At 45.2% G+C, this 72,089-nt stretch overlaps 2 protein-coding genes across 2 annotated transcripts in view; one reads left to right on the top strand and one right to left on the bottom strand.

The window, feature by feature from the left end:
• Positions 1 to 32,583, top strand: part of LOC123753965 (Inositol 1,4,5,-trisphosphate receptor) — a 402,759-nt gene extending 370,176 nt beyond the window's left edge. The window contains 6 exon segments of the mRNA XM_069331935.1: positions 2,374 to 2,514; positions 8,254 to 8,408; positions 9,564 to 9,729; positions 14,387 to 14,547; positions 22,004 to 22,165; positions 32,332 to 32,583. Of these exon segments, the coding sequence (XP_069188036.1) occupies positions 2,374 to 2,514; positions 8,254 to 8,408; positions 9,564 to 9,729; positions 14,387 to 14,547; positions 22,004 to 22,165; positions 32,332 to 32,451 (905 nt within the window). The 3' untranslated portion in view covers positions 32,452 to 32,583.
• A 7,240-nt stretch (positions 32,584 to 39,823) lies between these two features.
• LOC138362388 (prolyl endopeptidase-like) lies at positions 39,824 to 70,876 on the bottom strand. The gene is made up of 8 exons (XM_069321056.1): positions 70,859 to 70,876; positions 67,875 to 68,075; positions 61,639 to 61,824; positions 59,938 to 60,200; positions 56,006 to 56,218; positions 51,664 to 51,811; positions 46,891 to 47,070; positions 39,824 to 41,721 (listed from the first exon to the last, which is right to left on the bottom strand). Exons 1-8 carry the CDS (start codon positions 70,874 to 70,876, stop codon positions 41,659 to 41,661), a joined length of 1,272 nt encoding a protein of 423 aa, XP_069177157.1. The 3' UTR covers positions 39,824 to 41,658.
• Positions 70,877 to 72,089: the final 1,213 nt, after the last annotated feature.

The following is a 72,089-nucleotide window of genomic DNA, read 5'->3' as shown; positions in this document are numbered from 1 at the left end:
TTAATTCATGATTAATATAAGAACATAAGAACAATGGTAACTGCAGAAGGCCTATTGGCCCATACGAGGCAATTATGTGAAAAGGTGTTAAAGAACTCAGACAGAGATATTTAGGGGGTGGTTCTGGATAGTAGACTGTCAGCCGAGGACCACTTACAGAGCGTTGTGTGAAGTGCCTATGTTGTACTTTCCAACTTCACAATCACTTTTAAATGCATGGATGGTGAAATGGTAAAGAAATTGTTCACAACCTTTGTGAGACGAAAGCTGGAATATACAGCAGTTGTATGGTGCCCATATCTCAAGAATCACATCAACAAACTGGAAACGGTAGAAAGACATGCTATGAAATGGCTTCCAAAGAAACAAGGAGAGGCTAGAGGTATCAAATTTGTCAATGTTGGAAGATAGAAGAAAACGAGGAGATATGATCACTACATACAAAATAGTAACAGAAATAGATAAAATTGACAAAGAGGAATTCTTGAAACTGCAGCTTCAAGTCATAGATTCAAGCTAAAAAAAGAAAGATGCACAAAATTATTAGTTCTCCTTTGTTCTCCTTTGTTCTCCTTTGCAAACAGTGACAGATGTCTGAAACAAGTTAAGTGAGAAGGTGGTGGAGGCCAAAACTGTCGGTAGTTTCAAAGCATCATCTAATGAAGAGTACACTACTGGTAAGATGGGACAGCATGAGCATAGCTCTCATCCTGTAACTACACTTAGTAATTACCTAAATGATACCACCCTGCAAATGCTGTCTACACAAAGGCCCTCCATATACCATAAGAAAGTGGAGGGGAAAATGGAGGGAGGAAAAATGGTTCTTCCTAGGAATGGAACTAAAAAGTTACTTGAAACTTCGTGTCGAATCTCACTGCACACTTGTAGTGAGACATGGACCATGATACAGAGTAAGCGTCTTGTAGTGAAACATGGACCATGATACAGAGTAAGCGTCTTGTAGTGAAACATGGACCATGATACAGAGTAAGCATCTTGTAGTGAAACATGGACCCATGATACAGAGTAAGCATCTTGTAGTGGAACATGGACCCATGATACAGAGTAAGCGTCTTGTAGTGAAACATGGACCCAAGATACAGAGTAAGCGTCTTGTAGTGAAACATGGACCCATGATACAAAGTAAGCATCTTGTAGTGAAACATGGACCCATGATACAGAGTAAGCGTCTTGTAGTGAAACATGGACCCGTGATACAGAGTAAGCATCTTGTAGTGAAACATGGACCCGTGATACAGAGTAAGCACCAGACCCAGTGCTCAGCATGGGATGAGACACCAAGGCAAAGGGGTAAAGTTGGGCCAAGTAGCAGGACCTAAAGATGCACAAGCTGGATGTGATGGAAGAATCCAGCTTACACTGATTCCACCAGCACTAAAAGCCTTTGGACTGGGCAGAAACACATACGCAGGCCAGGCACTCGACCCACACAAAGTGGATAAATACTCATCACAGCCATCATCTCAGTGCAGAAATAGGAAACCATTAAATTCCTGTGAGTCTGCAATAAATGACACCACTTAAGTCGACAACTAGCGAGGAAGTGTCAACTGGGTAAGTCACCACATCCCATGACCCAAACATAGTGTAACATTCAGATGGGGACTTGAAGGGTACTGATAGCTTGCCTGCCTCTTTCACAGTCCCAGACTTTGCATCCCCCAAAGAGGCTCCTACAAGGCAGCAAATCCTTCACTCACCAGCTCCTGCAAACCTATAGCAAGCATCTACCGTGGTGCTCAAGTGCTCTCAAACCTGCAAGGATAGGTCTCTAAATGGCTGATGCTAAGGCACCAGAAGGAAGAGCAAACTTTGCACAAAGTTTGATTGCCAGTTGCTCAGCCTTGCTTGTATAAAACACATAAGAAGACAAAATATTCATATGTGACAAGTTGTACTGTTTCTCAGCAAATACCACTTGATTACTCCCATAGGAATTTCCTTCTCTCACAAGGACATGACCTCACAAGAGGTAAGCCAGTGTGACTATATCAATACTCTATTGTTTATACAATGCTTGTTAAGGAACTTATTCTGGCTATGCTAAGATTTCTGTTCAGCATTGTGAAGAGATGACTCAATATTCAGTGCTAAAATCAAAAGGCAAGTTTGGATTCATCTCTTACAAGGTTAGTTGTACCATGAACAAACACGAGTGCCATCTGCTAATTGATTCTGGAACCGCTGCACGCGGACACTTCTGTCCGCATTTAGATAATAGGCGTCCAAGTACTATGTTGTTTATTTTATGCATTGCATGGATCTATATCATATAATAGTTATATGTATTGTATTTATTTGTTTAGGAAGCATTGTAATTCCTAATTATTATTTGTAATTCTATTTCAGAGATCATTCAAAGTCACATTAACGAGCGAGTTGAAAATTTTGTCTCGACTGCCTTGTCTACCAGACAAAAGCAATCAGAAGTATGTGAGATTGGGGTAGACTGCACACAAGATGATCACCATTCTTTAGACCTACGAGAGCGTGAGTTTTATCATTTATAGTAACATTAACTTAAGTCTAAGTACATTGGCCTGACAATAACCCCATAAAGTGTAAATTATTTTTATACTGGTTAAATCACAAAGTTTATTCAGAGTAGGTCTATGTTAGTGAAAGAAAATTAAGAGACCTGTTGATGTGGAGTGTCACTATAGTATGGTTGTTATGCTTAGATCTGCTTCTTGTGTGTTTATGTTGCACTTGGCCCAAGGATGCAATTGGGTCTTGTGCATAATCACATACGGTTGTGCATAGTTACTTTTCTGATGTGTTCTGGATTATGCCGAGTGGTTATCCTTTGATCCTTTGGTATTTAGTTCCTGGTCCAGAGGTATCTTGCTCTGTACAGACATAATTTCATACCCCTCACCTCAGGATGAGATGTATTACTCCTCACCTCTCCTGCAGGGGTATTTCCGAGTCCTATTTGGCAGCTGGAATTTGCCCCGCTTTCCCTACCCCCCTTCCTGCTTTTGTAGGTTCCAAAAGTTTTTTTTATCTTGCCCTGTTCAGTGGTTACCTGCAGTTTCTCCATGACCCTGGCCAGGCTCTGTTGGGTTTTCCTCACTTGTGGGGTCAGATGTTTCTGTGGCTTTACTGTGGAGAGCCCCTTCGACTCCCTGGAGCTATCGGGCTAATATGCGATACATTAGACCAGGGCTTTAGTCAGTGGAGTTCAGCCTACTGTGGACCACAAGCCAGAACGTGGCTCCCTCAGAGAGGCACATAGAGCAATGGCCATGAAAAAAACCTGTGGTTCGGGGTTTTCCCTATCTGCCATTGACCGGGGTAAGGCATCCAGAAAGGTAGGCATACCAAAACAAACCCCACATGGTAAGAAACTAAAAACTAAAAACCGAACAGAGGTAGAACTCCCTCCAATTTCAAGGAAACAAGCAAATGTCACACTCCACCTCTGTGCTACCTGGTCTGCAGCCCTTCCCTCCCCGAAAGGGGAAGGGGGAAATCCGAACACCCCCCTCCCAGTGCCAGCTATTCGAACCTCCAGTTCGTAATCTAATGTGGTCCGGGGTGGACATCTTCTCTGGCCTTAGTTTCCAAGGCAGTGTTTGCCTTCGTGGCGACCTCTGCAGTGTTGTGTGGTGGCCAGGTGTTCCTGATTAGTGCCGGAGCTGCATGCGCTTAGGGGCATCCTTCCCTAGGCACCCTGTGAGTACTGCCCTTGCGTGTTGGGTTCTCCTCCCTGGTGCATTCGTGTAACCATTTCCGTAGGTGTTCTTGCTGCTCGGCATTTACATAGACATAGAATGCTCCAAATCACATGTGCATTTCTATAGGCCATTGCTCCTAGTGCCTCTCTGAGGGGGCTAGGTTCTGGCTTGTGGTCCCTGGTAGGCCTATGAACTCCATTCACACTGATGCCAAAGTCAAATAATATCCATATCAGCCTGGATAGCTCTGGGGAGGCTCCATGATTCACCCAGAAAATGGCATTTCATTACATTCAATGCTGGTTTTCTGTGGGGAGTCCCTACGGCTCCCTGGGGCTTATCGGGCTAATGTATGTTATGTTAGACCGGGACATTAGCTATGGAGTTCAGACCTACTAGGGACCAGCGCCAGAACCTGGCCCCTTCAGAGAGGTTTCAGGGAGCAATGGCCCTGGAAAACCCCATTATGGTTTGGATTTTTCCTTATTTGCCATCGACCGGAGTCAGGCACCCAGAAAGGTAGGCATAACAAAACAAACCCCACATGATAAAAAACTACAACAAAAAAACAAACAGAGAGGTAGAAATTCCCTACAATCCCAAGGAAACAATCAGTCAATCAATTTACTGCCACGCCAGTCATCCGTGTAGCCCTCCCCTCCCCGGGAGGGGGAGGGAGAGCCCTGGACCTCACGACGCCGGCTGCCTTCAGTTCGTAAGCTAGTGTCAACCGGGATAGATGCTTCTCTGGCCTCAAATTCCTGGGCGGTGTTTGCCTCATGTGGCATTCTCTGCTGTCTTTTTGTGGTGTGCGATGGCCAGGAATACCTCATCAGTGCCGGGGCTGCATGCGCTTAGGGGCTTCCTTCCCTAGGCGCCCTGTGAGTACTGCCCCTGCGTATCAGGGTTTTCTTCCATGCGGCGTTCGGGAACCGCTCCTGTAGGGGTTTCTTGCTGCTCGGCATTTGCCTTGCCCTTTGGGGCCAGTTGGGGCTTGGGGCCCTTGTTTGGCCTTGGGTAGGGAGTGGTGTTATGCTGGTTAGGGCGTCAAGGTGTTGCGTGGCCTGCCACCTAATCGGCGACCGGTTCCTGTTGCCTCTGGAGACGATGTACTTTTGCGGGGTTTTTCTTTTGTTTTGTTTGCCTGGTGGAGGTTCTGCCTCGTGGGTCTATAGTTCCCCTGATATTGTTTTGGTAGCCCTCTGCTAGGCCCCCATGCTTGTACACATCTCAGGAGATTTTCAGTTTTATCATCTAGCCTTGTTTGTTTGGGTTTCTTAACCGGTTAGCAACACCTTGCCCGGGCTTCCCGTAGTTGTTACCCTACGGGCCCTGGAAACCCCTGTTGGGGCTCGGGGACCCATGGATGCGTCTCCCGAGTTCCAGCCTGCCTTGTGCGGGTTTGAAGGTTGCAGTGTGCCCTTGTCTCAGGGTGACAGTCACCTGTTTTGCCTCCGTCATGCTGCTTGTTGGGTCAACGACACCTTTGACCCGGAGTCTTGCGAGTCATGTTCTCTGCTTGTGCTCCAGTTTTACTCTGAGGATGTTCCTGTTAGGGTACAGGCAGCATCAGTGTTGCATGTTAGGTTTAGGTTATTGCAACGTGCTAGGTTGGTTCCCACCCGGATGCCCCGAGACTGCCCCGTTTTGGTTTTAGGGACCCTGACCTGGGGGGGCGTTAGTCACTTTGGCTTTGGCTCCTGCTGCGCCCCTGGCCCTTCCCCTGTGGTTCTTCCTGCACCTTCCCCCCTGTGTCCGGCTCCAAAACGTCTGAGGTTTCGGCCTCAGCACAGGGTTTAGTTGGCAATGAGACTCGGGCTGCCTCGGGGGGCTGCCCCATCTGGGTCGGGGACGAAGGCATTTGAACCGGTTCCTCCTGCCGAGGCTTCTGGGTCCCACCAGCAGACCCCCTTCTTGTCTGCCTTTCCCTTGGACTCTGCCTTTTCTTCAGGGGTAGAGGGTTTGGAGGACCGCTTTGCCCCAGGTCCCAACGTGGGGGATCCTGGGGCTGAGGAGGAGTCAACCTGGGGGCCTTGGGCCCCCTTTGACCCCGCTTAGGTGTTTTTGCCTTCCTCGCGTGGCTTATTGTTGCAGGGGGAGGGATTTTCTTACCCCCCCTTCCTTGTATGAGTATGATTTAGGTTCGGCTCCTCCCCGGGTTCGGTTCCGGGCGCCTTTGGGTACCTCGGATCCGTCTTTCCAGAGGTTTTCTACTTCCTGTATCTCCACAAAGGTGGCTCGGGAAGCTCTTGCTGCTTACCTCTTGTGAGACCCGGGTTATGCCTCTGCAATTGATCTGTCCTCATTTGAGTTCGGTTCTTCTTCCCGTTTTTGGGTGCGATTGGAGGTTCCGGAGTCTTCCTGGCTGGCAGACTGCCCTTTCTTTTCGTTGGGGGCATGGCATGGGTTCTGTCGGACCCGCACGCTTGATTGGCGGGAAACTTCTACTTTTATGCAGGTTTACCTGGGGGCGAGTTTGAGCACCTTAATGCGTGCTTGTTCGCTCCCGTGCTTTCTCGTGATGTTGGCCTTTTCCAGCTTCACGTGAAGGTTCCTCAGCTTTCGACTTCGTTTGTTGCGGAGGAGTTGCGCGTCCGTGGGCATTTGGCTTCGGTCTTGCGTTTCTTTTCCCTTCTCGAGCTGTCTTCAGCTTGGCTTGAGGAGGATGTGGGAGCATTGAGTGAAGGGCCTTCGTCTGGGGGGCTAACTTCGGCAGCTAGGGTGTCGGCTGCAATGTTGAAGCTCTTTGCGCTCATCCTGAGGGAAGCGGGTTGTCTGTTTATTGCTTCTCACCTCACGTGCCATCAGGCTGTGCTCGCCCTCTCTTTGGAATCCGCTTGGGCCTTGGCTCTTAGGTTTTTGTCTCCGTTTTGTCCATTGCTGTTTGCAGAGACTGCGGTGTCTCAGTTTCTGTAAAACTTCGGCTTCGTCCAGTTGTCGTCCTATGGCGGACTTGTTGATTCTCCGAAGCGGTCATTCTCGGCAGTTTCGGAGGGGTCGTGCCAGGGTTCCGGGTTCCGCTGGTCGAGGTAGGCCATTGGTGCCAGATTCTGAGCAGTTGTTCCCTTTCGGACCAGCGTCATCTGGTGGGTGTGGTGATCGCCCTGTTCGACGTTTGGGTTCTCGTAATGGGCGTCGGCCTTTTCGTGGTTTGCCCAGTTGACGGGGCGATGGGGGGGAGGCTCGCTCTGTTTGCCCACGCTTGGTCCCACGATTTGTAGGCCTTTTCGGTCGTGTCATCCGGCCTGCGGTGGCGTTGGGTGACTTGTCCTCCTTTGGGGGGTTCGGGGCTAACAGGGCAGGTTTCTTCTCCTGCGCTTCGTCAAGTCATCTTGGAGTGGGTGCGCTTGGGCGTAGTCGAAACGACTACGTCCCTCAGGTGGGTTACCCGTCTGTTTCCAGTGCTGAAACGGAACTGTGGGGATCTGAAGTTCATTCTGGACTTGTCCCGTCTGAACCCCTGGATTCCTTGCCCCTCCTTTCGGATGACTACTCTGTCTCAGGTCCGGCTTCTGTTGGAGCCGGGTGCCTGGATGGTGTCCCTGGACCTCAAGGACGCCTATTGGCACGTTCCTATTCATCCGGGTTTCAGGGACTGGTTAGGTTTCGTGGTGGGGCATCACGCTTACCGTTTTCGATAACTACCTTTTGCTTTGAATCTGGCACCTTGCGTTTTCACGCGGCTGACCCGGGTTGTGGTGACCCGTCTGTGTCTTCTAGGGATTCGGGTTTTGGTCTACCTCGACGACTGGCTGGTGTGGGCTCCCAGTCGGTCAGCTTGTCTGCTCCACAGGGATATGGTTCTTTCCCAGCTCGCCAGGTTCGGGTTCCTGGTGAACTGGAGGAAGTCCCATCTGGTTCCGTCCCAGGTTCGGACTTGGCTGGGTCTTGTTTTGGATTCTCGGACCGCTTCCTTCTCTCTCCCTCCAGAGGCGTTGTTGCGGTTGCGGGACTGCCGTCGGCTGTTTCTGAGGGGGTCCCAGGTCACTCGGCGGTTGCTCGAGCGGTTGTGCGGGAGTCTGAACTTCGCCGTGCTACTCTACCCGCCTGGTCAGGTTTGGCTTCGGCGTCTGTTTTGGTTCCTTCGGGGACGTCCCTTCCGCCTCTCTTGCGATCGTTGGGTTCGTCCTCCGGGGGTCTTGTGTTGGTTGCTGCGTCACTGGCTTCCTCTTCGGGGTTTTTGGGGTTCGGTGCCTTGGCGTCTTCCCGAGCGACAGGGGCATCTGCAGGCCATATTTTGTAGGTGCTTCCCATCATGCATTGCCTGGCTCTTCTGTGGACCTGTCATTCATTTGATTTTCAGACAGTGTCACTAAGTTCTGTATTCAGTACAGTTGTCTGGTTATGGCCCATATAACTTGAAAAATATCAGTTGAACCATGATATAAAACAGAAGCAATTCCATCAAGTTCATGTGAATTTTGACAGCATTATGTTCCATTCAAGCATAGCATTACTGTGTAATTCTACACTCTTGAGAATATCAATTTATACTTAATTTTGATTTATCTTATTTATTAAATTAAAGCTTAGTAATTTTTGGTTGCAGTTGTTGATGGGATTACACACGAGATGATGGCTGAAGTGGAGGATAGTAAAGAAGAAGCCTGCTCAACTCTTCTCATGTGTATAGTAACCACCCTCAACCATGGACTCCGGAGTGGCGGCGGCATTGGAGACATTCTCAGGGCTCCATCAAATAAAGTAAGCTTAATTTTCAATATATGTCGCTTTTGTTTCTCTGTTTTCTTTGGTTGTTGATGCTTGGTTGGTTTGGGTGGGAGTGCATCATGTGCTTCGCCCACTAGCAGCTCGCTTCTACTACCTTTGTGCCGCAAATTCTGCATCTTGGATGCTTTATGTCTTGATCCTATTTTGTTGGTTCCCTATTCCAAGGCTCATGTTTCTAGGCTCGTGTTTCTCAGCTTGTCCATCGAGTCATCGTATCCAATTAGCCTGAACTCTACCCTGCACTGCACTCATGTTTAGAGGTATGGTACTCTTGTAATGATTTTGCTAACATGTCCAGTGCTGAGATTTGAGCGTGGGGGTTTTGGCTGTCTAAGAGGGTTCTGGTACCCTGGTATTTAGTTAATGTTCCCGGGCCTCGTTATGCTTGTGTTGCCTTGGGCCATATCTCTTGGCCTGTTGTTTCATATTTGTCTCGACTGCCTGTGGTTTCTTTTTGTCCTTGGTGAGTAAGAAAGTTTGCCTCTTTCTTCTCTGTGGGTAGTTAGCTTCAGGGTGCAACAAAGGACTCGACCCCTTGAAAGCCAGCGTTGAATGTAATAAAATGCCTCTTGCTAGGTGAGCCTTGGTGGTTCCTCGATTGTCAACCTCCCTTCCAGGTCCTCGGTTGGTGGGTATTGTTTGCACATCTGTTCCAGAACTGGTGTGACATGCTGGAGGAGACCAGGAACTCTGCAACCCTGCAACTGTTGGGGGTTTACGTTGTTGGAGAGAGATCATTTAATGGTTTTGAGGCTTCGGTTTCTTTGATTCCACCAGTGGTCTGTATTGGTTTGCTGACTTTCTGGATGCTTTCTCGGTGAGATGGCAGAGTGTAACCTGCCCTCTGTGCCTCAGTGAGTCGGAGCTTGGTTCAGCCTCTGGTTCCCAGTAGGCCAAACAGAACTCCATGGAACTCCACAGAACTGCAAGTAGTTGGGAGCCATCTCAGCGACATAACTTGAGGAAGCCACCGGGGCTCACCCAGAAAGAGGTGTTTTATTACACTCAATGTTGGTTTTAAGGTATGCCAGTTGTTAACTGTTTAGTACTTATTACACTATTTACTTTTAATAATTCATAAGTCATGTGTACCAAAATTACTTAAGCATCATCCTATTTTTCTTTTAGGAAAACTTGTTTGCTCCTCGTGTTATCTACGATCTCCTCTTCTTCTTCGTCATCATCATCATTGTGTTGAACCTCATCTTTGGTGTCATTATTGACACCTTTGCTGATCTCAGAAGTGAAAAACAAAACTCTGAAGAAATACTGAAAAACTCTTGCTTTATATGTGGTAAGTAGGTTTCTTTACACATGTTATAATAAACTTTAAGATTTTTAAGTTTGCATTTCTTATGTATTTTCCCCTTTGTTCCCTCTATGGCTAGTTAAAATCAAATTTCTAAACCCAAAGTATTTTAAAATAACTGATTAAACCTGAATTTAGATTAGGACATACTGAATTAATTTTGAATTTAGGACATGCTGTACTATTTATGTCTATCAAAATGTTAGAATTAATGTAATTTTTCAATTATTATGAAATTGTTTTGCTAACTTGCAACACTGAAACACTGTTTATGAATATTCTGATAATATTCTCTCTAGAATATTACGATACAATAAGCCCTCCAAAATACAGTATAACATTCTTGCTCTGATCTGTTTGCATGAAATTTGTTTTCTGGAAGGACTGAACGGTGATTTCCTGTACCTATTCATACCGAGATAGCTCCACACTTGAGTCATGTCAGCTCTAGGAGTCCATAATAGTATACCAAACATGACAGCAAGAACCTGGCCTCCTCACAGAGGTTCAGGGAGTAGGGGACATCTGAAAAGGAAACGAAGCAAAACCGACAGCTGTAAGATTCACGGTGAAAACAAAAACAAAGTAGCAAATGACCCCACAAATGATCTACTCAGTAGTCGGTTCATATCTGTTGAGCCCGCTCTTGTTGGATTCAAGTTTGAAGGGTGTTCTTAGGCTGTGCTTCTTGCCAATGGTCGTTCTGTCTTTGACCCCAGAGGCCTGCAACGTTGTGCTCACTGTATGTCTATCTTATCAGAGCCTCAGGACAGGAGGCTTTTCAGGCAGCTGCAGCTTTGTGAACTTGTTTTTCCTGCTTCCATGGTTTGCAGCACAGTACTCATTTAGATGCCCAAAAGTTGGCCCTACAGTGTTTAGGGATCTGGTTTTGGAGTAAAAGGTGAATTCCACCTGGTAAGTTTTCTCTCCTTTTCAATTGACTGCTGGTGTGGTTTACCCAATATCTGATCTTTCCCTCCTGGCTCATGCTGCAAACCATCTGAGGGTTTCAGAATTAGGTGAGAGTTTAACTGTGAATATAGCTGGGCTGACACCAGGGGTTGCCTCATCCAGTTCATCGGCAGAAACAATTGAGCCGTCCCTTCCCATTGGTGATGTGGAGCCTTTGCTTTCACAACAGTTACCTCGCTCCAATCCTGCTTTGTTGGACAATGCCTATCTGTACCAGGTTTCAGGCTCGAGATATAGTTCTGCTGCGGGGGCATTATGGTTGGTCCCCATGGCACAGAGAGAGCTTGAGAGCGGTGTCTGGGGCGGGGGGAGGTATCTTGAGAGGGTGTCTGGGGGGTATCTTGAGAAGATGTCTGTGGGGGGGGGATCTTGAGAGGGTGTCTGTGGGGGTATCTTGAGAGAGTGTCTGGAGGGGGGAGGGATCTTGAGAGGGTGTCTGTGGGGGAATCTTTAGAGGGTGTCTGAGAGGGTGTCTGTGGGGGTATCTTGAGAGGGTGTCTGTGGGGGGTATCTTGAGAGGGTTGTCTGTGGGGGGATCTTGAGAGGGTGTCTGTGGGGGTATCTTGAGAGGGTGTCTGGGGGTGTATCTTGAAAGGGTGTCTGTGGGGGGATCTTGAGAGGGTGTCTGTGGGGGGGTATCTTGAGAGGGTGTCTGTGGGGGGATCTTTAGAGGGTGTCTGTGGGTCTGTGGGGGTATCTTGAGAGGGTGTCTGTGGGGGGATCTTTAGAGGGTGTCTGTGGGTCTGTGGGGGTATCTTGAGAGGGTGTCTGTGGGGGGATCTTGAGAGGGTGTCTGTGGGGGGTATCTTGAGAGGGTGTCTGTGGGGGTGATCTTGAGATCACCCCCACAGGGTCTGTGGGGGTGATCTCACCACCCCCCTGTGGGGGTGATCACCCCCACAGGGTCTGTGGACAGGTTCCCTAGGGTCTGTGGGGGGGGGGATCTTGAGAGGGTGTCTGTGGGGGATCTTGAGAGGGTGTCTGTGGGGGGATCTTGAGAGGGTGTCTGTGGGGGGGATCTTGAGAGGGTGTCTGTGGGGGTATCTTGAGAGGGTGTCTGTGGGGGGATCTTGAGAGGGTGTCTGTGGGGGGGCGGGATCTTGAGAGGGTGTCTGTGGGGGATCTTGAGAGGGTGTCTGTGGGGGGGATCTTGAGAGGGTGTCTGTGGAGGATCTTGAGAGGGTGTCTGTGGGGGATCTTGAGAGGGTGTCTGTGGGGGGGGGGATCTTGAGAGGGTGTCTGTGGGGGGATCTTGAGAGGGTGTCTGTGGGGGGGATCTTGAGAGGGTGTCTGTGGGGGATCTTGAGAGGGTGTCTGGGGGGGTATCTTGAGAGGGTGTCTGTGGGGGGATCTTGAGAGGGTGTCTGTGGGGGGGATCTTGAGAGGGTGTCTGTGGGGGATCTTGGGAGGATGTCTGTGGGGGGGATCTTGAGAGGGTGTCTGTGAGGGATCTTGAGAGGGTGTCTGTGGGGGGGGATCTTGAGAGGGTGTCTGTGGGGGGATCTTGAGAGGGTGTCTGTGGGGGGATCTTGAGAGGGTGTCTGTGGGGGGATCTTGAGAGGGTGTCTGTGGGGGGATCTTGAGAGGGTGTCTGTGGGGGGATCTTGAGAGGGTGTCTGTGGGGGGATCTTGAGAGGGTGTCTGTGGGGGGATCTTGAGAGGGTGTCTGTGGGGGGATCTTGAGAGGGTGTCTGTGGGGGGGATCTTGAGAGGGTGTCTGTGGGGGATCTTGAGAGGATGTCTGTGGGGGGGATCTTGAGAGGGTGTCTGTGGGGGATCTTGAGAGGGTGTCTGTGGGGGGGGGGATCTTGAGAGGGTGTCTGTGGGGGGATCTTGAGAGGGTGTCTGTGGGGGGATCTTGAGAGGGTGTCTGTGGGGGGATCTTGAGAGGGTGTCTGTGGGGGGATCTTGAGAGGGTGTCTGTGAGGGGATCTTGAGAGGGTGTCTGTGGGGGGATCTTGAGAGGGTGTCTGTGGGGGGATCTTGAGAGGGTGTCTGTGGGGGGATCTTGAGAGGGTGTCTGTGGGGGGGATCTTGAGAGGGTGTCTGTGGGGGATCTTGAGAGGATGTCTGTGGGGGGGATCTTGAGAGGGTGTCTGTGGGGGATCTTGAGAGGGTGTCTGTGGGGGGGGGGATCTTGAGAGGGTGTCTGTGGGGGGATCTTGAGAGGGTGTCTGTGGGGGGATCTTGAGAGGGTGTCTGTGGGGGGATCTTGAGAGGGTGTCTGTGGGGGGATCTTGAGAGGGTGTCTGTGGGGGGATCTTGAGAGGGTGTCTGTGGGGGGATCTTGAGAGGGTGTCTGTGGGGGGATCTTGAGAGGGTGTCTGTGGGGGGATCTTGAGAGGGTGTCTGTGGGGGGATCTTGAGAGGGTGTCTGTGGGGGGATCTTGAGAGGGTGTCTGTGGGGGATCTTGAGAGGGTGTCTGTCCATTGCGTCTGCATTTTGGTTCTATTTAAGGAAAGTCTTTTGATCCAAGGAGAGGATTTCTCCTATACCACTTTCTTGTTATGAAGTTGATTACTTGATTGCTTCCCCTCCCCCATGGGTGTTCTTCCACATGATGTTTGGTTTAGCTCCTGCACAGGGTTAGGTGCAGTGCCGTGTGTTCTGCCATGGCAGCTTCAGTGACTTTACTTGAGCTATATGCACCTATGCTCAAGGAAGCAGCTGCAGCGTTCTACTCTGCCCATCTCACATGTGTTCCACCGCAATGCAATACATGGACAAAAGAGGAGCTGGATAATAAACGAGAGGGTCGTATAACAATAATGAGAAAGATTATAGTGGTAGCAGATAATGATAGATCCCGACTGTTGGTAGTTGGAGACTTCAACTTCAAATCCATAGACTGGGAGGCATATGAAGCTAGAGAACTTTTGGACATGTAAATTTGTAAACTTCATCCTAGAAACATTCGTTTCAACATGTTAAACAAGCTACGAGGATGAGGGAAGGGGATGTTCCCTCCATGCTGGATTTGATATTTACTAGAAAAGAGGAAGAGATATTTGACATTCAGTACCTTCCTTAGGTAAAAGTTACTATTTTTTGGGGGGGGGAATAAAGTATGCAATGCATTATAATTTGGAAGAAAATGAGGAAGTTGAAGCATATTTCAGGAGAGGACATTATGGGGAACTCAGACATTTCTTTAAGGAATTTGACAGGAAAGACTTGCTGTTAGGCAAGGAAGTAAATGAGGTGTATGTCAAGTTTTGTAAAATAAATAAATAAATAAATTTTTATTCAGGTAAGGTACATTCAGTTGGCCATTAAGGACTCCTAAGGCTGGTGTTACTGATACGTGTAGTTATCTGAGCCAGATAGCTACAGGAAGCCACTGAGGCCCAACCAGAAAAAGGAATTTCATTATATTTAGTGCTAGTTTTATAATGGTTATTCTTTCCATTTTTTTAATTATATCGTTTAAGCCATTCATTCAATTGCTGGTTAATTTTTTGTAATTTTTCATTTGTATAAACATGTTGAAGTAATTATCCCATACACTATTTAAACATAATATTTGGTTCTTGGGACCTTAAATATTTGGCACTTGAATTGTGCCAGTGGAAGAACACTTAGATGTGTTTGCCATTTAATTGTAATAGTATATTTGTAAGCAAGAGCTAGAGAACATGTAACCCCACAATATTTCCATTTCTTTCTTAGGATTAACACGTTCCAGCTTTGACAACAAGGCTGTCAACTTTGAAGATCACATTAAGCACGAGCACAACATGTGGCACTATCTTTACTTCTATGTTCAAGTCAACGTCAAGGATCCTACAGAATTCACGGGACCTGAGAGTTATGTCTACACCTTGGTAAAGGTAAATGAGAATCATTGATATTTTCCTCGGGGAAGCCCCTTCTGCTCCCCGGAGCTTTCTGGGCTGATATGAATGTATTAGACCCTGGCATCAGTCAAAGCAAATGGAGTTCTTAAGCCTACTAGGGACCATGAGCCAGAACCTGGCCCCCTCAGAGAGGCACGAGGAGCAATGACCTATAGAAGCCCCCGTGTGGTTGGAAGCATTCTATGTCTGCCATCGACCAGGTCAGGCATCCAGTAAGGTAGGCGCCCCAAAACAAACCCTATCTGGTTTGTTATATTATAAACCCAATATTGCTGTTGAAAGCCGAACTGTTGGACAAAACTCCTCTAAACGAAAAACGAGGAAACGAGCATGACGTAACCACAATCACCGCGCCACTGTCTGTGCAACTTTTCCCCTTTCCGGGAGGGGGAAGGGGGAGCCCCAGACCCCCGTGCCGGCTATCCACACACCAGTTCTGTGGCTGATGTGAGACGTGGTGTTACCGTGCGACTCTAGCTCCGAATCTTTTCCAATGCTGTGCCTTGTGGTGTGTTCTTGTTCTGTGGTGTTGTGCGAGTCAAGAGTAATTTCACAATACTTGGGCTGCATGCACCTAGGGTTACCTTCCCTAGGTGTCTTGTAAGTACTGCCCTTGTGGCTTGGGGTTATCTTCCACTAGTCTCTTGGGGTCTACCTCTGGGGAGCCGGTAGGCCGAGCGGACAGCATACTGGACTTGTGATCCTGTGGTCCCTGGTTCGATCCCGGGCGCCGGCGAGAAACAATGGGCAGAGTTTCTTTCACCCTATGCCCCTGTTACCTAGCAGTAAAATAGGTACCTGAGTGTTAGTCAGCTGTCATGGGCTGCTTCCTGGGGGTGGAGTCCTGGTCGAGGACCGGGCCGCGGGGACACTAAAAGCTCCAAAATCATCTGAAGATAACCTCCGTGGGGTCTTTGCTGCTCGGTGATTGCCCGCCCATAGGGAAAGCTGGGGTGTTTCATGCACCACTGTTTGTCTCTTGGTAGGAGGCAGTTTTCATCACTGGCAGGAGTGCAAGGTACTGTGCAGCTTGTTGTCACCATAATACAGCGGCCGGCTCTCTTCCGCCTCCAGTTGTGCTCTTGCAAGGTTTTTCTTTTGTTTTTGTTTTTCCTGCCTGGTGGGGGGATTTGCCCTCTGTGTTGTTAACCCTTGTTTGTATGTATGTATGTATGTATGTATGTATGTATGTATGTATGTATGTATGTATGTATGTATGTATGTATGTATGTATGTATGTATGTATGTATTATGTATGTATGTATGTATGTAAGGTTGTACTATACAAATCACTTGTGTTGTCCCGTCTTGAGTACTGCTCAGTACTCACTTCCCCCTTCAAAGCAGGAGAGATTGCTGAAATAGAGGGAATACAGAGAACATATACGGCACGCATAGACGCAATAAAGCACCTAAAATATTGGAATCGTCTCAAAGCTCTCCAAATGTACTCACTAGAAAGAAGACGAGAGAGATACCAAATAATATACACATGGAAAATACTGGAGGGCCAGGTACCAAATCTACACAGTAAAATAACAACATACTGGAGTGAACGATATGGAAGTAAATACAGAATAGAAACAGTGAAGAGCAGAGGTGCCATAGGCACAATCAAAGAAAACTGTTGTTCAACATCCTCCCAGCGAACATAAGAAATATTGCCGGAACAACTGTGGACATCTTCATGAGAAAACTAGATAATTTTCTCCAAGGAGTGCCGGACCAACCAAGTTGTGGTGGGTATGTGGGCCTGCGGGCCGCTCCAAGCAACAGCCTGGTGGACCAAACTCTCACAAGTTAAGCTTGGCCTTGGGCCGTGCTTGGGGAGTAGAAGTACTCCCAGAACCCCATCAACCAGGTATGTATGTATGTATGTATGTATGTATGTATGTATGTATGTATGTATGTTCGTTCGTTCGTTCTTGGTGGTCCTCCACTAGGACCCTGTGAATGTACACATCCAATTGGTTCAGCATTTAGTAGTTTGTTTGGTAGTTTGGGGTGCCAGATAGCCATACCTTGCCTGGGCTTCTCTTACCAGAGTGTCTAAGGGCCCTGGAAACCCCCACTGGGGCTCAGTGGTCCTTTGGATGCGTCCCCTGTGTCCCATCACGTTTTGTGCGAGTTTGAGGGTCCCCTTGTCTCAGGTCCCCTTGTCTCAGGTCCCCTTGTCTCGGAGTGACAATTACCTATTGTGCCTCCATCATGCTGCTTGTTGGGTTGGTGACACCTTGGACCCAGAGTCCTGGGAGTGGTTTTCCTTGCTTGTACTCAAGGTACCTCAAGGTACCTCAAGGTAACCTCAAGGTACATGTAAAACCCAGACAATAATTATTCAAATCTTCATATGATGACAGCATTCCCCCAGTAATTTTCATGACAATAACAGCATTTGTATCATGAAATGGTAGCAGGATTTTTGTCATGGGTCAAGGTAAACTCCATTACATCCACATACACTAGACCTATTATATCCATAATTGTATCATACATGTAAAACCCAGACAATAATTGTTTAGATCTTCATGTGATGATAACTGCATTACTCTGTGATTCAACAATTGATGATAACCACTGTCTAAGGATTAATCAATTATGTCTTCTAGAAATATGTTTAATTTACACTATAATATAATAAAATATAGAAGTCAATGGGGAAGAATGACTTGTAAAAATATTTTTTCTAATAGAATACAGGTTTATAATGTTAATAAATGTGAATGTGCCTAGCTGACTTCTGACTACAGCAGAACCAGGATGGACTGGGCAGGACACACCATGGTGCCCAATTTCCGTGGTGAATGACCTGTATGACAGAAGGGTAGACATAGCCTTAGCCACTCTATCCTTTTGAGATGTATCTTATTGTCTCAATAAATGTACTTGAACTTGACCTGTATGTGTAAATATCTGGTCTGTGAATACCATGTCAACCACTATAGAGGATTAAACCTAATAATATCTGAATATTTTGTCAGCACTTATTGCTGAGAATAGGGAATGATATATATATTATTAGTGGTATTCAATACTGTATATACATATGTTGTAACACGAAACGAAGACATTTTCATAGACAGCCCTTATTCTGATGAGAGCTCCTTGTGGTATAAGATACAATATCCTACAACACAACCTGAATGTTTTGCTTGTGTTTCATCTTTTGTTTTTCTGAAGGGAGTCCCCTTAATGACTTCCTGAAGCTATCTTGCCAAGATTACTTCATGCAAATGGTTCATATCAGTCACAAAAGTTGTGTTTGACGTACCGGGGACCAGAGCCAGACCCTGGCCCTCCTCACAGAGGTGGAGGGAACAAGTGACAAGCCAACAGAAAAAGCCTCTTAGAAAGTGAGCACAGCTTTACAGACAACTGGAGCTTCACAGACAATGAGGCATCATAACCACCAGACAACTGCAAATGATTCACACAGAACAAGAGATTCACATAAACTATAGTAGCTCGAAACTCGTTATTACCGATTACAACCCGGCCCTCGGCCAGCTTCCCAAGTCAGTTGTTATTGCTGATGGCACACAGTGTGGTGCTGCTTATAGTGCTTCTGGTCCGTCAGATTACTGACAGATTACTTCAAGCTAAATTTCAGCCATTGTTGAACTGTTGTGCTGCCTAGGTCATTTACTTTGTGTATTGTTTCTTCTGGTAGTATAAGCTTCACATGTGTGTTTTGGTTCTGGCTTGTTATGGGTCTAACTCTTGTGTTTCAGGCTGCATGCACTGAGGGCTTTCTTCCTGTGTGCCTGCTGACACTGCCCTTGCTCGGGAGTTTGCCCCTGAGAGGCCTGGCCACCAAAGCAGAGAGCCTCAACTTGAGCCATAGAAGGATCCATCATTCCTCGGTTTCAACCCTTGGCTGGGGGAGGGGGGGGGAGCATACTTTGGTTGTTGTAGAGTGCACTGAGGTTATGTTCTTGTTGATATGGCATGCCATGGTTGTTGTAGAGTGCACTGAGGTTATGTTCTTGTTGATATGGCATGCCATGGTTGTTGTAGAGTGCACTGAGGTTATGTTCTTGTTGATATGGCATGCCATGGTTGTTGTAGAGTGCACTGAGGTTATGTTCTTGTTGATATGGCATGCCATGGTTGCCACTCATAGTTTGGTAGTTTTGGCTGCAGTTGGTATCTGTTGTTCCAGTGAGGAGCCCCCAGGCACCCCAAGTGCCTGGGGGTGACTGCTTGGTTAAGGTCCTTGAGACCCCTGGGAATTCCCTGTGAGTTTCTTATGTGATCCGTATTGATCGGCTCATTGAGCCCTCCCACACTGAGTGTCAGTTTGAGGAGTGTGTGTGTATTCTACACCCCCCATCCCCTTTCCATGCTACCTGTTGGGTCGGTGTCACCTACGATCCTGAATCTTGTGTGGTGTGTTCTCACTGGGTCTCTACGTTGACAGATTCTGCCTCCCAGTTCAAGACGTTTTAGGCAGCTGCAACTTTTCGAGCTATGTTTGCTTGTGTTAGGCACTTGTGGCATATTGATTCGCTGGATGCTCAAAAGTTGACTGCTGTGGTGTTTAGGGACCCAGAATTGAAAATATTGTTGACCTCCACATAGACTAAAGTCTGAACCTCCTCTTCCTGTCATTGCAACCACCCTTGTTACACCCTGCTTCCGGTCCCCCCCACTTCTTTTCCCTCTAGTTTTGGTTCCAAAGCAACTGAGGGTTTCAGAGTTGGGCCAGGGTTTAGCCCAGGGTGTAACAACCTTTTCTCTGGGTAGTACCATCTACATCTATGGCAAGAGCAGTTGAGCCTTCCAGTCCTATTGAGGGTTTAGGGTATTCATTTTTACAACCACACCTCTGCCCCTCCCCCCTCTCCCTGCCCCAAGCCGCCTCCTTGGGAGGACAACATCTTGTCTCAGGTGTTGGGTGAGGAGTTTGGTTCTGTCTCAAAGCCATCATGGTAGGCTTCCAGGATTGATGGGGAAAGCCCGAGCAATGCCTTTGGGTGCCTTTCAGCACTTCATGGATCTTAGTCTTCTTTATGGAGGGTCTTTTGTTGCAGGGGGAACATTTTATATTTCTTGTATGTATGAGTTGGATCAATCAGTTGCTTCCCCCTTGAGTTCAGTTCTGAGTCCCGTATGATGCCTTGGATTTACCCAGAGGATCCATCCTCCTGCGCTGCACCTTTTGTAGTACGTGCAGATTTCCTTTGGTACCTCCTATAGAGCATGGACATTTTTTGCTATGATGGACCTGGCCTCTTTTGAGTACAGGTCTCTGTCTGCTTATTGGTTGCAGCATGAGGTTCAAGTTCTTACCGGCTAGCTAACAACCATCTCTCTTCCTTGAGGGCTTGGCAGGGATTCCGTCGGACCTGCACGCTTGATTGATGGGAGGTGAACTCCATCTTTCAGGTGTTCCTGAGCATGGCTTCTGTTACTCTGCTCCTGAGTTGTCTGTTTTCTCTGGCACCTTCCAAGGATGTGGGCAAGTAGCAGCTCTATTTGCAGCTATCTAGAGTCCTTATTGCAGAGGACCATGTTGGCCCATTCTTTAGATTCCACTTGGTCTCTTGCCCTTTAGACCGCTCCAGCTTTTTATCCCCCTCTTATTGGAAGAGATCGTCTCTCGGGTTGTTTCCATGGTGGCTTTTTTCTTCCAAACTATTGATCAGCTGTTTTTCACTCAAGGTTCTGTCTCCTATCGGAGGTAATCTATTCGAGTTGAGTTCTCACTTGTTGATATTTGTGTTATGTCCTTTCTGTGGATCAGATTCCCAGGCCATTGAACTTTCTGAGAAGGGTTCCTCCTTTTCTCAAAATCACAATCATATGTTGTGGAAGGCTAGCTCCTTGTGCCACTGTTTGTGGGCGTGTGAACTGGAGGAAGTCCCAGTTGATTCTGTCCCAGGTTCGGACCTGGCTGGGTCTTGTTTAAGACTTGGTTGGTGTGTCTTTCCCTTCCTCCAGCAGCTTTGCTCCTGTAGTTTCATCGCCATCTGGCGTTGGATTGGCCTCAGGTCACTTGGCAGTTGGTCAAAAGGTTGTGCAGGAGCCAGAACTTTACTTGCATTGTCGTTTCCCTGGGGTAAGATTTGTCTCAGAGCATTGTAACAGTTTCTCTAGTTCTGTCCATTCTGCCACCTCCAGGTTTGGACCCCTCCCACTCTTCTTTGGCTTTTGCTTTGCCAGTTTTCCCTTCGGCTTTTTCTGGGTTCAGTTCCATGGCAACATCCATCCCTGTCGCTGGATGTGTTCACACACACGCCTTACCTCTGGGTTAAGGCTTCGTGACCAGCGTTCACTAGGCCACCTGGTCGAGTCTGTTCCTGCGGGCACACAGTATGGTGCATGAGTGTGCAACTGTGTGGTATGCCCTAAAGAGGAATTGGCTTTTTCTTATCTTAGTGCTCCAGCTTCACTCAACTGCTCCCAGTGGTTCATTGCTTGAACTGAGGTGTGTGTGTGTGTGTGTGTGTGGGGGGGGGGGGCGGCGGATTGCTTCAATCATGTGGAGTTGGGGTTGTTCATCAGCCATGGAACTGACCTGGAAAGCCAGCTGAGGGCTGGGGCTGGGCCACCTGGTGATAGTAATGACCTGGAAAGCCAGCTGAGGGCTGGGGCTGGGCCACCTGGTGATAGTAATGACCTGGAAAGCCAGCTGAGGGCTGGGGCTGGGCCACCTGGTGATAGTAATCACTACTAATGAGTTTTGAGCTAGTTTGAGTGAACTGCTTGCTATGTAATTACCTAAGTGTAGTTACAGGATGAGAGCTACGATTGTGGTGTCCCGTCTTCCCAGCACTGTTGTATAACGCTTTGAAACTACAGACAGCTTTGGCCCCCACCACCTTCTTACTTAGCTTGTCCCGTCCACCACTCTGTTTGCAAAAGAAAACTTTATAATAGTTTTTTGGCATCTTTGTTTCCTAAGCTTGAATCTGTGTGTGCTTGTTCATGAAGTTGCCGTTTCAGGAATTCCTCTTTGTTAATTTGGTCGATTCCTGTTAGTATTTTGAAAGTGGTGATCATATCTCCCTCTTTTTCTTTTATCTTCTAGTGAACCATTTCAAGATTGTTTAGAAGTTTTGGAGGTTTGTTTTCTGTGAAGCCTCCAGCTGACTGTAAAGCCTCTCTGGCTTTGTGAAGGCTTTTTCCGGTGGGGTGACGGATTGTCACCCACTCCCTGGACCTCTTGTGAGGGGGCCAGGTTCTGGCTCTGGTCCACAGTAGGCCAAACACAACTCCCACCGCTAATGTGACCTTCTAGTACGGAGCAATCTCAGCAAGATAGCGTGAGGTAACCACCAACGATCCAACCACCACAAAGCCCTCATGTGGGCTTGGCATTTTAGCTCGACATTATCACCACCACTTGGTATTCCTCCATACTATTTAAACAGTGTTCATTTAATAAAAATGGCTCCATAAGCCAAATTTATATTTTATTTTTCAGGAGAAAGACTTAAATTGGTTCCCACGGATGAGAGCAATGTCACTGAGCATTGGGGAAACAGAAGGTGAATTGAATGAAGTACGGTGCCTTAATGCCAAACTGGATCGCACCCAAGCTTTAGTTGACAGCCTTGTTTATCAATTAACAGAGCTTAAGGATGAGGTTAGTTAATGATATGATTACAATGGTAATTTCTTTTTAAATAGTATAATTCTTGATGCCTTCTCTAGACTTAGAATAGTAATCCCAGTGCAAGTTATTTTGTTTCTAAATCTCACCTACATGTACAGTACAGTATTGAAATAATTTCCTTTGTACTTTAAATGCCCCACCATTTTCATAGATTGGCATACAGTGGTACCAATGTCCACCTGCTGTCCATTCATACATTATTACGTATATGAACAAATTAGCATATATTTTCTGGGGGGAGCCCGTCGGCTCCCTGGAGCTATCCAGGCTGAATGGATATGTTTAACTTTCTGGCATCAGTCAAAGTGCATGGAGTTCTTGCATACCGGAGACCACGAGCCAGAATCTGGCCCCCAGCGAGGCGTGAGGAGCAATGGCATATAGAAACCCCCATGTGGTTGGGAACGTTCTATGCCTGCCATCGACCGGGTCTGGCACTCAGAAAGGTAGGCGCCCCCCCAAAAAAAAAACCTATTCCGGTGAAAATATTACTACTGAACGCCGAATGAGTGGCCAAAACTCCCCAAATGAAAATTAGCAAACTAGCATGACATTATCACGTTGCCTTGCCGCTGTCTGCGCAATCCCTCCCCCGGGAGGGGAAAGGGGGAGCTCCAGACCCTCATGCCAGTGATCCACTCTTCAGTTCTTGGTTGATGTGTTGCTGGCTAGGTCGTGTGCCTCTGGTTCCAGATTTTGTCTCAGTTTTTGTGCCTTGTTGCGTTGTCCTGTCTCTACGGTCAGTGTGCGAGCAAGGAGTATTATTTTTCAAGTACTCGGGCTGCATGTGCCCAGGGATTCCTTGCTTATATGCCCTGTAAATACTGCCCTTGGGGCTTGGGGGCCACCTTGGGCTCCTTGGGGGGGCTCCTTGGGCTCCTTGTTCCAGTGGATGCGACCATAGTCCCTTCTCTCTTCGGGCGAGGTTGACAGTTGCTCTGTCCCCTTGTCTCAGGGTGACAATCCACCAGTTGTGCCTCCGCCATGCTGCCTGTAGGGTCGGTGGTTCTTTTGACCCGGAGGCATGCAAAGTTTGTTGTTTGTATGTACTCCAATTTACCCAAGCTACTGATCATGATATCCAGATGCAGGAAGCTGAGGCATTGCTTGTTCAGTTTAGCTTGCTGCAACGCAATAGGTTGGTTGCTTCCCTGGATGCCCCGAGACTGTCCCATTTTGTTTATAGGGACCTGGACTTGGGGGGTGGGAGTCGCTTCGACTTTGATTCCGTCCACCCCTCCTTGTCCTTCCCCTTAGGTTGTTCATCTGGTTCCTTCCCCCTTGCTGCTGGCTCCAAAATGCCTGAGGGTTTTGGAGTCGGGGCAGGGTTTAGTTGGTGTTGAGACACGGGCAGTCCTGTGAAAGTTCTCTTCCGGGGTGGCGGTGGAGGCAATCGAGCCTAGTCGTCCTGCTGAAGCTTCTGGGTCTGACCAGTGGGGCCCCCTTCGTTCCTGCTTTTTCGGCTGCTCTTGCCTTTTCTTCAGAGGTGGGGGGGTTTGGAGGACGGCTCGGCCCTGGGTCCTCGGGGTTAGGTTCCCAAGGCGGGGGATGGGTTGACTTGGGGGTCTTGGGCCCTGTTGGACCCCGCCTGGGTTTTTATACCCTCGGAGTGGGGCTTGGTGTTACAAGGAGAGGGGTTCTCTTTTGCTCCCTCATACGAATTGTATTTGGAGTTTGCCCCGCCCTGGGTTCAGTTCCGTGATCTCGTCGGTTCTATGATTCCGTTCTTTCGGAGGTTTTCGGCTTCTCGCATCCCATCCCATGTGGTGTGGGAAGCCCTTGCGGCTTACCTCCTGTGCAACCCGGATTATGCTTTCATAATGGATCCGAGTTCCTCTGTGTATGGATCTTCGTGTCCTTACTGAGTTCGTTACAAAGTTCCAGAGGTGTCCTGGTTAGCAGACTGCCCTTTCTTCTTTTTGGAGGCTTAGCATATATTCTGTCGATCTCACACGCTAGTGGCGGGAGGCTCAGACAGCATTGCAAAGGTGGGGGAGGGGGCGAATTTGAGCAATCTCAATGCGTGCTTGGTCGCCCCTTCCCTTCTGTGAGATGTTGGTGTGATGCAGCTTCATGTGCAAGTTCCTTCCCTTTTGGCTGCACTGGTCGCAGAGGATTTGCGCACGTGTGGTCTGCTGGCTTTCGCCCTGGGTTTCTTCTCCCTCCTTGCGGTTCGTCCCATTGACAAGGCAGTGCGGGGGAGGCTTGCTCTGTTTGCCCATGCCTGGTCTCACGATTTGTGGGCTTTCGGGTCATTTTGTGCAGCCTGTGGTGGCGTTGGGTGGCCCCTCCTTCCGGGGGTTTGGGGATGGTGGGGCATGCCTCTTCTCCTGCACTCTGTCAGGTCATCTCGGAGTGGGGTCACTTGGGTGTGGTCGAAACGTCCTTGTCCCTCAGGTGGGTTTCCTGCCTGTTTCCAGTCACAAAACGGAACTGAACGGACCTCAGGTTCATTCTGGACTTGTTCTGTCTGAATCCGTGGGTTTATTGTCCGTCCCTTCGGATGACTACTCTATCCCAGGTCCGTCTTCTGTTGGAGCCAGACACTTGGATGGTGTCCCTGGACCTCAAGGACGAACATTGGCACGTCCCGATTCATCCGAGGTTCAGGGACTGGCTCGGTTTTGTTGTGGGGCATCAGAGTTACTGCTTTTGTTGCTTTCCATTCGGTTTGAATCTGGCTCCTAGTGTTTTCACACACCTTGCCCAGGTTGTGGTGGCTTGCTTGCGTGTGTTAGGTGTTCATGTTCTGACCTACCTCGACGACTGGCTGTTGTGGGCTCCCAGCTAGTCCACGTGTCTGCTCGCCAGGGATTTGGTTCTTTCCCAGCTCGCAGAGTTCGATTTCCTGGTGAACTGGCAGAAGTCCCATCTGGTTCCTTCTCAGGTTCGGTCTTGGCTGTGTCGTGTGTGGGACACTCGGACCGCTTCCTTGTCTCTCCCTCTGGTGGCTCGTAGGCTCGAGGGTCTGGGGCTCCCTCTTTCCCCTCCGGGGGGTGGAGTGCACAGACAGCAACGCGGCAACGTGATAACGTCATGCTAGTTTGTTAATTTTCATTTGGGAAGTTCTGTCTATTCGTTCGGCTTTCGATAGCAATATTTTCACCAGAATATTGGTTTGTTTTGAGGCGCCTACCTTTCTGGGTGCCTGTCCCGGTCGATGGCAGACATAGAATGCTCCCAACAACACAGGGGTTTCTATAGGCCATTACTCCCCATGCCTCTCTGAGGGGGGCCAGGTTCTGGCTCGTGGTCCCCAGTAGGCAAGAACTCCATGCACATTGACTGATGCCAGAAAGCTAATATATCCATTTCAGCCTGGATAGCTTCGGGGAGTCTCCAAGTCTCATCCAGAAAATGGTGTTTCATTACATTCAACGCTGGTGTTTTGTGTGTATGTGTTATAATCCCCCAAAACCAGACTGAATGTAATAAAATACCAATTTTTAGATGAGGCCCGGTGGCTCCTTGGCTCCTTGAAGCTATACACTGAGATAGTTCCCATCTACTACGCTGCATCAGGTGTGGAGTTTTTAAGCCTACAAGGGATCAGAGCCGGAACCTGCCCCACCCCCATTTCTCACAGAGGTGCAAGAAGAGGTGACATTTTGCCACCTTACCAGGGAAGGCAACCAGAAAGTCAGCGAGTCAAAGCAAATCACTGCTGGGTTTAAAAAAGACCTAAGCCTCATAACCTTCCCAATGAACTCCCCCAACTATGTAAACAAATGATTCAATGTCTTGAAACTAGTGTGAGCTCATTCACCCCTCCTCCCCCACTTATTTGTAGGGAGGGAGGGGGGCACATGCACAAAGAAGACCAACCCAATAACCTGGAAGAATGGGGAGGGATAGGGAACCACTGGGGCTAATCTCAAAATTGACATTACATTCAATGTTGGTTTTCTGGGGAAAGTCCCTTGTGGCTCCCTATAGTTAAATACTGACAGAGAAGAAAGAACACAAAGGAACTTATGAGGGAGGAGGGAGAAGTGCACAGGTCAGGATGAAGGAGAGACCCCAGGATGAGAGACATGATCTAAGGCCACACAAGGATGTCGAGGCTTGGCTCCATTCACCAAATACTCAATTCCAGAACCCTGTTAAGCCTCCAAAACTCCTGTGCCCAAATATCAACCGAGGACATACAGTACGCTGTATTAGCAAACGGTTGAGAGAGCGGCATACTTCCGAACATCATGGCCACGAGAGTAGACCGCAGGCTGGCTTGACTTAGTAACACTGGATGATCTGAGGAATATGAGCCTTAGAACAGGGAACCAAGAAAACAAGATCAACCTACAAAGTGTCCACAGAAACAGAATTGGTGCAATGAAGGTAGTGGTAGAACGCCGCCACCAGACACACCACATGATGCACCTCCAGCCAAAGAGCTCAGTCGGAAGTCCTTTGGTCTTTCTATGGGCTACACAAAATAATATGGTGTTTAATGAAGATTTTTTTTTTCCCCTACCACAGACGTGGCCACACATTTACAATGCTAACAAGCATATATACATTTTCTTCTGTCCTCCATGGACAGGGTTAGAGATGTGTTAAATATATAGTTCAGGGATTTATTGAACAATCAACCACAGAAGGTGATTCTGTGCTTTTAAAATGCTAAGCTAACCTAGATACATAGATACACAGATTTATGTATGCCCTACATAAAGTGTTCAATGTGTCTTTTACATAGTGTCATTAATGTGCATTTTAATGAAGATAAGGTCCAGCTCTTGCACTACGGAAAAAATTAAATTACAGTATAAAAACGGAAACCACGTACAAAACGCAGTCAAATCATAACATAGAACGAAAAGGCAGTGTTAAGGATTTGGGTGCCGGAAGACCTTACCTTTAAAGAACACAATAAAGTAGACATTACAACTGTAAGAAAAATGACAGGTTGGATAACAAGAACCTTTCACACTAGAGATGCTATACCGATGATGACACTTTTCAAGACTCTAGTGCTCTCTATAGTGGAGTACTGTTGCACAATGACAGCCCCTTTCAAAGCTGGAGAAATTGTTAACCTGGAGAGCGTGCAGAGATCCTTTACTGTTAGAATGCACTCAGTAAAACATCTAAACTAATGGGACTGACTAAAGAGCCTAAATCTGTATTCTCTTAAGCGCAGGTGGGAGAGATACATAATAATTTACACAAGTGGAAAATAGTAGAGGGGCTGGTCCCAAACCTGCACACAGAAATAACATCACATGAGACCAGAAGACATGGCAGGATATGCAGAATACCCCTTGTTGAAAAGCAGAGGTGCAATAGGTACTCTGAGGGAGAACTCAACATCAGAGGCCCGAGACGGTTCAACACGCTTCCACTGCACATAAGGGGCATAACAGGCCGACCCCTCTCAGTTTTCAAGAGAGAACTTGACAAACACCTCCAAAAGATACCTGATCAACCAGGCTGTGATTCATACGTCAGGCTGTGAGCAGTCGTGTCCGACAGCCTGGTTGACCAGTCCAGCAGCGAGGAGGCCTGGTCGACGACCGGGCCACAGGGTTGCTAAGCCCCGAAATCATCTCAAGGTAACTTCAAGATTAGTTATTGATGCAAAGACTTGTCCTTCGCCAGAAAAGGAGCTAACTGCAATCAAACAAAATGCCAACCAATGCCAAAGAAACAGAGACCTTGCCACCTGAGTAGGGCATGAATCTCCCTGACCCTGGAACCAGAAGCAAGAGACACCAAAATCAAGACCTAGGAAAAAGAATCACAAACTGAAGGGGACACAGTGAAGCGAGAAGAAAGAAAGAAAAGAAAGAGTACAGTTACAGTCCAGAGACCAAGCAGGGCAGGCAGCACATGAGCAGGCCAGAGGTGAAACACAGCACGAGGCAGCCTGTGAAATGGAGCTGAGATAGTATTCACACTGAACACAAGCTGCAGTGGTTCTACCAGCTCCGCACTGCACGAGGCAACAGTGTGAGATGCCATTCAAGAAAGGAGAGCACCACACACTCGGAAACCTAAGAACAACAAAAAAGGGGAAAGGATGTGGTGAAAGGGGCATCACAAAAGCCTCTTATTGCCACTAGATGAGAAATGTAGGTGAGACACTACGAAAGAGGCTACCTGATTGGCATAAGGATGGAGATAAAAATGCTTCAAATTCTCCAGACGTGAAGAGCTAAGAAGTGTGAACCAGCGAATTAAGTCACTGTGCTGATCCTCTGATAGCACTGAACAAGCGGTGCCTGAAACCAAGGCTGGTGTAGCCACCAAGGAGCCAGAAGGACTACTCTTCCCTTGTAGGACTCCAACTTGGCCAGGACAACTGGACTGGGAAAAAAGAGTTCCCTCACAATCAGGGAATGGAGCCGCTTACAGAGGAAGGCACCAATTCCACACCAATGCAAAAAGAGCCATATCTTGCAAAGCCAAAAGAAGGAGAAGGCATCAACAGACTACTCCATGGAGATGAGATGTGAAGGATCCAATACAGACCATATATGAGTACATTGTACACTCCCTGAACATGAAGAGCACAGAGTGCCAAACCCCAAGAACCTCATAGAAGAGCTACTCGAAGCTTCCAGCTCTAAAGTGCAAGGGATTAAGTGAACCCCTGCCATTTGAGGCAATGAATCATGGGGGAACAGTCCGAAGGGAGACAGAGCATGGAGCCCATGCTCTTAGGTTTTGAGCAGAGGACCTAACCAATATCCCTGGGCCGGGGCTTTGTGACCAGCACTGCCCAGGACCATTGGTCAGGTCTGTTATGTTGGGCACACAGTATGGTGTATTCAAGTTTGCAGCCATGCGGTATGCTCAGAGGAGAATTCAGATTCTGCCTGGCTTCATGCCCCAGTTCCATTCAGACTGTTCCCTTGTGGTTCAGTGTCTGAACCAGGGAGGTTCCCCTCAGTCCATTTCTCTTTTGGAGCTGGATGCTTCATTTAGCTTGTCTGCTGGCTTCTCAGGGTTTGGTTTTCCACACTGTTCATGTTCAAGAAGTGTCCATTATTTTCACAGATGGTCTCTCACTTCTCATCTCATAGGAGTGAACTGTCAACACTGCCTCCTTGCAGTGGCTTTGCAACATAATCATATGAAAATATTCGAGTGCCCCTTACCTTGCGGTTATCTTGCGATTACCTTGCGTTGATTTCGGGGATCAATGTCCCCACGGGCCTGTTTCTGACAAGGCCCTGATGTTCATCTCTGTGTCGGCTAGGAATTGGCACATTCCTTTCTACATGGCTCTGTTCCCTAATTGCAAGACCCTCACAGTGGAAACCTTTCAGTTTGATTAGTTGCAGTGGGGGTTCCTTTACCTCTTGTCCCCTATCCAGCAGTTTCTCCAGGTTTCTTCCTGGTGGCCAGCTTAGCCTTACTTTATGTTGCTGCTTGCACAAAATCCGAACCCAGTAATGTTTCCATGGCTCTGCTTCTTTCAGAAAGGTAGAGCCATGGAGCACAATGACACACCTTGCTGGTTCAAACTTCTCGACTCTTCACATCTGGTCTTTCTGACGTGTTTTATTGTCATCTATATGGTGAGCAAGTGGCCGAATTGAAGATATCCCACCAGCATTCGTTTTCCTGGCAGCAGTATGAAGCCGCTTGGTATCGTCATTCTTCCGATTCTGTTCTGGTGGTTCTTTCTTTCCTTTGTTACTTGTTTCTCGACCGACATCTCTTGCTCCTTATCATAGGGCACTGATGGAGCCACTGCTGCTTTCATTTGGCATCAGTCCTGCCTCGGCTTGATTCACGAATCTATCTCATGCATTGTTTTGCCTTCAACTTGGTCATTTGCTGCCTGAGCCCTCCTGGTCTCTTAACCATGTTCTCCCCTTTCTTTCTTCTCAGTTTATGGTTCCTCTTCAGTCCGTGATCTGTATTATAACGCGGTTTTTCTGTTAGTACTCGCATCTGGTTATAGTGTTGGGGAGCTTTATACTCCTCTCTAAATGTATAAACTCTCTCAATACTCCTCCCCACTTTTCCATAAATACTCAAAGCCTAATTTTATCAAGATCAGCCAATATTTTACTCATGTCCAGTTAACTATGAAATTTATATGTATTTTCAGATACATCAAATCAGTGAGACAAAACTTTAAGAAATAATTTTCATTGATTATAGGATTATAGTTAATTTCCTTTACCTTCACCTGTATTGAGCTCTCTCTTTACTACATGTAGTTAAATGGCTTCAATGTCTTACTGCTAAATATCTTGAAATCCTAAACAAAATGATTTTAGGCACATTAACCATTTTAATTATATCTTTGCTTTCTGTTTTGTTATTTGTGTAGACAGATAAATTGATATTTAATTAAGCCTGTCTCCTGTATAAAAAGCACAAAACCAGCGTTGAATGTAATGAAACACCATTTTCTGGGTGAGTCCCGGAAGTTCCCGGGAGTTTACTGGGCTGATATATATGTATTAGACTGTGGCATCAGTCAATTCAATTGGAGTTCTTACCTACCAGGGACCACGAGCCAGAACCTGTCCCCCTCAGAGAGGCATGAGGAGCAATGTCCTATAGAAATCTCCATATGGTTGGAAGCATTCCATGTCTGCCATCAATCGGGTTAGGCACCCAGAAAGGTAGTCGTCCCAAAACAAACTCCACTTGGTTCAAAATTGCTACCGAAAGCCTAACTATTAAGCAGAACTCTCTAAGCCAAAAACAAGCAAACAAGTATGACGTCACAACTGCCACTGCGCCGCTGTCTGCGCTGCTCCCCCCTCCTCAGGAGGGCGAAGGGGGGGACAGCTTACGAAACGGAGCGGAAGTAACATCCTCCCCGAATGCAAGCTGGAGCGGCTCCGCCAGTGCCGCACAATACGAGGCGACAGTATTCGGCATAAGATGTCGATCCTGAAACAGCCAAGAGAGAAAGTACAAAATAGTTCTATCCGAAATCAAAGACAACCTACGAAGAGACAAAAAATGACGAAAGGACCACCAAGAAACAACATGCCGCTGCCGAGACGAAACACGCAGGTGGAACATTATCAATGAAGCTACCTGATCACTGTACAAGTGGTGATAGACCCACATCAGAAAGACCAGACAAAGAGGTGATAGACCCACATCAGAAAGACCAGACAAAGAGATCGGAGGAGAAGATCAAACCAGCCACATACCGGACTGGACCAATCTGCTGGAAGAAGCAGAGCCATGGAAAAGTCTCTGGGTTTGGACACGGAGCAAGCAGCGCCAGAAACCAAGGCTGGGCCAACCACCAAGGGGCCAGCAGGACAACTCTCTCCCTGGTAAGTCTCCAACCGAGCCAGAACCAGAAACAACAGCGGAACTGGGGAAAGAGTTAAAAGGTAACCCCATCTCGACCAGTCCTGCCGAAAGGCATCGACTGTGAATTACTCCTAGGTCACACACCACCACAAAGGCACAGCACTGCACAGAGACAGAAGCCAAAGTTGAACGACCGCCACTCGACACATCAGCCTCAGAACTGGGGGTTGGATAGCCAGCGCAGGGGTCTGGGGCTCCCCCCTTCCCCATCCCGGGAAGAGGGGAGATGCGCAGACAGCAGCAAAACGGCAGTTATGACGTCATGCTTGTTTGCGGATTGGGGAGTTCTGCTTGATGGTTCGACTTTTGGTAGCAATTTTGACCCAAATGGAATTTTGGCTGATGCCAAAATTCTGGTGGAATTTTATTTGACCCAGGTTTTTTGGGGGGAATGTCTACCTTTCTGGGTGACTAACCCAGTCGATGGCAGACACGGAATGCTTCCAACCACATGGAGATTTCTATAGGCCATTGCTCCTCGTGCCTCTCTGAAGGGGGCCAAGTTCTGGCTCGTGGTCCCCGGTGGACTAGAATTCCAATCGAATTGACTGATGCCACGGTCTAATACATACATATCAGCCCAGAAAGCTCCCAGGAGCTGGAGGGGGGCTCCACAGAAAGTAATTGTTGTGTGTAAGACGTAAGCAATGTAGTGTATATCTGCAGGTGAAATAGTTTGAGGAAGGATCTCCTAACTGAATGCATATGTACTGTAAATTAAGATAAAATTAAGAGAAAGTTAATCTATGTACTGTAGGTTAAAAAAAAATTATCTTTAACAAACATCTTCCTAAATCACCCTGTTAATGTTTATCCATGTTGTCTTACTACTTCAGATGACAAAGCAACAAAAATACCGTAATCGGCGCGGGATCCTCAGTACGACCAGTAACTACAACAGTCATCAGTATGGTCAATCTGGCATGGGTATGGATACCATGCACCAGTACCAGTAACTACAACAGTCATCAGTATGGTCCATCTGGCATGGGTATGGATACCATGCACTAGTACCAGTAACTACAACAGTCATCAGTATGGTCCATCTGGCATGGGTATGGATACCATGCACCAGTACCAGTAACTACAACAGTCATCAGTATGGTCCATCTGGCATGGGTATGGATACCATGCACCAGTACCAGTAACTACAACAGTCATCAGTATGGTCCATCTGGCATGGGTATGGATACCATGCACCAGTACTGTACCAGTAACTATAACAGTCATCAGTAACTATACCCATCTAGTGTGGGGTATGAATGTCATGTACCAGTAATATTTAACAAGTCTGTCCTTAGATGAAATTTATATATTACATTGAGTATATTTTTTACGTTAAATTAGGAAAAATTGTTATCCTGTTAAATGTCTTCCAGAAATCTTTCAAGAGTAATTTATTTTCAAAATTATATTACTCTAGATCTGTGAGCTCAAGTTATGAAATTTTAGGATCCTTCATATCACCTATAATGTCATGTTTCTCCCAGGATGCTACAGTATTATGCATTTTTTGTGTAATTCTTGTGGAGAAAATTAAAAGTATATTTCCAAACAGACATGTACAAAATAATTAAGTAATTGGAAATAATTTCAAAGGTAATAATTATAAAAAATCAAGCCTTGCCAAATGCTAAATCCTTGCACTGCTAAATATAATTTGACTATGAGGTCCTGAGGGAAATACCAGAGTGTAAAGTGTGTCACACAATTTATTGTTTAATGCTAATAAATACACAAATTTACTGTTGGCATTTGGTTATAGTATAAATGATTGATTTTCCTATTCACTTCATTTATCATTTATGTTCATAGCTCTGTTGCGAGGTACATACAGTACTGTACTCTACGTTTGTCTTCACACACTCGTTTATATAATGTTTTATGTGCTTGATGAAAAAAATAGGGAGAGAATTATTAGATAAAATATACACAGTAAAATTTCTAGTCCTTTTTCATTACATGGAACTTTAGAAAAATGTTGTTTGATTACTTGTAGTTCTGTATTTATATGTAATATCCAGTGGCATCTGATAGTTGTTAAAAGCAAGTGCAATGGTAACACCAGATGTATGTCTTGGGTCTGCTGTTTACTTTTTTGTTATAAATATGAAGCTGCCACATATGTACTGTTATATTGTTAATTTACAATCATATTCTGTACCAGTAAAGCTCACTTGGATATCTATTAGCTTTGGTCAAATTTTAATTCTTTTAATGAGTGTTATTTATAGAATTTCATAAAGTAGTTCCTCCAAATATAGCTATTAATTTGGTTGTGTGTGTCTTTGAATACACTTAAACCTTTATGTTGGTGAGAGAGAGAGAGAGGCACATGGGCCGCGTGTGTGTGTGGTAAACACTCGCCACATTATGTATATCATCGCTGTGGGTGCTTCTCTACCATCAGGCTACTGCAGTAATGTTCTATCATTAAATCTTACATTCCACATTTGGATTTTATCATAGTTTTTATTTAAAAGATATAACAACTGTTGCATTCTTTACTTTTGTCTTAAACATTACTATACATTATGTAATGTTTTGCTACAAGTACTTTGAAGCTTACACTACATAAACATTCCTGGAAGTAAATTTAATCAGCATTCATATGCTTATTTGTGCATTCCAAGTTTGTTTTTCACAACTTATTATAAAGCTTTCTCATGTGTTTTGAAATAACTGTTCAATTAAATTAATAATATTTAAAAATTCATATAAAATGGCTTCAAAAGGTTCACGTATTTTATTATGTGTAATAATATTATTAAAATTGTGAAGGCGTAAATGGGTATTTTAGCTTGTGTTTGATGTGAGTGGTCACTTGGAGTGTGTGCAGCCTCTAGCACCTTTATTCTTCAATTGCTGTTAATCTGGATTTAATGTGTTATTTACATATTATAAATCTCTTGACACCTGTATGATGCTACTCACTTATTTTTGAATATATTTGTAAAATTTTGCATTAAGATGTTTTTTAAAATAAATTTGTACTGCATTTACTATACAGTATATATACATACAGTATATGTATGTTTTATTTATAATTAAAATTTGCCATACAATAATTTATGCATAATATGTGAAGAATGTGATTTGCCAGAACTGTACGTATAGATATCATTATAGGAGACTGTGTATATAGTATTTATCTATCAGTAAAGTGTCAACATTTAATAGTGGGATGTCACCTAACTTTGAGGACATCAGGATTATTATTTTTAATAATTTCAATGAATTTGGAAAGGCAATTATTATATTTGAGTGTGATGAGTAAGATGTATTTTCAGCTTTGCCGTGTCTGTGGCAACGAAACCAAAACATGAATACTTTCCTTTGAAGATATATATACTTTAGACTAAACATTACAAACATTACAAAATAGTTTGCTTAGTATTGAAATTAAAGGAAATTTGATAAATATCTCATAAAAAAATTATAAAATATTTTACTAATTTATATTTTGCAAAATGTAAATCGCTGTTAAATGACTATTAATAAGGATCAATAAAAAAAGTTTATAAACCATGTAAAAGTAATTATCAATAGAAGGCACCAAGCCGGGAAGGCTGTGTAGCAAAACCATGTAAAAGATTTAAATTAAAAAGTGCAAATATTTATGGTAGAAATGTTAAATACTCTTTGTATGCTTGGGTTATAGGTCAAGGCAACAAATATTTTACTGTTCCAACCACTTCATTATTTGTCAATGTTTTTTTTTAATATAGTTCGTTTACAAAAAATGAAAGACTTGTCATGCTTCTTACCAAACAGAAAGTGTCAAACTTTATTCCTTCAATGCTAAACAATTATCTTTATGACATAACTGCATGGTATTTAATCTCATAGCATGTAGGTTCAATGTATTTAACATGTATATAGTACTATGACATTTTGACATAACATTTGCATAAATAATGAAGCATACATGGAAGTAAATATCAAAGCTATATACATTTTGCAATTTATATATTCCTTCAGATATTTGACTTGTGTATCAACATTCTGAATTTTATATTTATAAATTGTTAAAATCAAATTATAGTACTGTAGGCCTATTTAGATTTATGTATATGAACTCTGAAGCAAATAGGACTGGATTGCTTAGTTACAGCGAAGGTTTCTGTGAACGTTGTGTGTGTTCTAAGAAACTTGAGGCAAACACTACAGTCTGTTATTGTTATTCTTAAAACATTATCTGAAAGTTGAATTTATGTCAGTGTTGTGCTACATGTGTTCTTTGACCAATGTTAGTTTTACTGAGTTTCCTGTTAATTTATCCTTAAACAATATGTGTTCTAGAACCATAATTGCATATTGCAGATAAGTAGAAATAACACCAGTAATTGTTAGGGTATTTGTTTTGACAAATGTTTACGTTCTCAGTCCTATGCCACTACTTTGTGTATATCCTAACAATGAAGTTATGAAAATAAAATCTCACAGCAGCCTGTTTTATTATCATGTTTATTATTTTCCAATACAATTCTTAAGTCTCTGGGTAAATTAATTATACACGGCTATATACCAGAGGTCTCAAACTTGTGGGAAATAAATTCCTTATTAAGGAAAGAAAGTCTTTTAACTAAATCATTGGTAACAAAGTGTGTTATAAGCAAGTGTCACTTTTTATCAGAACAGTGGCGTAATAATAGCAGTAGCATCATAATATGCCACCTTGTCCAAGGTGGCATATTACTCACAAATGTTCCCATTTGGTGGAAAGTGCCTTGACACAGTGAACAGGCACTTGTGCATCACTCATGGATAGGGAGGGCTAATTATTGCTCCCCTATCCTGCCTGCTGTGGTGGTGTACAAGCAAAATACGTCCCCCCAACACTTTGGTCGTGTATGGAGACCCGTGCACTCCCTTCTGTTCCTTCATCTGTGAGTTGAGCCTACCCACTGGTTGTGGCCCATGGGATGGGGTGGGCAACTCACTTCTTTGGCGAGGGGATGGGTAAAATTGGAGGTTCACTACGGCCCACCTGAACCAAGCTGCTTGCCTGATTAGCTACACCTTGGTAAGACATCGGGTCAAATGGGCATTGTAGGGTTGGTACACCTATTGCTCCCTGGGATACCATTCAGCCCTCAATGGTAACCTACACATACTGTTCTCATTATCCATGAGGTTGCTTACCCTTGTGGACTAGTGGCTGGGGGTGTGCTGGACAGTGAAGCCGTTTACTTTAATAAAAAAAATTTTGTCAGGCCTTATTTCTCCTCGGACTTGTGGGGAGGGTGACCAATCCTGCAAGTTGAACTGTGATGGAAGGATGGGCTCCATAGCCCAGCTACATTGGACCCAGACCAGGCTTCACTTCTGACTACCCCTGCTAACCAGTCCACTCCCACTTCCATGGCTGTGTTGAACCCCGAGCCCCCGGTGGTGACTACCTCGTCCTCCATTATGGAGGATGTGTTGTGTGGCTCCATCTTCCATTGTGACAACTGTGCCATTTATCCCCCTCCTTTATGAGGGTTCCTGGCACTGCCACTGCGTTTGCTTTCTCCTGCCACTGCTACATTCCATGATTTGTTTGGCCCTGCTACATGACTAAAGTACTGTATTTTGATCTTTTGTCACAATGAACATGCCTGCCCTGATGTACACATCCAGAAGCACTGTGGATTCCCAAGTTACTTTTAACCTCCATCCCCACTGGCACACTTGTGGTTACAGCCTCTTCTCGGGAGGCAGCTGCGTGCCTAAGTATTTTGTCCTGCATTGGCGAGACCCCGGGTCGGGTATAAAAAATCCAGCAGTGCATGTAATGAAACGCATCTTTCTGGTAGAGCCCTGGTGGCTCCCTGTAGCTATCTCACTGAGATTGCTCCAATCAACCAGTCACATTAGTTGCAAGAGTTCATTGAGCCTACCAGAGACCAGAGCCAAAACCTGACCCCACTTCATATGTGGTGCAGAGAGCAAATGACAATCTGCTATATTACCGGGAAATCATTCAGAAAGTCAGCAAAGTTTTACAAACAACTGCTGGGTTTGCAAGCTTCAAAAATGACTAAAATGCAAAATAACCCCTAAAAATATACAATATCCAAAGAAAAACCAAACTAGCTAGAACCTGCTAGTACCGAATGCTGCCACTGGGCGGCCCGGTCCAGCTTCAGCAATCAGAGCAGTTCAGGAATAAATAACATCACAATGAACACAGAAGGGGAGGGAGACAAGGATCCAAAGGAGCTCTACCAGAACGATATGTTTCATTATGGTCAAAGCTGGGTTTCTGAGGGCAACACCTAGGTGGCTTCCTGTAGCTAAGTAACCACAGTGAATGTTAGAGGGACTTACCAGAGTAGGAGAGGCAGAAAGCACCAAGTCAAAGAAGAGACCAATGTCTGTGAAACACGATCAAAGGACCGAAGACAACCAGGGACATTGACTAAGTACCCAGCCGCCATGACCCTATTAATCTGCAAACCTCCCCCCCCCCCAAGCCTGAATATCGGTTTAAGACATAAATTAGAGAAGACCACCATGAGTGCAGCATATTTGCAAATATCATGTGCCCAGGATAGACCAGAGGTGTTGACTAGCCTTGATGACACTGCTGACAATCTGAAAAACACGAGTCTTGGGACACAGGACCACGGTCACTGGATCAACCGAAAGTGTCCACTGAAGCAAGACGTTGGCACGCAGGTAACAACAAATCGCCACCACCGGACACAACAAATGATACACCCCCTGGCCAAATCAACCAAAGGAACCCCTCTGGAAACACCCTCACTTGTTCTTTGTTAGAAAAAGAAGAAACGTTGCAAATGAAGAAAGCGCCCATCAAGGCCCTTGAACAGAAACCTTGCCTCCGGAAAGGACCAGGAAGCTCACCAATCCCAAAATCGGTGGCAAGCGCCAGCAAAAACTCCGCCTTAAAAAGGGAATCACAGAGCGAAGGGGCCGACATAAACCAAGGAGTGAAAATCTAGGACCCTGTCAGCTCGGGAGAAGCATAAGTAGGCCAGGGAAGAAAACGAGACAACTTACTGAATGGAGCTGCAGAAGAAACGATGCGACTCCTATCTCCTTAAGGCGCATGACGCCATATGGAGATTTTAGGTACTGTACTGTATTAGGAATGATTCAAAACTCCTATGGATACACGACGCTCATATCCTGTTCCTTAAAACTCCAGTAAACAGACGGAAACTTGAATAAAAATCGCCTGCATCCCTCCTGGCTGTGAGTGCCATAGCACTGCCAGGATTAGGCAGGACTAGACCATCTGCTGGCACATGGGGCAGGATGGGCAGGTCGGGGCTGCACAAGGATGGGCAGGTCGGGGCTGCAGCAGGATGGGCAGGTCGGGGCTGCAGCAGGATGTGCAGGTCGGGGCTGCAGCAGGATGTACAGGTCGGAGCTGCAGCAGGATGTACAGGTCGGGGCTGCAGCAGGATGTACAGGTCGGGGCTGCACAAGGATGGGCAGGTCGGGGCTGCAGCAGGATGGGCAGGTCGGGGCTGCAGCAGGATGTGCAGGTCGGGGCTGCACAAGGATGGGCAGGTCGGGGCTGCAGCAGGATGGGCAGGTCGGGGCTGCAGCAGGATGTGCAGGTCGGGGCTGCAGCAGGATGTGCAGGTCGAGGCTCCAGCAGGATGTGCAGGTCGGGGCTGCAGCAGGATGTACCAGTCAGGGATGTAGCAGGATGTCCAGGCTGCACTTCAGTCCTGCCTCTCAACTGGTGAACAGGTTCCTGAGCTGACTGGGCTCCATCATATCTACTTATGAAACTGTGTATGGGGTCTGCATCCACCACGTCACTGCCTAGTGTATTCCACTGTCTTTGTGGCTCATTCGAGTACAAAACTTCCACCTGTGTCCCCTGTTCTTGTTCCACCCGTGCTAAAAAGTTTATCTTTGTCCGCCCTGGATATCTGTGCTGGAGCGTGCTAGCAGAGCGCTTCAAGACCTCACTGTAGGAGTGTGTTAGCAAGAGGGCTGGTGGAGAAGACCTCACCAGAGGTGTTCTCTCCAGAAGTGTGGGGGTTTTATCCCCACATTTGATGCAAACATTGTCAGTATTCAGTGTCCATGTGTCAATGTAATGTATATAGTTTTAATTGTGCTTAATTTATTATAAGTAGAAGTTTGAATTCTATAACTTTAGACAAGTCATTGCATCTCCACCAGGGTTAAGGATTTCTAGACTTGAGATGGATCAGCGAGTAACAAAAAAAAGAATCAGGTTATGGAAAAGATGGTATCAAATAGCCTCGAGTTGAGGGTTAAGAAACCAAAATGCATTCATGCTCAAAATGTTAATTGTTCATGTTTGCTTGAGGGTGTAAGTCAAGGCCAAAAGTATTTACCGTTCCAACCACTTTATTATTTGTCAATGAGGTAACATTAGGGTTTCTTAAATGAAGTAATGTATATAAAAGGCCTGCCATAGTTCTTACCAAACTCAAAATGTCAAACATCAAAAAGTTACTCTTCTTTTAAGAGTAAAATTATCTTTATGGCATAATTTCATGCCTTTTAATCTCAGTGTGTAAGTTAAACTTATTTAGAATAACTGTATTATATGAAATCTTAACATATTTGTCAAAATAATGAAGGTTATCACCATGCAAGTAAATATCAAGGCTATAATACTGTGAAGTTGAAATTTTCTTCACTATGTTTGATGGTGTTAAGTGGTTTAACAGCTGTATATGCCAAACAATGTCACCCCAGTTGTGTTTTCTTTGACGGTGAGTTGACTCTTCCTCAAGGTAATGTGGTGGTGGTCCTGATGTGTGACAAACACACGTTGTTGGCGTTACTGACATGGATTATTTATCTTTGTAAATCATCGCAGCAAGTTTGTGCATGTTATACCTATGTATAATGTGTCACAATTATAACAGAGTATAGTGTATCCCCCATGCCATGGTGACATTATTCTTTCTACTTCTAATACGGGTATTGAGAGTAGTGGGGTTGAGTTACATTATTTGCACTCTCGGAAGAGTGAGCCAGTGATTTAATATGGCTTTGTTAGTGATATTCTTAATTTTCTTATTGCTTGGGTTCTGCATTCAATAATGAAACATAGAGGATATTTAAGATCTAGCATGTTGTAATGGCAACACATTACTAATTCCGTCTTAAATCTTCAGCCATTTATAGTTTATTAGGAAATACAGAAAACCAGCAAAGACAAACAACCAACACAACAAAGCAGAACCAGAACAATGGCTTAGTCTTGAGACAGGATCGGTAGTAAACAACAAACAGTGACTAATAGAATCAGTACTATACAGGATTTTGTGCATAAAACTTTAATTATCATCAATACCCACACAGAGAAATTAACAAATAATCATGGTCACTATGGCAGGATTGTACACAATAGTACACCCAAAAATAATTGTGACATTATTTATAGGTTAACCATACTTAAATTTAGATCAAACAAAATTACAAACATAAGAATCCTTTTTATGTCAAAAACTGTAATAACTCTTATCTGGCAAACAGGAACCAAGGGCAACACTTCATCAATTTAAGGATGCTAACTGCATCACCAAAATAGAAGACAACACTAGGAGAAAATGTGCAGAATCTACAGCTACCAACACACCACTGAACAGGTCAAAGTTATGTTCAACACTATCACCCCTTCTTGCTTTACTTAATACTTATAACACACACTACGGTGGTGCGGTGTTGCCTTCACTGCACTCTCCTTACCCCCTCAACTTTTCACATTTATATGCACAAGTTTGGTGTATTTGATTTAATAAAATAAAGCCCTTGCAGACAAAATATCTACCAATAAAGTCTACTCTCAAATTTAGTATTTCTTAGCACTGTGAGCACCCTGTGCTCTAAGTATACATGCTATTTCTAAAAATATACATTTTAGGACAGTGTTGTGGCATACTTTTTCTTTACCCGTGTTAATTTTACAATTTCGTGTTAATAATATATAAATGATAATACAGTACATTAGGTGTTTCAAAAAACTTTTGGTAAATATAATTCTTACAATGGAAGGAAACAGGCTTTATCCTCAATCTTTGGCATCAAAAGTATGATATTGGCAAATTCACTTGTATCAAAGAAAAGTCAAAGTTACAGATGTTGGAATTAAGAGTATATCTTGTACAATAAGAAGTTACAAAGATGCAACTGGGAGAGCTCCTCGAGGCAAGTCACGACTCTTCCAAGCCCAGAGCCTGCATGATGAAGCAATAGATGTCAGTGTGCTCTTCAATCTGCAAAAGAAATGCAAGGATAATTAGCTCCATTTTCTAGAGTATTTAATGCGCAAGGTTCCAGAACATACTGTAATGTACTGTTTGCATTCCAAGAGTAGATTCTTCCAGAAGCTGCTCTCATTTGTTCCTAGGCTCCCAATTAAGATACAGCGGTACCTTCTTTTACGAATTTTATCCGTTACCGGAGACGTCTCGTAAACCAAAAATTCACAACTCGGAATGATTTTTCTCATCAGACCTAGATAAAACAAGTGTATGCAGCACCACTTGGTAAATAAAATTTAATGAATAAATGCTATGTTATGGAAAGTGTTATGGGGAAAAATAGACCACATACAACCTACAAATTATGTGAAAAAGCTTTAAAAAATTCAGATAAAGAAAGAGATCTGAGGGTGGTTCTAAATAGAAAGCTATTACCCGAGAATGACATAAAGGACACTGTGCGAGGAGCCGACCTCATCGAGATTCCAAGGATCAAGCCTAAGCTACACTTTCCTATTTCACAATTGCTTTTAAATGCATGGATGGTGAGATACTTAAGAAATTGTTCACGACCTTTCTTGAGACCAAAACTGGAAATGTGCAGTGGCTGTGTCGTGCCCATACCTTAAGAAGCACACCAACAAACTGAAAAAGGTGCAATGACATGCAACTAAATGGCTTCTGAAGTTGTAAGATAAATAGCTACGAGTAGAGTTTAGAGGCATTAAATATGTAAAGACTAGAAAACGAAAGAAAAAGAGGCGATGTGATCACTGCAAACAAAATAGTAACAGGAATCAACAAAATGAATAAAGAAGAATTCCTGAGACTTGAAACTTCAAAAACAAAGATTTAAGCCAACTAAACAAAGCTGCCAAAGAAATATATAAGACAATTTACTTTCGCAAACAGAATGGTAGACGGTTGGAACAAGATAGGTGAGAAGGTGGTGGAGGCCAAGACCGTCAGTAGTTTCAGGGCATTATATGATAAAGAGTGTTGGGAAGATGGGACACTACAAGCACCGTTCAAATCCTGTAACTACACTTAGGTAATTATAGAAAAAAACAGCGTTGAATGAAATGAAATGCCATTTTCTGGGTTGAGCCCCGAAAGCTCCCCGAAGTTAATGGACTGATATCCGCTTTATTAGTCTAGAGCATCAGTTACTGTAGTCCCTGTGCCTACCGGGACCCACGAGTCAGAACCTGGTTCCCTCAGAGAGGCGCAGGGAGCAATAGCTTATGAATACTCCACTGTTTGAGAGCATAGCCATGTCTGCCATCGACCAGGAGTATCACCCAGAAAGGTCGGTGAACCATTACAAGCCCCAACTGGTAAAACACTGCATCAAGGCCAAACATAGGCTAAGAACTTCCTCCAAGAGAAAACAACAAACAATCAAATGTTCACTCAACCAGCACGCCTACTCATTTGAGAACCCACCACCCCTGGCGAGGGAGCTCCGCTAGGCGGCCCAAGCACTCACACTGGCAATTCGTAGAGTGATAACAAACCACCAACCAGAGGGAGGGAGGGTGCCAGGGCAACCCGTCCTCTTAAAAATAACGTCACTTTTCGCTGGTATGCGCACTATGGGCAAATTTGGACGTAATTTGAAATGAAATAGACTCACAAAAGTGACGTTCTGTTCCGTTTTCTATTTGAGTCGTCCGGCTTACGCTCAGAGGTTATAAGAGGACACTTTAAATTAAAGTTTTTCATACCGTTTTGAAACTTTATGAGAATTTCCTGCCCACCTAACCTATCAGAGGACCCTTAACTTACTGTTGTTGAAAAAAAAAATCCCAAATTTATTTTCATTTTTTTTTTCATTTTCAAATTACGTCCAAATTCGGCCATACGGGCAAACGGCCAAAAGCGACGTTCTTTTAAAGAGGACAGTTTGGCCAGGGAGTCTCCAGAGCTCATCCCAGAAAATGGCGTTTCATTATATTCAGCGCTGGTTTTCTGAGGCGAGCCCCGTCGGCTCCCTGAAGCTATATACCCGCAGATAAGTAAAACGGGACTTACCCAGGAGGCAGCAGCATCGCATGCCTCATCCATGCCCACCGCCCCTAATGAAAAGGCGGAGTCCAAGGAAAAAGCCTCAAAGAAGGGGGTCTACTGGGAGGATCCACAAGACTTGGCAGGACGATTGGGCTCAACCACCTCTCTATCTGCATTGGATGGGGCAGCCTCCGAAGCCGCCCAAGTCTCTTCCCGAGCTAAACAACGTCCCGACTCCAAAACCCTCAGGTATTTGGGGGCCGGGAACCGAGGGGAGGGGGGAGGGGGGAAACGGGTAAGTTGGAGGGCGACCGGGGAACAAGTCCCATACGACTCTGGGTCATAGGTGTCACCGACCCAACAAGCAGCATGATGGAGGCTGAACCCAGAGACAAGGGCAACGAACAACAATCAAACTCGCAAAAAGCGAGTGGAGACACGGAAGTACTGTACTGAGCCCCTAGGGGTTTACAGGTCCAGCAGGAGGAGGAATCTCAACGGGGAGCCCAGGCACTGGCGTAGCTAAAGCTGGTTAAAGCTGGTAAACTCCATCTAATATCGGGCAAACTGACCCCAGGAAGCCGTGCATGCTACCTTGAGAACCAGAGGAGGCCCACCAAACACAACCTAGGCAAACCTAATCACAAGCTAGGCAGACCTCCAGGAAAAGAAAAAGAAAAATTTGAAACCCTCGAATAACCAGAGGCCAGAGAGAGATATACGGCCGCCACGATTATGCACGCATCACAAAAGAACGTGCACCCCAACCAACAACACCACCACTTCCTTCCCAGGGCCAGACGGAAAGCCCCACGACTCCCACTGAACCCCAAGGGCGAGGTCAATGAGAAGCGACACCAACCTCAACGGGAGTGCAATTCCGAACGTCCCAGGGAAGAAAACCCTGAATACGTAAGGGCAGTACTTACCAGGCGCTTAGGGAAGGTAACCCTAGACGCATGCAGCCCGAGTACTTCTCAGAACACCTGGCCACTGCACAATAATCACACAGCCGGCACAACCACATAGTGGGAAAATCCAGTAGAAGAATGAGGCCAGAGGTTATGTCAGCTCTATACAGCCCCAGTCAACGAACTGTTGGTGTGAGCACTTGAGCCGCCTGGGCGGGGTCCCCTCCCCCCTCCTGGGAAGGGGGGGGAGGTCGCCAATGAGCGTGCACCCTGGTTGAGTGAACATTTACTTATTTGTCATTTTCTCTGGGGAGAAGTTCTTAGATTATGTTTGGTCTTGGGTTGCAGTGTTTTACCAGTTTGGGCTTGTAATGGTTCACCGACCTTTCTGGGTGATACCCCTGGTCGATGGCAGACACGGCTATGCTCTCAAACAGTGGAGTATTCACAAGCTATTGCTCCCTGCGCCTCTCTGGGGGAACCAGGTTCTGACTCGTGGGTCCCAGTAGGCACAGGGACTACAGTAACTGATGCTCTAGACTAATACAGCGGATATCAGTCCATAAGTTTCAGGGAGCCAACGGGGCTAATCTCAGGGAAATCCTCGTGAACAACAGGTTATAGAGTCAAGCTCACGAAACAAAGGTGCCAAAAAAAAAAGTTAGAAAGTTCACTTTTGCAGAGCAGTAGACAGTTGTATAAAAATATGAGAGGGGGTAGATGTCAGTAGTTTAAAAAGTGTCATATACAAAGTGTTCCAGGAATATGGGACATAACAAGGGTAGCTCTCATCCTATAACTACATATGCGCATGCAGAAAACTAACAGTTAGAAAGGTGGGGTCCAAAGGCTAACAGCTCAATCCCGCAGGCAAAAATAGTAAATACACTCACACAACCACATTAGTTTTTTTAATATAGACAAGGTCCATTGTTATTTATTGGCCCATTCAATGTGACAGTATGTTTGTTTAATTTGCAACATATTTGCACTTTAACACAACACTTAACACCAAAATCTTTAGGTCACAACTAATATTACATTACTTCATAATTAATTTTGGTAAATCAAATCTATTCATTTCTTTCTTACAGATTCCGCAAACAAAAGTTGTGGTAAGTAATGGGTGTTATCTCAGACCTTGGGCGTCGGATACAAGGTCATCAACTGGTAAGTAATAGGTGTTATCTCAGACCTTGGGCGTCAGCTACAAGGTCGTCAACTGGTAAGTAATAGGTGTTATCTCAGACCTTGGGCGTCAGCTACAAGGTCGTCAACTGGTAAGTAATAGGTGTTATCTCAGACCTTGGGCGTCAGCTACAAGGTCGTCAACTGGTAAGTAATAGGTGTTATCTCAGACCTTGGGCGTCAGCTACAAGGTCGTCAACTGGTAAGTAATAGGTGTTATTTCAGACCTTGGGCGTCAGCTACAAGGTCGTCAACTGGTAAGTAATAGGTGTTATCTCAGACCTTGGGTGTCAGCTACAAGGTCGTCAACTGGTAAGTAATAGGTGTTATCTCAGACCTTGGGCGTCAGCTACAAGGTCGTCAACTGGTAAGTAATAGGTGTTATCTCAGACCTTGGGCGTCAGCTACAAGGTCGTCAACTGGTAAGTAATAGGTGTTATCTCAGACCTTGGGCGTCAGCTACAAGGTCGTCAACTGGTAAGTAATAGGTGTTATTTCAGACCTTGGGCGTCAGCTACAAGGTCGTCAACTGGTAAGTAATAGGTGTTATCTCAGACCTTGGGTGTCAGCTACAAGGTCGTCAACTGGTAAGTAATAGGTGTTATCTCAGACCTTGGGCGTCAGCTACAAGGTCGTCAACTGGTAAGTAATAGGTGTTATCTCAGACCTTGGGCGTCGGATACAAGGTCGTCAACTGGTAAGTAATGGGTGTTATCTCAGACCTTGGGCGTCAGCTACAAGGTCGTCAACTGGTAAGTAATAGGTGTTATCTCAGACCTTGGGCGTCAGCTACATGGTCGTCAACTGGTAAGTAATGGGTGTTATCTCAGACCTTGGGCGTCAGATACAAGGTCGTCAACTAAGTATTTTCAGTATACAAAAAGATAATCAGTAAGTGCTGCTCTAAATTTCAGAAGATTTAAGGAACTACACATAAGAATTAATGAGAACTCTTTTTAACAACAAAATTTTCCTTGTGATATCTGATATTATATAGAGTACTAGTTTGTTCCAAAGTAATGTACAGGGTATATGTACATATAAACTAATTTACTGCAACAATATTACTTACAATCTTTGCTGTAGGTTTCCCTCCACCATGCCCTGCTTTTGTCTCAATGCGAATAAGGAGTGGATTGGTCTGAGTGGAGTTGTTGCCGAGCTTGAACTGTAACTCCGATATAAACTTGAAGGAATGCAGAGGTACCACTCTATCGTCGTGATCTGCTGTTAACAGTAACGTCGCAGGATACTGCAAATACAAAATAAAGGCACAGTTAACTCCACTGTATTGTATTGTACTATGTCAATAACACTTATCTACCTTAGCTGCAGACCACATTATGAGTTTTGTTCACAGCTGCACAAACAATTCAATACAAATACAGTGACACCTCGGAATACAAATGCTCCTCTTTACGAACTTTTCGGGTTACGAGCCCAATTTTTTCGTAAAATCAAAATCGGGTTAAAAACTTTGCCTCGGGAAACAAAGTTTGTTGATATATGTATGGCCAACCTAGCACGTGGTGGCACGGCGATCGTGCGTCAGTTTACCAGTGCCTTCCGCCTAGTGACAATCACGTCTGAATTCTTTGTAAAGAATTTCAGTGTTTTTTTTATTTTTGGGTATTTGAACATAAAAGTAATTATTATATATCTCACCATGAGTCCCAAGAAAGCCAGTGGTAAGGTTCAAGCCAAGAAAACACATGTGAGAATGACCATAGAGGAAAAACAAAAGATCATTCGTAAACATGAAAATGGTACAGGAGTTGTTGAACCAGCAACGCAGTACAACAAATCTATGTCACTGATATGCACTGTAATTGCTAAGAAAAAGGACATTATGAGTGCTAAAGTGACAAAAGGCATATCAACAATCATGAAACAAAGAACACAAACACTTGAGGATGTTGAAAAGTTGTTATTAATTCACCCAGAGCAAGCTGTAGTAGGCCGTTGTGTTAACCTTTTTAATGACAATGTGATGTCTCACTTCAGACAAGTGTTATACCACAGGGAAAAACAAGTGTCACTAGACAGGTTTTTAGTGAGGAAAAACAAGCAGTGAGCCACAAGCAGGTCCTAGTGGTATGCAGGCAAAACATGCCATAGTGTGTACCCCCAGAGAAGTCATCATTGCCTGATGTTATAATGGAATAATTATATAGTTATAATGGCTGCAACCGCCGACCAAAAGCGGCACAAGACCGAAGAGGCCCAGATACTACTTACAAGGTAGTAAGCAGCCAAAAAGCGCTTGACCTCCAAGAGCCCCGTGCCCGAATGTCAGCCCAAGACAATCTTTCTGGCTACCGAATACTAAGAAGCACAGCAAACTTACGAACGTCGTGGCCACAAGGATAGACCGCAGGCTGACTGGACCGAATAACCCTGTGGACAACCTGGGAGACCCGAATCCTGGAACAGCGAAGGACAGAAACCAGGTCAACCCAAAGCGCGTACCTGGCCACCGAGGCCGTGGCGGGCACGTAATGGCAGAGAGCTGCGACTGGACACAACACATGATGCACCCCTGGCCTAGCCAACCAAGCATCAACAACCCAAGGGGGCCCCTCCGGAAAGCAGAAGTCTCATTCTTTGCCAGAAAAGAAGAAGGATGCAAATCAACAAACCCACCCCCAGGACCAAAAGAGCAGAAACCCCTGTACCGGAGGAGAGGATGAAGCACCCTGACTCGACCCCCAGAGGCCAATGCCAACAGGAAAAACCAACGGATTTTTCGCCTTGGAAAAACAATCCTGAACCGAAGGGGCCACCACAAACCGAGGCGAAGAGTGAAGAGAGAGCACGGAAGCACCAGAGATAACGAGGAGATAACGGAAGCACCTGCTCCAATGACCAGAACAGCTCAGGCAGCACATGAGCAGGCTGGAAGTGAAACAACGTACGAGACAGCTTGTGGAATGATGCGGAAGTAACATCAATGCCGAATGCAAGCTGCAGCGGCTCTGCCAGCGGCACATGACGACGGTCCTGGAACAACCAAAATAGGAAGGACAAAACAACCTGGACAGAGACAAAAGTAAATCTACAAAGGGACAAAAAATAATGGAAGGACCGCCAGGAAATGTCATACTGCCGCAGAGACGAAACACACAGGTGGGACACCATCAATGAAGCCACCTGCTCACCACACAAGTGGGCAGGTGTGGACAAGACTAGAGTCAGAAAGATCAAACGTGAAGACTCGAGAAGAGCGAATCAGCCACGTAACGGACCGGATTGATCTGCTGAAAGAGGCGAGGCCGCAGAAGGACCCTAGGGTTCGGACAACGAGCAAACAGCGCCTGAAACCAAGGCTGGGCCAGCCACCAAGGAGCCAAGAGGACTACTCTTCCTTGGTAAGTTTCCAAGCAAGCTAGGTCCTGGAGCAACAACGGAACTGGGGGGAAGAGGTACAGGTAACCCCACTCGACCTGTCCTGCCACAAGGCATCGACCCTGACGGCCTCGCAGTTGGGAAAGGGTGCCATGTATAACTGGAGATGCCTCGACCACGCCGATAAGAAGAGGTCCACCTCCGTGAGACCGAAAATCTGGCAGACCCAACTGAATGAGTCAGCTTTGACTGTCCATTCCTTGGACAGGGGAATGAACCGCAACAGGCCGTCTGCCAGGACATTGGACACCCCCCAAACATGAACGGCCAGGACAGCCAAACCCTGAGAACTCAGCAGACGAGTCACCAAAGCAACTAACCCCCCAAACCAGACCGCATCAAACCCCCTTGGTTCAGGTAATGAACCACTGAGGAAGCAGTCTGAAAGGAACCAAATCGTCGATCCTCAAGTGACACTGGGCTCTTGATCTGGGGTTCCTCCTTCCCCCTCCCAGGAAGGGGGTGAGTTGCGCAGACATGCGACGTGGCTCGTGTGACGTCATGCTCATTTGTACGTTTCCATTTGGGGAGTTCTGTCCATTCGTTTGTCTTTTTTAGTATTTTTTAACCAGAATAGGGATTTGTTTTGAGACGCTTACCTTTCTGGGTGCCTGGCCTGGTCGATGGCAGACAGAATGCTCCAAATCCCATGTGCATTTCTATAGGGCATTGATCCTCGTGCCTCTCTGAGGGGGTCAGGTTCTGGCTCGTAGTCCCAGGTAGGCCTAGAACTCCATACACAGTGATTGATGCCAAATTGTAATGGTATACATATCAGCCTGGATAGCTCCGGGGAGCCGAAGGGTGTTCCCCCCCAGAAAAATCCAGTTTCTGACCGATTCTCTTTTTTTTTTTTAATATAGTGTGCACAGCTGTCTGTTCTACAATCCCTATAGAATGGATTTATCATAAAATCTAAATGTTTAGTTATCAATATTTTTGTCTAAATTTGGCATGCATAATATATCAAATGCTATATTGACTATTTTTTTTACAGTAAACTATACTGAAAACCTATATTCTAAATCTATGAAAATGAAGATCCTATGCTATTCTGAGAGCATAACAACACTAAATGAACTATTGGTGATATTTTATATTTTTGCAGCCAATTTCAAAATCTGATGTTTTCAATATTCAATTTCATAATTATTTCTTATTTTCTTGTTTTTCAAGTTACGTTGGTATCATTTAGACAAAGCTGGAGCATTTGCTAGTAGATTATGCACACAAAAATTTGAAAACATTTAAGTAAGTTTGAGAAAGCAAGTTCCATGTCCATACATACATGTGTGTATTGTGCCCTTTAAGGGTTAATCTCATTCATTACCAACTTTAGTTTAAAACTACTGTTCACACAAACCACCAGTGGCAGCTACAATTATTTCTGTACTTTTAGCAGAGTTAAACTATTTTATCTTTTCTTTTTTACCTTTATTAAACACATTTCTGTGGATGTTTGTGTATCTTGGGACACCATTTACGATGCCCTCAACTCTCCCTTAAACACCTGGGACGTATCCTAATTGGGGTAACAAAAGGTCTATTCTCTGTGGTGGAGTTCCCACCAGCTAAATTGTAAACATTGCATGTACTGTTGAGGCTAAAAGTCCCTCCAAGCCCGGTAAACTTGGCATGTTCAGTGGAGAACAAGCACCAAAGAATAGGGACGCTGGGGGAAAGGCCTCACTCATTAACCCCTGTACCGCACGCACTGGCATATCTCGTTAGACAGGTGGTGCGCTGACAGAGAAAACTAATTTGTTGGAAAAGCAAATGATTCAAAAGATGCACAGGGCTTACATTTGCCTCCTCAGGCATCCAGTAAATATACGCCGACTTGGAAAAAATGTCGTGGGTATGTAGTAGCCACTGGTAGTACACGCTGCAGCAACTCTCAGCACTGCTGTGCAACTTGTACCCACAGCATCACTTAATATGAGCAACTTAAATAAGTGCAATTATTTTGCAGTGACAGTGTCAAAGAAGATGTGTGTGTGACTGTGATTAAAGACTATGTACAAAATTTAGATATCAGTGAACACAATGCTGGTTATGATGTTCACAGCAGAAGGCAGATATTCACACCACACAGCTACAGTTTCATGCATCTACACATCATGCCCTCATATTCCTTTACAAAATGAACTTGTGGAAAATGATTCACATTCATGAACATTAATCCTCTTCAATTTAATATCCTGAATTCCTTAGCCAAATCTGCCATAGTATTTAAAATATTCTCTCCATCTCTTATATGAATTAAATTTATAAAACTTTTTTGCATTACCGATTAAAAACATTGAATCTCCAATGAATTTCACCAACTTAATGAACTAACATTCTATCCATCTTATGTAAAAGACTTCTGTTTGCCGATGTTTCAGTTTAAGCATGACCGACGAGGCAAAAATGAACAAATTACACTATTTAAACATACCTGAATACCTTCAGCTGGGACCTTGACATTATGCAGAGGTGAGTACTTCAAAACATTATCAAAGTGCTCCTTTTCATCTGGGTTGCCGTAATCTGAGCACCAAGCATAACCAATTGTAAACTTGTGGAACCTCAGCATATCCATTACCCTGAAGATAATCAATTGATATGTACATAAATATATGATGGTACTGGACTACAGTATCTATATAGACTCAAAAATCAGTGTTTTTATGACATACATAATATCTGTGATAGTATTGTTTAAGCTTTGTCACGGCTTAATTAAGAGGAAGCACACTTTAGCACCATTACAAACAAGAGACAGTATTAATAGCTAAACTCATACCAACATTTAGGCCAACAACTACATTGACTAATTATCTAATATTAATGATCAGATAATAACTTGTAAATTCTAAAAACAATGTTAAAACAAAAATGCTTCATGTGAACTCAGGGGTTGTAAAAGATGGCGTAGTAAATTGATAACATTTATAATATTCCTGCAGTAGAAAACCCAGCATTGAATGTAATGAAACGCCATTTTCTGGGTGAGTTCCCGAGGCTTGCCAAAGCTATCCAGGCTGATACGGATATGTTTAACTTTCTGGCATCAGTCAATGTGCACGGAGTTCTTGCCTATCGGGGACCACGAGCCAGAACCTGGCCTCCTCAGAGAGGCACGAAGAACAATGGCCTATAGAAACCCCCGTGTGGTTGGAAGCATTCTAAATCTGCCATCGACTGGGTCTGGCACACAGTATAGTAGTAGGTGCCCCAAAACAAACCCCTATCCTGGTGAAATTTTTTTTACCGAAAGCTGAACAAGTGAACAGAACTCTCCAAATGAAAATTGTCAAACGAGCATGACGTCATTAGGTTACTGCGCTGCTGTCTGCGCAAGCCCCCCCCTTCCCTCCCCAGGAGAGGGAAGGGGGAGCCCCAGACCCTCGTGCCGGTGATCCACCCTTCAGTTCTTGGCTGAATTGCTACTGGCATGGTCTTGTGCCTCTGGCTTCTGCAATTGTCTCGGTTTCTGTGCCTTGTGGTGTGGGCTGTCTCTACGGGTAGTGTGCGAGCCAAGAGTAATATTGTTCGGTACTTGGGCTGCATGTGCCTAGGGTCATCTTCCCTAGGTGCCCCTATAAGTACTGCCCTTGGGGGGCCACCTTCCACAAGTCACCTTGGTATCTACCTCCGCTGTGTCTTTTACTGCTCGGTACTATTTGCTTGCTCTTGGAGTCAGCTGGGGTTTTTGTTGCCCTTGTTTGCCTCTGGGTAGGAGGTAGTTTTCATCACTAGTAGGGGTGCGGGGTACTGCACAGCTAGTTATCACCTGTTATAGCGGCCAGCTCTGTTCCGCCTGCGTGCGTTGTCCTCTTGCGGGGGTTTTCTTTTGTTTATGTTTTCCTGCCTGGTGGGAAGGGGGGTCTGCATTTGGTAGGTTGGCCCTATTTAAGATTAGGATAATTATATACATTCCATGTTCTTGGTGCTACCCCCTGCTTGGCCCCCACGAGTGGACACGTCCCGGGGATTCAGATTTAAAAGTTTTGCTTGGTAGTTTGGGCCCCAGTTCGCAGTACACTGGCTGGACTTTCCGTAGTGTGTTACCAAGGCTAAGGACCTTGGGAAACCCTATGGAAGCTCCGAGGTCCGCTGGATACGACCCTTGAGTTCCCTCTCACTTCGTGCGAGATTGATGGTTGCTCTGTCCCCTTGTCTCAGGGGAACAACCACCGGTTGTGCCTCCGTCATGCTGCCTGTAGGGTCGGTGATTCTTTTGACCCGGAGGTGTGTGATGTTTGTTGTTTGTACGTGCTCCAGTTCACCCAAGCTACTGATCATGATATGAGGGTGCAGGCAGCGGTAGCGTTGCATGCTAGGTTTAGGTTTCTGCAACGTGATAGGTTGGTTGCTTTCCCGGATGCCCCGAGACTGCCCCATTTTAGTTTTAGGGACCCGGACTTGGGGGGATAAGAGTCGGGGGTAGTGTGTCCTGCGGCCACATGGGATTCACATCAGCTTAATCAGAGCTCTTGTAAACAGACGCCATTATTAAAAAAATTCGTGGGTAACATCTTCGGGTGTGAGAGCCTCAGTACTGAGTGGACAACTAAGGCTGGCGCACACAGCATGAGCTAACAGCATCGCCTAAAAATGTCAAAATACCTATGTAAATACATTCCATGACAGTCAAATATATTCCGTGTATGTTCTTTTATGTCTCGTTCCAGGAAAAAACCAGCCTATAAAGTAAATGGGTGATTATCCTAGTTATTTACCTGTGATTACAGGTCTCTGTGTAAGATTTGTCATTCATTAAGGTGACAGTGTTGTGTTGTGTCATTTAAGCGCTGAAGTTTAGTGCTGTATTGCTACTGTGTTTTGTTGGTCTGTGTGACCCAGTTTTGTATCAATTTGTGACTTAATAATTAATGTCAGTGAACGCAATTTGTCACTAATTACCATCATTAGTGAAGTGTAAGGTAATTAACAATGTGTTGGCTAATTCTTGCTTGTTAGCTTGTTTATGTGAACAAATCCACAAGGGCCGTGACGAGAATTCGAACCTGCGTCCGAGAGCATCCCAGACGCTGCCTTAATAGACTGAGCTACGACATGGTCAAAAGGAGTTGAAACCGAAGTTCTACTGAACTTACTGGATCCTGCAGCCTCTCCGAGGCACAAACCCGGTTTTACACAACTCCCCCCATGCACTCGAGCTATGTCAATAGGCCGTTCTCCCTCTTCACCCTTACTTCATTACACACAGAAATCACAACTGCGTGATGCATCAAATGAACAATGAACAAATGTTCATTTGATGTATCACGCAATTGTGATTTCTGTGTGTATTGTTTATGTGATAACCAGTGTTAACGTAAATCACTGTGAGTTTAATTAGCTGTCACTGTAAATTACCGTGAGTTTAGTTAAATTATCAATTGTCAGCGTGACAGTAATTTAGGTGTTTACTCACTGATTGTTTAATTACCCTGTCATCATAATACTATAGAAAAGTCTTGTTTGATTGCTTGACTGTCTGTGTTGGCAGATTGTATTAATTATCATGAATTAATGTAAATCATTAAATTGTATGTTTTGATTGAATTTGATTTAATCAATTGTTTTCATTCAATAGACATTCAGGCCATTAAAGTAGCCTGCTCTGAGCACTCTAATTTTTTCAAAGTAAACGTGATAGGTCTGGCTGTTGTGTCTTGTGTTAAATTATCAATTGTTTTGCCGAAGTTGGTGAACTGCTAACTTGTGTCCGAGTGAGCACCTGCTGTTCAGATTAGTTCAACTTGATTCAGCCGCGAACCGGAAGTTCGACTATACTGGATGAGTGATTAGTTTTGCATAGTGTCCCGTTGGACTTAACGTAACGTTAAAACTATTGAGCCTTGTATTGTTATTATTAAGTTTTGTGAATAAATATTAACTGTTACCAAACGACAAGTGTCTTTCCATCAATACCTTCCAATAACCTTGTCTCTGGTATTGGACTCTGGCACATACTTGAATCTGTTTATATGCTGTTCTAGATACTTCTGGACTCGAACCAATTTCATGGCCAAACACACCAAGATAAATTTTGGTGTGAGATCCCATTGAGCAACCCTTATATTGCCATTAGCGGTTCTGAGGAGCTCCACGACCCAGTGATAAAGAGTCCCAAGGATTTGGACTCTGGCGGCAGCTCTTTGCCATCTATTGCAACCTTAAATAATAATCTGCACACATAGCATTTAATGTACTCTTAGTACAGTCCTTTCTGACTGAGGTCACTTATATTAGTGTCATTCCCCCAATAGATATAATCTCACACCATGCGAGGACACGCCAAGGCCAAAACAAACCTAATACTGGCCTATGATTTTATCGACCACCAGACCCAGTATGTGAGGCTTCAGATACCGGTCTCCAAACCAGTCTTTAGAACCAGTGGAACGGTAAATAAGAGGTCCTTAAATAGAGTGGACACTGCTTTGAATATCTTCAAGTAGAACACACTTAAAATACATAGAAGACTTCCTAGATAAGACCAAAGAGCAAGCACAATGAGTCGAGAAACTTGACAACCCTCCCTCCAGACCCATACCTCGCTCTTAGGCACACTCCTAACATGCACGAGCACACAGTTCAAGTTTAAAACATATCCTAATTTCAGTAAATTTAAGAAATCAGTATATATTGGAAAAATAACATTTATACTACAGTAATACATACTTGAGCATTAGAGTTATAGAAATGTTATTTAACACAAACCACACAAGAAATCTTTGTGCACAATAATATGAAAGGTACAAATAAAAAACCATGGCAATACTAACCCAACCTGAGCAATGATCGCCCCAAACAAGTCGGGCCTCTGATTCATACACGCACCAACCAGTAGGCCGCCATTTGACCCACCCTGAATGATGAGTAACCTACTAGATGTGTACCTCTCATTAATCAGGTACTCAGCTGCTGCTTGGAAATCATCAAACACATTTTGCTTATTAAGCAAGCGGCCAGTGTTGTGCCACGCTTCACCATACTCGCTGCAAAGGAACAATACACATGTAACAAACTACGCCATCAGTGTCGGCCAGTGCTCGGCCCCAAGCCATGCGTTTGTATTAAAGGAAAACACCACTTTATAGAGTAAACAAAGAATGAAGTCCTACAGTAATCTTCAAGAGACTTGTGGGATTAGTTGCAACCTTTAAATGAGTGCGCTGATAACTGGACTGTACAAATATTCACTGTCCACATTATTTCAACCACTGGAATTACCATAGTCATAAAACATTAAAGTTTATTCAAAGTGTGTGCTGGGAAGATATATATATATCACAATACCTGTAAGCTACTGGATGAATACTGTAAGCTACTGGATGATTACTGTAAGCTACTGGATGAATACATGTAAGCTACTGGATGAATACATGTAAGCTACTGGATGATTACTGTAAGCTACTGGATGATTACTGTAAGCTACTGGATGATTACTGTAAGCTACTGGATGAATACTGTAAGATACTGGATGATTACTGTAAGATACTGGATGAATACTGTAAGCTACTGGATGATTACTGTAAGCTACTGGATGATTACTGTAAGCTACTGGATGAATACATGTAAGCTACTGGATGATTACTGTAAGCTACTGGATGATTACTGTTAGCTACTGGATGATTACTGTAAACTACTGGATGATTACTGTAAGCTACTGGATGAATACTGTAAGATACTAGATGATTACTGTAAGCTACTGGATGATTACTGTAAGATACTGGATGATTACTGTAAGCTACTGGATGATTACTGTAAGATACTGGATGATTACTGTAAGATACTGGATGATTACTGTAAGATACTGGATGATTACTGTAAGATACTGGATGATTACTGTAAGATACTGGATGATTACTGTAAAATACTGGATGATTACAGTAAGATACTGGATGATTACTGTAAGATACTGGATGATTACTGTAAAATACTGGATGATTACAGTAAGATACTGGATGATTACTGTAAGCTACTGGATGATTACTGTAAAATACTGGATGATTACAGTAAGATACTGGATGATTACAGTAAGATACTGGATGATTACTGTAAGATACTGGATGATTACTGTAAGATACTGGATGATTATTGTAAGATACTGGATGATTACTGTAAGATACTGGATGATTACTGTAAGATACTGGATGATTACTGTAAGATACTGGATGATTACTGTAAGATACTGGATGATTATTGTAAGATACTGAATGATTACTGTAAGCTACTGGATGATTACTGTAAGATACTGGATGATTACTGTAAGCTACTGGATGATTACTGTAAGATACTGGATGATTACAGTAAGATACTGGATGATTACTGTAAGATACTGGATGATTACTGTAAGATACTGGATGATTACAGTAAGATACTGGATGATTACTGTAAGATACTGGATGATTACTGTAAGATACTGGATGATTACTGTAAGATACTGGATGATTACTGTAAGATACTGGATGATTACTGTAAGATACTGGATGATTACTGTAAGATACTGGATGATTACTGTAAGATACTGGATGATTATTGTAAGATACTGAATGATTACTGTAAGCTACTGGATGATTACTGTAAGATACTGGATGAATACTGTAAACTACTGGATGAATACTGTAAGATACTGGATGAATACTGTAAGATACTGGATGAATACTGTAAGATACTACATGAATACTGTAAGATACTGCATGAATACTGTAAGATACTGGATGAATACTGTAAGATACTGGATGAATACTGTAAGATACTGCATGAATACTGTAAGATACTACATGAATACTGTAAGATACTGCATGAATACTGTAAGATACTACATGAATACTGTAAGATACTGCATGAATACTGTAAGATACTGCATGAATACTGTAAGATACTGCATGAATACTGTAAGATACTGCATGAATACTGTAAGATACTACATGAATACTGTAAGATACTGCATGAATACTGTAAGATACTACATGAATACTGTAAGATACTGCATGAATACTGTAAGATACTGCATGAATACTGTAAGATACTGCATGAATACTGTAAGATACTGCATGAATACTGTAAGATACTGCATGAATACTGTAAGATACTGCATGAATACTGTAAGATACTACATGAATACTGTAAGATACTGCATGACTACTGTAAGATACTGCATGAATACTGTAAGATACTGCATGAATACTGTAAGATACTGCATGAATACTGTAAGATACTGCATGAATACTGTAAGATACTACATGAATACTGTAAGATACTGCATGAATACTGTAAGATACTGCATGAATACTGTAAGATACTACATGAATACTGTAAGATACTGCATGAATACTGTAAGATACTGCATGAATACTGTAAGATACTGCATGAATACTGTAAGATACTGCATGAATACTGTAAGATACTGCATGAATACTGTAAGATACTGTGCAGCATCAGATTCTCAGAATTTGCACAGTGATTACATTTCTTAGGGCAAAAGGTGCAAAAAATGTAAAATGGTTGAAACAATAACCGAGTGTTTTAAGTTAAATAAAAGATTACCATACAAAACTGTGGCCGTAAAACCTGACTAAAGCACTATAAAGCATGATACCTTATCATAATGCTTGGCCACACATTTACACTACACTATAAAGCATGATACCTTATCATAATGCTTGGCCACACATTTACACTACACTATAAAGCATGATACCTTATCATAATGCTTGCCCACACATTTACACTACACTATAAAGCATGATACCTTATCATAATGCTTGGCCACACATTTACACTACACTATAAAGCATGATACCTTATCATAATGCTTGGCCACACATTTACACTACACTATAAAGCATGATACCTTATCATAATGCTTGCCCACACATTTACACTACACTATAAAGCATGATACCTTATCATAATGCTTGGCCACACATTTACACTACACTATAAAGCATCATACCTTATCATAATGCTTGCCCACACATTTACACTACACTATAAAGCATGATACCTTATCATAATGCTTGCCCACACATTTACACTACACTATAAAGCATGATACCTTATCATAATGCTTGGCCACACATTTACACTACACTATAAAGCATGATACCTTATCATAATGCTTGCCCACACATTTACACTACACTATAAAGCATGATACCTTATCATAATGCTTGCCCACACATTTACACTACACTATAAAGCATGATACCTTATCATAATGCTTGCCCACACATTTACACTACACTATAAAGCATGATACCTTATCATAATGCTTGCCCACACATTTACACTACACTATGGCTTTCCTCCATTTACAAAACTATTTTTCCTCAACTTTTTCATTCATTACATAATTTGTTTTCTGGAATTGACTCATTAAATAGATGCATGATGTCAGAGGTTATCTAAAGTGAGAGTGGCAACATATAGAGGGTCTGTCTGGGATACCTTGAATCTTGAGAATCTTTTGGAGCAATGTGATGGAACCGAGATGGAATCCCAGATAACCCACCAAATGCAAGTTCAATCCCATTGTATTGCTCCAAAACATTTCCTCACAATATATTATACTACTGATGCTTCATCCTGCACCTATTTTGTCCCAGGCTGATACCTCATCCCAAGGAAGTGAGAAATAAGGTGATAAAAATAGTGAGGATAAAATGCAGTCATAAGGACAGAACATGACAGAAGTCACAAGTCTACTCACCCTCCCCCTCTTATGTTAGGAACTGCAATGACACCTTTGAACATTTGTAAAAATATGACCCTGGAGATGCTAAAATATGGCTGAATGCTAATATTGAAGCCACCATAGCCATACAGCAAGGTAGGGGCCTTCCCGTCAAGCTTCAACCCCTCGGAGTGCACTATGAACATGGGGATCTTTGTCCCATCTTTGCTGCTGTAAAACACTTGCTTCATCTCAAACTCTTTGGGGTCAAATCCCTCAATTTTGATTTCACGAAAAATCTGAAAAGAAATAAAGTGTGCGTCAGGAAAAGCTAGTTTTATATATATATATATATGGTAGTGTTTAAAGGGTTACATGTTGTTTAACTAGATCTTTATATATTGATAGTAATGATCTGGTTAAATTAAACATCCTACCCGTTGAAGATTTTGAGAATCAACATCCCTGTGGCCTGGTCTCTGACCAGGCCTCCTGGTTAATCAGACCAGCAACCAGGCCGCCTCAACAGAGACCGGGCCACGGGGATGTTCATCCTCAAACTCTTCAACAGGAAGGACATTTAATTGAACTAGATCTTTACAATCAATATCTAAAAGTACTGAAGTATACTCTAATATATTGGAGTTTATCATATATTGCCTCATGAATATTCATGTTATCCAAAGTTACAAAAAGTAATTTATATTGGTGTATACTGGCAGCAGGTTTTCTTTTAAACATGTCTCATTGAATATGACCGCATATTCTGTATTTACTATCTTCTGATTTAGGGCTTCTATCCCTCTAACTATTTTCCTAGCATCAGGGGCTTAGACGAAAGTTAGCTTAGCTTTCAGCTAAGCTTTCAGCTAAGCCCTGATGCTAGGAAAATAGTTTTCTATTTTCTATTATAAAAATAGAAAATAGAAATAAGGCACAACTCGCTGCAGTTTTGCTTTTTCCGACTGCAGCGAGTTGAGTCGTGTGTTTTTCATTACCCCAGTGAGATTGAACTGCAGCGATTTGAGTTGTGTGTTTTTCGATACCCCAGTGAGATTGAACTGCAGCGATTTGAGTCGTGTGTTTTTTCGTTACCCCGCTGACCCATGCACAGGCATCGCTAATGGTCAAAGACGTCACCAGGTAGTCGCTCAGCGTTCCTGCACAGGTACGATCAAGGGGATTAAAAAGCCGGTCCCTGGCGTAGCCAAATTTCGTTACCCCAGTGGCCCATGCACAGGCATAGCCAATGGGCAATGACGTCATCTGCCAGCCAGACTTCAATTTGCCTGGGGGTAGGATTAAAAGGCTGGCTCCTGGCGTACCCAAATTCTGTTACCCCCGGTGACCCTGCACAGCCATCGCTAATGGTCAATGACGTCACCAGCTAGCCGCTCAGCGTTCCTGTACAGGCACGTTCAAGGGGATTAAAAAGCCTGTCTATGAGTCGTGTGTTTTGCGTTACAACAGTGACCCTGAAACTTAATGTATAATACAATCAACCATAGTCTATTTTACTTCCAACTATCATCCATTGCAAAAGGGGAAGCAACACAGAGCATGAACTACTATGTATCTCAGCGTTCATCCCTGTAACCGAACCAGTATTTACCCAGGTCTCTTTTCCTAAATGTAAAACGCTAGAGGGATAGAAGCCCTAAATCAGAAGATAGTAAATACAGAATATGCGGTCATATTCAATGAGACATGTTTAAAAAGTAATTTCTGGATGTTTACCTTGGGCTGAAGGGGTTCTTGTGTAAGATCAAGGTGATAAATTACTCCAGGGGAAAGGAAAGATGTAAACTGATAAAATATTTCAGAGTGAGTGCGTTTTCCAGAGTAGCCGCTCACTGTGCCAATGTCCAGGGGAAGAGTGGTAAGGAGTTCCCCACTTTCTAGACTATGCAGTTCCAACACACTCTATAAAGATAAGTCATTTATTATACAACATTGGGAGATAATGTGTCAAACACAGACAATTAAAAGTGAAACAGACAGGAGAAATACATAAAATAATAAACATTTTACAAGGTCATCAACTATTTGGGTATTTTATACCAATTTTCAATGATAAACCAATTAAAATTAATTTAAATGTAAACAAAAGTTGGAGTGTTTTGCATTTCATATTCCTAAGGCAACTCATGATAAATAATTTATGTGGCATTACAACGTCACTGACACAACACATATACAACATCCATCTAATCAGAGCCATAAATGATGGTTCAACTGCCAATTAAAGCAAACCCAGGAGGAAGAGGAGTGTTGCTTGGGAGGACCACAAGGTATATAACTACTGTAGATGCATGAGCACACTGTCTCCTATCCTTGGGTCAGAAGAGGACCTTCACAACACACATCAAACATCCCCAAGGTTGTCACCACAACCCCCCCCCCCCTCCTCTGTCAACAGGCAGTGTTCCAAAGCAGAGGGCAAGGGGGGGGGGGGGGGAGGGCGGGGAGGAAGGTGTTACTCAATGTTCAAGATATATGAAGTTCAATAACAAATGCCTGAACAGTAGTATGTAATAAGTTTAGATTCACATGATCAAGATGGCATCAACTGTATACTGAATATTGATTATGAACAATTTATGTTTATTGGTATAGTGCTCATTACAAACAAAACCAAATTATTATATACAACTGAGCATGTTGTCATCACAGCCAATACCCCAAGCTGGGCTCTGGGAGTAGAACAACTCTCGGAATACTCTCCAGGTATGCTACTATATACTGTACCTTATACAGTATTGTACTTTATACAGTATTTAAAAATATGCAATGTGTGAGGGGGTGGAAATGTCACCAAGCCCACTACTTGGCCAGCTCTTAACTGGTGGAACACTTGGGAGTGAAGTTGTGCCAACCAGAGGAAAAATGACCTGCTAGGGGTAGCGCTTGTGATCCGGACTCTGGCTCCACTGAATGCCTACCCTGATCCACAGCGGGCAACACCCCAGCTCTACCTGACCACCTCCAATGATGAACATGAAACCCCCAAGAACAAAGGAGGTCTGAAATAGGCCTACAAGCAGTATCCGCTGAGAAAGGAAATTTAGAAATAACCTCCTCAGTAAAGAGAGGAGAGAAGAGAAGAGGGAGGTGGACAAGAGAGCCAGGGCCAACACATGAGTTGAGTAACAAAGAACTTGGCCACCTCCTGGAACACAGGAGCATACAGCCTGGAAAGAACAGCTGGTGCAGCTACAACTGAGACCAAAACCCCCCTCAGTGCCAAGCACCTCAGTGACCTCCCACAGCCAATCAGTATTGAGCTTAAGGAGGCCCAGAAACCCCCATGAAGGAACCCAAATGCGAACAGGCGCAGAGGTCGTCAGCCACAAGTGCCGCCAATAACATAATCACCTGGGCATGGAGCTGCATAAGACCTACAAGAGACAAGAGCAAACAGGCAGTCATTGAGGGGCTCAAAATAAAAGCCCCAAAGAACACATGCAACATGGTCGACACTTCACACCACTCAAGTGTACGGGTACGATAAAAGCTCCACCAAGCCCCAAGCAACAACAAAAGATTGTCTGCTAGCCAGGAAGATTCCAGAACCTTATAACACATCCAAAAAGAAAAGTATATGAGAGAAGACTCAAACTCAAAAGAGAAAGGGTTCCTCAAAAGGAAAGGGTTGAATGTAATGAAACGCCATTTTCTGGGCGAGTCCCACGGCTCCCCGGAGTGATCCAGGCTGAATGGATATGTATAACTTTCTGACATCAGTCAATGTGCACAGATAGGGGCCTCATAGGCAATGGGGCCTAGGGCAATGTAGGGGCCTCGTAGCCTGGTGGATAGCGCGCAGGACTTGTAATTCTGTGGCGTGGGTTCGATTCCCACACGAGGCAGAAACAAATGGGCAAAGTTTCTTTCACCCTGAATGCCCCTGTTACCTAGCAGTAAATAGGTACCTGGGAATTAGTCAGCTGTTATGGGCTGCTTCCTGGGTGTGTGTGTGTGTGGTGTGGAAAAAAAAAGTAGTTAGTAAACAGTTGATTTGACAGTTGAGAGGCGGGCCGAAAGAGCAAAGCTCAACCCCCGCAAACACAACTAGGTGAATGCAGAGTTCTTGCCTACCGAGGACCATGAGCCAGAACCTGGCCCCCCTCAAGAGAGGCATGAGGAGCAATGGCCTATAGAAACCCCCATGTGGTTGGAGCATTTAGGTCTGCCATCAACCAGGACAGGCACCCAGAAAGGTAGGCGCCCCAAACCCCTATTCTGGTGAAACTATTGCTACCGAAAGCTGAACGAGTGGACAGAACTCCCCTAACAAAAATTAGCAAACGAACATGATGTCATCATGTCACCGCGCCGCTGTCTGCGCCACCCCCCCCTCCCCGGGAGGAGGAAGGGGACGCTTCAGACCCGCCTGCCGTCGATCCACCCTTCAGTTCTTAGGCTGGATGTCAAAATACGCAAAAACACCGGTTTTGCCAGGGAACCTCCGAGACTCGCCAAGGAAATAGCGTTTCTTTACATTCAACCCTGGTTTTCTGCGGGAAGCCCTGTCGGCTCCCCGAAACTAAGACAAAGACAATGAAAAACAGGGACTTACCCAGCCGTGGTCAGTCCTCACTCCTCAAAGCGAAGTCGAGACAACTGACTGCAACTGCCGACCCAATGCAACGCAGGCCCTACGAAGACCAGGGACACTGACAAGGGAGCTAGCGGCCAGGACCTTGTTCGACCTCCAAAAACCCCATGCCCGAATGTCAACCCAAGACATGCTGCCAAAGATGGCAGCCAAGGCAGCAAAACTTACGCACGTCATGGGCATGAGGATAGATCGCAGGCTGGCTAGCCTTAACACTTTCGCCCGGGCATGACACAGCATTGCGTCATCCGTTTACTGGCGGTAATACCGGGGATGACGCAGCATTGCGTCATCCACTTTAAATAATCGCCAAAAATCAGGTTTTTATCCGATTTTTTGGGACTGGTTTTAAAATGCACGCCGATGTCTTCCCATTTTCTTTGTTGAGCCTCGTGGCCCTCAGGCGGCTTGGCACACGCCGTGGGCCCATTGTTTTCGCTCCACTGTTGTAACCAATGTTGCCTCCCCTCGCATCTCAAACGTGTGTACATTTCAGCTATTTTCCGTGGCTATATTTCTTACTGCGGCTTTAGAAACTATCTACGCTTACTCCACGATGGATAGTGATCATGAACAAGGCCCTTCCAGGAAGAAAATTGCGAAAGAAAGGCTTGAAAAGGGCGGGAATTGGCAGTGTAGCTGGAAGGCGTCTGAGCGCTCACTTGCGGCTAACGCTTGGCCCGTCTTCAACTCGTCGGCGGTTGGAGCGTGACCAGGTTTTTTATTTTATATGCTAATGTTCCTCTAGAGAATTCTATTGCGAACCCATTGAATCCAAAATGAAAGACCTAGGACGAAAATTGAGGTGACCAGAGTGAAAAAAATGAAAACATTTTATAGCGTTTGCGCGCTCCTGGGTAACTCGTTCGCACTTTCTCTGTTTGCTGCGGGTAATTAGCCGGGCTTTTGGAGTTTATATGCATTTAGTGCTGTAGAGAATTCTATTGCGAACATAATGATACAAAATTTAATCTCGTAGGACGAGAATTAAGGTGACAAAGTTGAAAAGAGTATACACTTTTCAAAATTTACGCGCGCTCCCGTGACACCTTGGGTCCCATATCGCACAGTTGAGGGGTGGCGCGCGGGGTACGCCAAAGTGTTAATAATCCTGTGGAAGACGTGGGAGTCCCGAACACGGGAACAGGGAAGAAGGGAAACCGGATCAACCCAAAGCGCATCCCCGGCCACCGAAGCCAAGGCGCACAAACAATGGCAATGGAACGGAGCAGACGCAACATCAATACCAAACGCAAGCTGGAGAGGCTTTGCCAGCGCCGCACAATAGGAGGAGACATTATTCGGCACGAGATGATGATCCTGAAACATCCACGACAGGAAGGACAAAACAACCCTATGGCTCTCCTGGCGAAGATCAGGCCCACTGGTCAGACTCAGAAGCTCTGGCAGGAAGACCAGGCTCGAATGCCTCCGTCACCCCAGATGAAGCCCCCTCCACCCAAGACTGCCCGAGTCTCACCACCAAGAAATCCCTGCTTCGGCTCCAAAACCCTCAGACATTTGGGAGCCATTTGTTAGCAAGATTAACCACAGCAGGGAAAGGACAAGGAGGCAGAGGAAACCAGAGTCGAAGCAACTAACAGCCCCAAGTCTGGGTCCCTATAACCAGAGCAGGGCAGCCACGGGGCATCCAGAAAAGCAACCAACCCGAAGCATTGCAGTAACCTAAACCGCATACTGTATGTAACACAGATGCTGCCTGCACCTGATCAACAGCATTATCAGACTGGGTGAACTGGAGTACACTCCAGGAACACCACATGCAAGACTCCAGGTCAAAGGTGTCATCGACCCAACAGTCAGCATGTCGGAGGCAAAGATGGTGAATGTCACCCTGAGACAAGGAGACAGAGCAACCTTTAAACTCGCACGAAGTAAGGTGGGACTCAGAGGTTTCCTCCATCAAACCAGTGAACCTCAATGGGGGGTTCCCAGGGCCCTTAGGCTGACTGCTAGAGAAGCCCAGGCAAGGTACTGCTAACCAGTTATCCAAGAGCTACTAAGCAAACAAACTAAAAGCTGAACCCTTGCAACGTGTGCAGTCACAGGGACCTGGTGGAGGGCCACCAAAATCATACAAGTGGTCCTACAGCCACACCAGGCAGACCCCCACCAGGCAAAAAAAACACACAAAAAAGAAAACCCCCGCAAAAGCACAACTTCCCAGGGAAACAGAACCAGCCATTATGCGTATATTGCGTCACAGCCAACGACGACACTACCTCCTACCCAAGGTCAAACAGGATTAAGAACAACCCCAGCTGACCCATAATGTGGGCAATCACCGAGCAGCAAAAGAATCGCACAGAGGTAGTCTCCCGAACGGCTTATGGAAGATAGCCCTAAACCGCAAGGGTAGTACTTACAGGGCACTTAGGGAAGGTGGCCCTAGGCCAGTACTCTTGTGTTACTCATGGCTCACACTTCACCACACAGTAGAACAACGCCTTTATGTTCAGCACTGCTCAAAAGGATGGAGCCAGAGGCGATCGACCACCACCAAACACAACAGACTGTGAACTGAGGTTGGGTAGCTGGTGAGGGAGGTCTGGGACCCCCCCCCCCCTGCCCCCCTCCCAAGGAGGCGGGAATTGTGTAGACAGCGGTGCGGCGGATGTAGTGACGTCATGCTTATTTGCTTGTTATCGATTGGGGAGTTCTTCTTGCCAGTTCAGCTTTCGGTTTGCAATTTTTAACCAGCTGTAGATTGTCTTGGAATTCCTACCTTCCTGGGTGCCTGGCCTGGTAGATGGCAGATACAGACTTATTCCAATTACACTGGGGTGTCTATAGGCCATTGCTCCTCGTGCCTTTCTTGAGGGGGGGCCAGGTTCCGGTGCTGGTCCCCGGTAGGCCTAGAACTCATTCGACTGACTGTTGCCTCGGTCTAATATATACACATCAGCCCAATACAGCTCCAAGGAGCCAAAAGGGCTCTCCACAGAAAAAGTGTACAAATAATTTATGCAAGAGAGAAGTGTGTGCGATATGCCAAAATGGGGAGTCATGCAGAAGAGTTTTGGGTGGCATTTAACTTATCAACAGATGGTGGCAGCAGGTACCAGGTCCAAGTGCTAGTTATGACAGACAAATGACATGATAGATCATCACAACACAGGTAAAGCAAAATTATGAGCAACCAAGGTTAAAAATTAGATGTTGCAATGAATGTACACATTAATTCAACCCAGGATGAATATTGCAGTGAAAATGTTTAAGGAATACTTATTGAATGTGGATATTATTGTAAATATTTTACAAGTCTTAAGTATACAATATTGTATAGACAGAATGGCATAACATGAAACGTTTATTTTTTTTTTACTCTACTTACCTTCACATCACAAATGTAGCATATAACTAGCTTGTTTCCATGGACGCTAGCTGCCCAGTCCAAGACATTCTTCTCATGCTCTGGGACAAGAGTTTCCCACTTCTCAGGAGCAGGGCTGGCTAAGTCAATCTTCACCAGACGGTAATTGGGTGCCCCTTTGTTAGTCCGGAAGACACATATTGTTCCATCATTGGTAATGTACTGTAGGAAGGAAAAAAACAAGACTTTTTAGCAATGATAAAACTGTAATATTGTATAAAAAACCAGCGTTGAATGTAATAAAACACCATTTTCTGGGTGGGACCTGGAGGCACCCGGAGCTAGCCGGCTCATATGGATGTATCAGCTTTGGGCATCTGTCAATGTACATGGAGTTCTAGACCTACCAGGGACCACAAGCCAGAACCTGGCTCCCTCAGAGAGGCGCGAGGAGCAATGGCCTATATATAGTTTAGAAGTACTCTATGTCTGCCATCGACCGGGTCGGGCACTAAGAAAGATGCCCTAAAATACCCCCCCCCCCATTCTGGTGAAGAAATGCTTCCAAACGCCGAACGAGAGGATAGAACTCTCCATGAAGAAAAATTGTCAAACGACCATGAAGTCATCTCGTTACCAACGCGCCGCTGTCTGTGCAATCTCCCCCCCCCCCCTCCCCGAGAAGGGAAAGGGGACGTCCCAGACCCCCCCTTCCTCCTTGCTGGCTACCCGAGCCTATCAGTTCTTAGGCTGGATGTCAAAACACGCGAAAAGAAATGCCGACCAGAGGGAGGGAGGATGCTGGGACCCTCTGGGTCTCACCCAGAAAATAACGTTTTATTACATTCAACGCTAGTTTTCTGGAGGGGCCCCTTTGGCTCCCCGGAGCTAACTTCCTAAAAACAAGGACAAAAGAGGGACAAACCCAGGAGACGGAAACCACGCGCCCAAAACCCGAAAGCAAGACAACTGGCAACACCAAACGACCCTGCAGATGACCTGAGAGACCCGAACCTTGGAACGGGGATGAAGGGAACCCAGGCAACCCAAATCGCATCCAGGAGCACAGAGGCTGCGGCATGTAGGCAATGGCAGAGAGCCACAATCGGACACAAGAAGATGCACCCCCTGGCCAACCAAAGAAGCGTCAACAAACCCCAGGGACCCCTCCGGAAAACAGCCGTTCCAACCTCACCAGAAAAGAAAGAGTCAGCTGCAAACGAACAAACCGTACACCATAAACCAAAGGAACAGAAATCTCCGAGAAACAACCCTGAACCGAAGGAGCCACAACAAGTACAACACCTCGACTTACGATATTTCGAGTTACGATGTAAATTTGGTCGGAAAATGCGACTCGACTTACGATCGTGTCATCAACTAACGATATTCATTGATAGGCGTTCGGGTCGACCGAGCGCATGGTTCCTGGTGGCATGGGCCGACCTGCTTCAGTTTAACTGAGCCGCCCGCTTAGCGACGATCACGCTTGTAAGAAACTCCATTATTCTGGTGATTTTTTGTTTTTTGAACATAAAAGTAATTACTATATATTATGCCATGGGTTCCAAGAAAGTCAGTGGTAAGGTTCAACATATGGAAACACATGTGAGGATGACCATAAAAGCAGTACAGAATGTCCCTTCCTCAAAAATTAAGAAAATGTGTGCAGCATGAGAAGAACTGCAAACTTTTGCTGAAACGACTCGTCCAAATCAAGCTGCAGTAGGCCATTGCCTTAACCTTTTCAATGACACTGTGATGAACGAAGGAAAAAACTAATTTCCATGGACAAATTTTTAATGAGACAAACAAGCAGTGAACCACAACCAGGTCCTGGTGGTATGCAGGCAAAACGTGCCAGAGAGCGTACCCCAGAGAAGTCATCACGGCCTGATGTTATAATGGAAGGGGACTCCCCTTCCAAGCAGTAACACCTCTTCTCCCCCCCCCCTTCCTCACCATCTTCCATACGCATCAAGAGTCCCCGATAAGGGTAAGATGAACATATGTACTGTATTGTAGTTAGAAAAAAATTGTATTCAGTATAAAATGTATTTTTAAGTTAATATTTTTGGGCGTTGAAATAGATTAATTCAATTCCCATTATTTCTTAAGGGAAAATTGATTTCAACTTACGATATTTCGACTTACGATCCGTCTCTGGCAGCCGTAAAATCACTAAGGAAGGGGGTCCACTGGTCAGACCCATACACAACGGCTGGAGGAACCGACTCGAATGCCTCCGTCACCACCCCGGAAGGGGCATCCCCCGAGACTGCCCCGAGTCTCCAAACCAGCTACACCTCGACCCGACCCCGAAGCCTTCAAACGCTATGGAGACAGAAGCAGGAGAGGAGGGGACCAGAAAGCACCACAGCAGGGGGAAGAAAGAAGGGAAGCGGACCAAACCAAGGCTGAAACGACCCATACCCCCAAGTTCGGGACATTATAAGCAAAACGGGGCAGCCACAGGGCTTCCGGGGTAGCAAACAACCTAGCGCTATGAGAGAGCTGCAGACCCGGCCGCTATGAGAGGTGAAAACTAACCTACCCAGAGACAAACAGAGGAGCAAGAAAACCTCCCAGCTGACTCCAGGACAGACAAGTACCAAGCAGGAATTGACACAACGGCGATAGCCCCCAAGCCCCAAGGGCAGTACTGTACTTACAGGGCACTTAGGGAAGGGGACCTTAAGCGCATGCAGCCCGAGTACTTGTGAATATACTCCCAACTCGCACACAACCGAAGCAAGAACAGAGAAGAAAAGCTGGAGCTGGAGATACACAACCTAAACCCACCGACATCAGTCACGAACTAACAGGCTCGAGTAGCCGGCGGGGAGGGGGTGGGGTTGCGCAGATGGCAGCGCATTGGTAACGAGATGACATCATGCTCGTTTGATCGTTTTTCTTCACGGAGAGTTCTATCCTCTTGTTCGACGTTTAGTAGCATTTCCAGAATGGGGGGTGTTTTGGGGCGCCTATCTTTCTGGATGTCTGACCTGGTCGATGGCAGACATAGAGTAACTTCTAAACTATATATAAGGCGTCTCTATAAGCCATTGCTCGTCGCACCTCTCTGAAGGGGCCAGGTTCTGGCCCGTGGTCCCCAGTAGGCCTAGAACTCCATGTACATTGACTGATGCCCGAAGCTTATACATCCGTATCAGCCGGATAGCTCCGGGGAGCCAAAGGGGCTCCCACCCAGAAAGAAAGCCCTTCTTTTCTATATATAATAAAAATGTGGATAAACCACAGGACATTCTTTCCCCTGAAGGAGAAGCCACCCAACGCCACCACAGACCACACAAAATGACCCGAAAGGCCCCACATCCCACCTATCCCAAATCGTGGGATCAGGCATGAGCAAACAGAGCGAGCTTCCCCGCCCCATCGCTCCGTCAATGGGACAAACCACGAAAGGGCCAACGCACCTTATGAGAACCTAAGTGGCGCACAGGGCGATCCCCCGTGCCGACCAGAAAAAGATGGAACCGAAGACTGCACCTGCCCCAAATCTGGCACCACTGGCCTACCATGACGAAAAGAACCCAGAGCCCTGGTACGACCCTTCCAGCAAGGCCTCCCCATGAGCCCCTCGGAGGACTAACAAGTCCAACATAGGATGGCAACTAGCCGAAGCTGCCTGCAGATACTGCATTACCGCACTCTGCAAACAGCAACGGACAAAAAGGCGAAGACAACATAAGAGCCAGGGCCCAAGTGGATTCCAGGGAAGAAGCAAGCACCGCCTGCCGACACACGAGTGGAGAAGCAAAAAAATGCAAAACCGCGTACCGCAGGACAGATGCGAACAGCTTCAACAATGCAGACGGCGCAAACACCACTGAGGGCAACACACCAGACCAAGAGGCGGCTCCCAAGCTCCTCCACATCCAACGCAAGCCAATCAGAGGACAGCTCGAGGAGGGAGAAGAAAACGCAGGGCCGAAGCCAGCAGGCCACGTGTATGCAAATCCTTCGTGACCAAGGTAGCCGAAAGGGAAGGAACCTGCACATGAAGCTGCATCACACCAACATCCTGCGGAAGGGCAGGGGCGAACAAATATGCATTGAGATGCTCAAATTCGCCCCCTCCCCCCCAGGAAAACCTGCAACGCTGTCTGAGCCTCCCTCCACTCAAGCGAGCGGGACCGACAGATAGTCGGTCCCCAGAAGAGGACTCCCCAGAGTCTTTTAACACCAACTAAACCTGCCTCAACTCTGAAATTC

The sequence above is a fragment of the Procambarus clarkii genome, chromosome 1 (genome assembly GCF_040958095.1).
Source record: "Procambarus clarkii isolate CNS0578487 chromosome 1, FALCON_Pclarkii_2.0, whole genome shotgun sequence".
NCBI lineage: Eukaryota > Metazoa > Arthropoda > Malacostraca > Decapoda > Cambaridae > Procambarus > Procambarus clarkii.
This window is presented reverse-complemented; position numbering and strand designations above follow the sequence as displayed.

Excerpts from the sequence above, each read along its gene's own strand:
- LOC138362388 (XM_069321056.1), bottom strand. Across the intron at positions 56,219-59,937 it reads CCTAACATAAGAGGGGGAGG|CGAGTATGGTGAAGCGTGGC; the intron begins GTGAGTAGACTT and ends GTTCCTTTGCAG. Across the intron at positions 47,071-51,663 it reads TCCCAGCTGAAGGTATTCAG|TATCCTGCGACGTTACTGTT; the intron begins GTATGTTTAAAT and ends TTGTATTTGCAG.